This window comes from Nicotiana sylvestris, chromosome 7 (assembly GCF_000393655.2).
Source record: "Nicotiana sylvestris chromosome 7, ASM39365v2, whole genome shotgun sequence".
NCBI classification, from domain to species: Eukaryota; Viridiplantae; Streptophyta; class Magnoliopsida; order Solanales; family Solanaceae; genus Nicotiana; species Nicotiana sylvestris.
In genome coordinates, this window is record NC_091063.1 from 117,460,285 (window position 1) to 117,532,373 (window position 72,089).

Consider the following 72,089-nt stretch of genomic DNA (forward strand, 5'->3'; position numbering starts at 1 on the left):
AGAAAGGCTTAGAAGAGGAGTCACTTTTTACTACTGTACTCGACCATATCAACTTATCATATTAGATTGACTCCCTCGTGCATACTTCTAATTCCAAACTCATACTACTAGCACGGAAGAGCAAGACAAAGGTAGCGGATGCAAGGAAACATTAGTGCAAACGTCCATTAACGATGATAGAAATTAGACTGGAAGATACTACTAGAAACGAAAAGTGACCTAAGGCTTTCTCCTTATCTCCTTCTTTTAACAAATATCATCAATTAAAACTTTACTTGGTCAAAGCCAAAACATTGATCTAGAATTCCAGGAAAGTGACCGATCGAGGAGAAGAAAACTAAGAAGCATAAAAATATTAAGGGCACAACTAAAGGTTTATGTCTAAGGTATGATTGCATATGATTTTCCAAAAGTGAAACAAATCAATTCATTTGAATAATTTGGAGCGACCGGCATCCTCTATCAGAATAAAGAAAATGTTATAAAGTTAAAGTAATTAGAAATATGCTATTCTTTAGTTGCCTCCTTAGCATCTTATACTCTTTTCACGTTAATTAATAACAGAAAATGACTATTTTGTTTATGTTACTCAATCATAGCCATTGTTTTAGCATATGCAGGGGAAGTTGCATTCAAAGTGGACGTGGCTGACCAATTACCAATTGAAATCATCCAAACAGAGTAGCTGACGAGTTAAATCATGCAAGGGAACGAATTCAAATCTGCTACGACATAATCAAACCGACAAAAGAAGTTAAGTACTGCAGATTAACACACTCAATGACGAAGTATGCGTCGATTTCACATTCTTGTTGGAATAAAGACACACAACAGACAACAACATATATATAAGCAAGACGACACTACAAGAACTCATGAGCATTGAGTGATGTTAAAACACTAAAAAAATGCATGATTAGATCATGAAGATATCAACAATTTTCAGAACCAAAATCAATAGTGAGAACAAAGAATTCCGATGAAACAGCGAAGAACGAATTATATTCCTATTTCTATCAGCCAAACCAACTTACGCGCAATACAACGGAACACAGCAATCGACTAAACAGAGCAGAACAATATGAGTAGCATACGAGCAGTACGAGCAAAACAGAATCGCACGCTAAGAGAAATCATCCAGACTCGCCATCAATCGGAACACATCAATTTGTTTCTATTAACACTTGAACTTAACCAATTTTTAAGATTCAAACCAATTCTAATGGCTTATCCTAGGCCCCCGTCATGCTTAATTCATCACAAAAACAATAAGCAAACAGAATGTGGAAGGAAATGAACCTGAGAATGTAGCCTTTCGATTAAATTCGTTGACGAATATGACCACAAATAATTCAAATGCTCCAACGGAAAGCAACAAGGCAGAAAACCGATCAAGAAACACGAACGCGAACACCTCAATCGGACACGAGTCCACGCGACTCCAATCTTCGAACCAAAATTCAAGATTCAATCCAACTTCATTTACAGAAATGAACAATTGAAATCTAAAACTGAAGGAGACGAAGTATTTTTCTGAAATTTTAAAGACTAACTAATACAAATAAAAAATATTTTTTATCTGTTTTCTGGAATCAAAACGTAAGGAAAAAAATGACCACCAAAAGATGAAGAACAGAACTCTTTTGAAACCCTCACTTTTTTTCTCCCCTCCCCTTTCAATCTCTGTCCAGACCCAAATATATAGCCCTCTCTCGAAGCTTCTCTCCTTCCTTTGCAAGAAATCGCAAAAACCCTTCAAAAATCCGAAAATCCCACCAAAATTCCGAAAATATCCTTCGTTTTGGTAAAAATCTGGGCAAATAGAGGGGTATGATTAATTTTCAGTAATCATATTCTACCCTTCGTCCATCATCTACCGTTGAAAGAGATTCACGTGTGAGAGGGCAAAACAAAACGCGGATTCGAACCTAAATCGGTTATTTGTCAGGCCACGTGGAAGAAAGAGAAAAGGGAAAGGGGGACCATGAGGGGACCATGTGAGTTAACTCGCCGGGTTGGCGAGTGTTTTTCCGGCGAGTTTGGAGTGAGGGACGCGGCAGAGACGGAGATGGGGGTTGGGGTGCGGCTGTAGTTTGTATTTTCACTACTAGAATTCCGGAAAAAAGCCACCAAACTTTAGCGACCAAAGTTGGTATGTCAAGAAAAGCGACCAAAGTTGGTCGCTAAATTGGCGAAAATAATAAAATAATTATTTGATATACATTAGCGACCAAGGTTGGTCGCTACTTGGTCACTAATTTCGTCAAAATATTGACCGGACTGGTCAGACTTGCTTGGTCAAAGGTATATTGAGATTAGCGACCAACGTTGGTCGCTACAGGGGGACCCACTTATAAAATTATAATAATTATAATATTATTTATAAAAAATTATAAAAATATAAATAAATATAATTTAAAATTAGCAACCAAAGTTGGTCACTAATTAAGGGGTAAGCAGATAGTGACCAACTTTGGTCGCTAAAACGGGACCCAGTTATAAAATTTTAATAATTATATTTTTATTTAAAAAAATTATAAAATAAAAAAATATAATTCAAATTTAGCAACCAAAGTTGGTCGCTTACAAAAATAGAGACCAACTTTGGTCGCTAATCTGGGACCCAGTTCTACTTTTAACAATTATATTATTATTTTAAATATTATATAAAATATAAATAAATCTGATTTAAATTTAGCGACCAAAATTTAAATTTATGTATATTTAGCGACCAAAGTTGGTCTCTTTTCAGGTCAACAATGGTCAAAATTAAAAATCACTTTTGTATTTACTATATAAATAATATAAATGTAACCCGTTAAAACTTTTATAATACAAAGGATGAATAGACTAAAATATACTCTAACATGCTATATATGTAGTTAAGCAGTACTGCAAAGCGTGCGTGTGTGTCTATAACCTACTCATATGCATGTATATATATTAACAATAAATTAAAATGTCTCGACTTATATCAATTATATATATATATATAAGCTATATTCGATATAATATTAGCTAATGCGCTAATACTTAGTGCATAGTATAGTATAGTATATATATACTAAGTGTATAGTATAATGTATTATATATCAAGGTATATTCGATATATATAGTATAATATATATATATATATATAGAAGAACATGAAGCGCTCGGAACACAGGGACGTGTTCTTTTAGGTATTGATACACTTGTAAATTGATTCATCGACTTATAACCTACTCATATGCATGTATATATATTAACAATAACTTAAAACGTCTCAACTTATATCAATTAATATATATATATATATATATATATAATATTAGCTAATGCACTAATACTTAGTGCATAGTATAGTATAGTATATATATACTAAGTGTATTATAAATACTAAGTGTATAATATAGTGTATTATATATCAAGGTATATTCGATATATATAGTATAATATAGTATATAGTATATAAAGCTATATATATATATATATATATATATATATATATATATATATATATATATATATATATATATATATATATATAAAAGAACATGAAGCGCTCGGAACGCAGTGACGGGTTTTTTTAGGTATTGATACACTTGTAAATTGATTCATCGACTTATAACCTACTCATATGCATGTATATATATTAACAATAAATTAAAACGTCTCGACTTATATCAATTAATATATGTATATATATAAAATATTTTTTAAAAATATTATATATTTATTTATATATGTATATATATATATATATATAGCTTAAATTGAATTAAAATCCTAAATTTATACTACATATGTACATAATTTTATATTGAATTAAAAGTAATTAATTTTTTTTTAGAAATAGCGACCAACTTTGGTCGCTATTTTGGTCAAACGGGTAAAAAATAGCGACCAACTTTGGTCGCTATTTTGGTCAAAAAGTCAAAACTTATTTAGCTACCAAAAAAGCGACCAAAGTTGGTCGCTATTTTTAATTCCAGTGTCAAAACCGGGTTTCCCCTCCCATTCTTTCAAAAAAATCCCCCAAAATCTCTCTTTTCTCTCTCACACTCAAACCCCCTCTGACTCCCAGCAGTAGCGGTGCCACCCACGCCACCGACGGCAGCAACTCCACCGCCGGCGACCTCCATTCCCAAGGTAGGATTCTCTCTCCTTTCTTTGTTTTTTTCGATATACACTGATTTTGTTTAATTTCTCCATGTTAGAGTTCAAAGTTATATATTATTTTTTCAACCATGTTAGGGTTTAATTTCTCCATGTTAGGGTTCAAAGTTAGCTCAACCATGTTAGGGATCAAAGTTATATATTATTTGCAATTTTTAGGGTTCTTATTAATACATTTATTCCAAAATATTTAGTTTTACCTACTAATTTGGGGAAGAAATTGTTTGAAGAGAAGAAACCCTAAGTGTTGCACATTTAGGATTATGTATTGGAATTTTAGTTTATAAATTAAAATTTTAGGATATGACTTGAATTTTTGTGGATATGAGTTGAACCTTTAGGATATGAATTGAAATTTTTGGTTTATATATTGGAATTTTAGTTTATAAATTGAAATTTTAGGATATGAATTGAACTTTTGTGGATATGAGTTGAACCTTTAGGATATGAATTGAACCTTTAGGATATGAGTTGGACTTTTAGTTTATATATTGGAATTTTAGTTTATAAATTGAAATTTTAGGATATGACTTGAACTTTTGTAGATATGAGTTGAACCTTTAGGATATGAATTGAACATTTAGGATATGAATTAAAAATTCTGATTTATGTATTGGAATTTTAGTTTATAAATTGAAATTTTAGGATATGAATTGAACTTTTGTGGATATGAGTTGAACCTTTAGGATATGAATTGAACCTTTAGGATATGAATTGGACTTTTAGTTTATGTATTGGAATTTTAGTTTATAAATTGAAATTTTAGGATATGACTTGAACTTTTGTGGATATGAGTTGAACCTTTAGGATATGAATTGAACCTTTAGGATATGAATTGGACTTTTAGTTTATGTATTGGAATTTTAGTTTATAAATTGAAATTTTAGGATATGACTTGAACTTTTGTGGATATGAGTTGAACCTTTAGGATATGAATTGAACCTTTAGGATATGAATTGGACTTTTAGTTTATGTATTGGAATTTTAGTTTATAAATTGAAATTTTAGGATATGACTTGAACTTTTGTGGATATGAGTTGAACCTTTAGGATATGAATTGAACCTTTAGGATATGAATTGGACTTTTAGTTTATGTATTGGAATTTTAGTTTATAAATTGAAATTTTAGGATATGACTTGAACTTTTGTGGATATGAGTTGAACCTTTAGGATATGAATTGGACTTTTAGTTTATGTATTGGAATTTTAGTTTATAAATTGAAATTTTAGGATATGACTTGAACTTTTGTGGATATGAGTTGAACCTTTAGGATATGAATTGAACCTTTAGGATATGAATTGGACTTTTAGTTTATGTATTGGAATTTTAGTTTATAAATTGAAATTTTAGGATATGACTTGAACTTTTGTGGATATGAGTTGAACCTTTAGGATATGAATTGAACCTTTAGGATATGAATTGGACTTTTAGTTTATGTATTGGAATTTTAGTTTATAAATTAAAATTTTAGGATATGACTTGAACTTTTGTGGATATGAGTTGAACCTTTAGGATATGAATTGAAATTTTGGTTTATGTATTGGAATTTTAGTTTATAAATTGAAATTTTAGGATATGACTTGAACTTTTGTGGATATGAGTTGAACCTTTAGGATATGAATTGAACCTTTAGGATATTAGTTTATGTATTGGAATTTTAGTTTATAAATTGAAATTTTAGGATATGACTTGAACTTTTGTGGATATGAGTTGAACCTTTAGGATATGAATTGAACCTTTAGGATATGAATTGGACTTTTAGTTTATGTATTGGAATTTTAGTTTATAAATTGAAATTTTAGGATATGACTTGAACTTTTGTGGATATGAGTTGAACCTTTAGGATATGAATTGAACCTTTAGGATATTAGTTTATGTATTGGAATTTTAGTTTATAAATTGAAATTTTAGGATATGACTTGAACTTTTGTGGATATGAGTTGAACCTTTAGGATATGAATTGAACATTTAGGATATGAATTGGACTTTTAGTTTATGTATTGGAATTTTAGTTTATAAATTGAAATTTTAGGATATGACTTGAACTTTTGTGGATATGAGTTGAACCTTTAGGATATGAATTGAACCTTTAGGATATTAGTTTATGTATTGGAATTTTAGTTTATAAATTGAAATTTTAGGATATGACTTGAACTTTTGTGGATATGAGTTGAACCTTTAGGATATGAATTGAACATTTAGGATATGAATTGGACTTTTAGTTTCCTCTTGAAAAATGAAGTAGAGAATTCCTCTATAACCTCTTCTTTTATCTGCTTAGGAAATGTTAAATTTCTACCTACACCATCACTGTTTGAAATACATGCCAGAAATTCAATTCATAGTCCAATTCTTTCCATTACCATCAACCTTGTCGCTCTCAATTAAAATTCTTTTCCTCTTGAAAAATGAAGTAGAGAATTCCTCTATAACCTCTTCTTTTATCTGCTTAGGAAATGTTAAATTCCTACCTGCACCATCACTGTTTGAAAGACATGCCATTGCCTTCTCATCATCATTGTCGCTAATGAGAACAAAAATTGATCAAAGACACACCCTGTTAGGTACTGTATTCAAGTTATTTTCTGTATCCAAGTTCATCCTGAGTAATAGTACCACGAGGATAATCACCAAAGCCACCAGACATCTTTATGATGCCAATGAAGCAAGATGAGATATTCAATGAGACTCGTATTGTAAAGAAGAAGAAAGAGACTGATCCAGAAAGGTGGGTCGAGGGTCGAGCCTCGACTATACATGTAAGTTTTTTACTTTTCATTAAGTATTTTGATTTACTTTTATATAAATTTTGAAATACTAATTCAATATAATTTTTCTTATAGGTTCGCTTCACAGCTGATGTGGGGGAATTCATACGCAGTCAGCCACCTAATGAGTTGGGCGAGGCAATCCAACTTTCGGACGAGGATGCTGAAAGAACACTCCTTGAGTACTTTATATACTTTGAACTAGATAATAGAACCAGTTTTCGAATGAGCTTGTAATAAGCGTTAACTTAGTTTTGTTAGCTTAATATGTTAGTTCTATTGAACTTTATACTTTGTTGCTTTTTATTGTTGTTGTTGTTGTTGTTTATTGTTGTTGTTATTGGCATAAAATGCATGTTTAGGATTTTTGGTAAGCTGACAAGTGGTGTAGCTGCCAAAACAGGCAATTTCTGCCAAAAAATATACTAAGAAAAGCGACCAACTTTGATTGCTAGTTGGTCGCTTTTCCCTTAAAAAAAATAATTTTCTGGGCAATAGCGACCAACCTTGGTCGCTATTTAACCCATATTTCTCAAAAGCGACTAACTTTGGTCGCTATTCCATTTAAAAAAAAATAATTTCTGGAAATATAGTGACCAAAGTTGGTCGCTTATAATTAAAAAAAAATATTTCTTGAAGTTAGCGACCAACTATGGTCGCTTATTTTTTAAAAAAAATTAAAAAAATTAATAAAAAAGCGACCAATCTTGGTCTCTATTTTCCAGATTTTAAAATATAATATTTGGATTAGAGAACAAAGTTGGTCGCTTTTTTATGATTAATAATAAATAAAAAAAATATATTTTACATTTAGTGACCAACTTTGGTCGCCAAAATTATATTATTAAAATAATAAAGCGACCAAAGTTGGTTGCTATAGTCTTTACCCGGAATATTTGGTTCTTTTACCTTAGAGACCAAAGTTGGTCGCTAATTAGCGACCAACTTTGGTCCCTAAAATAAAGGGACCAACAATATTGCGACCAGGCATGTTTGGTCGCTTTTTGGTCTCTTTTAGGCCTATAAGCGACCAACTTTGGTCGCTTTTTGTGGTCGCTTTTTATCGGATTTCTAGTAGTGTTTTAGGTTTAGGGTTAGATGTTATAAGATGGTTTATATTTGGTTAGGGAAAGAGGTATAGGCCATTAGATACAAGTGGATGGATGGTTGGGATTTAATGTAAAGTGGGGCGGGTCAAGGGTTGAAAACGGATAGGTCAGCTGGGTAAGGGGAGTGGGCTGGGCAGATTTGGGCCATGTCTTGGCCGAGATTGGGCCTCAAATTTGGACTATAATCCTTTAAATCCATCCATGACTTAAACCTTTTCTTCTTAAAATATAATTCAATTCTAATTAACTAGGGTAAATTATATCACAATATGAAACTATATATTTTATATATAGTTATTATATAAATTAATACATTAAAAATAAAAGTAGAGAAAAATACGTAAAAATCGTAGTAAAAATAAAAATAAAAATAAAAATATATTGCTATAAAATACTAATGGCCTTAAGTTAAAAATAAGAAAATATATAATGAAACTATTTTTTTGTATTTTTTCAATTTTTGTGCCTTTAAAAATAGAATTAAAATTAATAAAAGAAATGAAATCCTATAGAAATAAACCCAAATAGATATCCTAAAAATACTAGGACTATTAAAAGTAATTCTAATGCGCGGGTCAAAAATTACATGTCCACAGCTACCCCACTTTGACGGGAAACACGAAGTGTTTTTAAACAAAGAACAACAAGATATGTTTTTTGACCCGACTCTTATTTAGAGAAACCAAAAACTACAGAAAAAAGAATGTGACCGAGCCCTGGTATCTGAGCTGCCTACATATCCTTGGCTATAAAGGAATCAGGCCACGTGTAGTTCGGAGTGAGAAGGATGATGGAGTATACCGAGGTAGAGAGTCGAGTGAAGTGCCGTCGAGGTTCCGGTCCGCGGTTCCTGCCATTACATCAACAATAAAAGAAAAAATTACAGCAAAAGTAAAAGAAAATACAAGATCCTATCTACTTCTTGTCTTGAATCTTCCTTGAATCTCTACTTGACCTTCAATATGAAACTGAAAAAATGGACCCTGTTCTTCAGGCGGGCTCCTGATGCTTCTTAAATTTGCGAATTGAAGTAACTCTGAAATGAATTCCCTCGTTCTCCAGGTGGGCACCTACCAATAGCTTGAATTTGGTATAAAATGAGTTCCCTCATTCTCCAGGTGGGTGCCTGACTTCCAAAACTTGAAATGTATTCCCTCGTTATCCAGGTGGGCGCCTGATTGCCAAAACTTGAACTGCATTCCCTCGTTATCCTGGTGGGTGCCTGATTGCTAAAACTTGAACTGTATTCCTTCGTTATCCAGGTGGGCGCCGGATTGCCAAAACTTGAACTGCATTTCCTCGTTATCCAGGTGGGCACTTGATTACTAAAACTTGAACTGTATTCCTTCGTTATCCAGGTGGGTGCCTGATTGCTAAAAAAACTTGAACTGTATTCCCTCGTTATCCAGGCGGGCGCCTGATTGCTAAAACTTGAACTGTATTCCCTCTTTATCCAGGTTGGCGCCTGATTGCTAAAACTTGAATTGTATTCCCTCGTTATCCAGGTGGGTGCCTGATCTACAAAACTTGAAATGTATTCCCTTGTTATCCAGGTGGGCGCCTGACATTTCAACAAAACAGACAAAACAAAAGAAAGTTTTCTGCCCCAGTTTGGGATCCGGGCATATTTGTGAGTGTTAATCGGATCATGTTACCTATAGAGCTCTTAAGAATTTAAAAGCTAAATCCCATTATCCAGGAGTGAAAACTTCAAATTAAATCTCATCTTATGAGTGATAACTTTAAAGCTAAATTATATTTTCTAAAGGGAGAACTTACGCTAAAACTTAAAACTAAATCCCATTATCCAGGAGGGTCCTGAAAACTTAAAACTAAATCTCATTATCCAGGAGGAACCTGAAAATTTTAAATTAAATCTCATTATCCAGGAGGGTCCTGAGAACTTTTAAAATTATATTCCATTATCCAGGAGGGTCCTGAAAATTTAAAATTAAATCCCATTATCCAGGAGGATCCTGAAAATTTTAAATTAAATCCATTATCCAGGAGGGTCCTGAGAACTTTTAAATTAAATCCCATTATCCAATAGGGTCCCGGAAACTTTTAAAATTAAATCTCATTATCCAGAAGGGTCCTGAGAAGTTTTTTAAAATTAAATCCTAATATCTAGAAGGGTCCTGAGAACTTTTTAAAATTAAATCCCATTATTCAGGAGGGTCCTGAAAATATTTAAAACTAAATCCCATTATCAAGGAGGGTCCTAAAAAATTAAAATTAAATCCCATTATCTAGGAGGGTCCTGAAAATTAAAAACTAAATCCCATTATCCAGGAGGGTCCTGGAAACTTTTAAATTAAATCCCATTATCTAGGAGGGTCCTGAAAACTTTTAAAATTAAATCCCATTATCCAGGAGGGTCCTGAGAACTTGATAATGAACTTACCTGAGCCATGATCTCTTCTTGGAGGATTTTGAACAGAATTTCTTGCCCTTAAACCATGCATTCTTTGTGGGAGGGTCCCTGTGGATTAACAAATTTTCTTGCCCTTGTTTCAGACAATTAAAATTTGTTAGTTTGAAAATGTGGTGGTTAGCTTGTGGCATCATTGCTGAGTGTCTGCTTCCGCCACTGCCATGCTTCATTCTGATTAGCTGCTTCGGGCTAACAAGGAGTTGTTTGACCTTTTGATTGGAATTGGACCACAAAACCTCTGCATGACCTGAATCTCTCACACTCACTTGTTGCATTGTGTTTTCATTTTGAAAGTTGCTGAATCCTTGTATTTTCTCAAAATTCAAGATTCACTTGATTGCCTGGACCTCAGTTATCACCATACTGCTTATTCTAAATCAAGTCAATTGTGATGTGCCTGGCCAAACTCCGCTTTGTGCAATTTAGAAGCTGGTAGTAGGCTTTGAAATCCTTTCCTGCTTGTTCGACAAGGGCTAATTCGAAAGAGACTCATAAAGATAGACTCAAGGAGCAAAGTGAAATGATTTTTGACAAAATGAACAAATGAAAATTTTGAACACAGATGACTATGTGAAGAAGAATGAGAAAAAGAAGACTTATCTGAGGGCAGCAGCCAACTCCAATGATCATGACATGCATTTCGGACTGATCAGCCTAATCCGCCCAACCAATCATATTTTCAGTTTATGTCATGTCTTCATACTTCAAAAAAATCAGGCTTTCACTGATCCAATTCCCCTGTAAAGTCACGAGCCTCATTCGACTTGCAGTGCCCCGAAGGTTTTTCACCGACAAGCCTCTCTCATTTGTTCATCTCTCAACTCACCATCGCCTTACGGTGCCCGTGAGGGTTTTCACCAATAAAACTCTCTCATTTTAAATTTTCTCTCAGCTCACCATTGCCTTACGGTGCCCATGAAGGTTTTCACCGGGTAAGACTCTCTCATTTTATTCATTTTTTCTTTGTGCCCATAAACAAAGTGTTACCCATGATGTAAATCATACCTCTATCTCGCTTGACCTGACATCCTCAAAGATTGATCGGAAGGTCTTTATTTGGACCGTAATGTAGGCTTTTGGACAGGGTTAGAAAGAAAGGGTGGCATGAAGGCTCAAACTAATTTAAAATGAAAAAGGGGTCAAAATTACAACTTTTGGAATCAGATCTTTTCAAAACAAAAACTTCTGCCCCAGTTTCTTTGGGTCTGGGGAATTTTAATTTTTATTTTAATGGGACCGAACCGTAAGACTGCCTACGTATCCTTAAAAGGAATCAGGTCGAACATATTTCAAAAGAAGGTTGTTTGTGTTTGTTGCTTTTTTTTTCTTCTTCTTCTTCTCTTTTTTTTTCTTTCTTTTTTTTTCTTTTCTTCTTCTTCTTCTTCTTCTTCTTCTTCTTCTTTTCTTCTCCTTCTCTTTTTTTTATCATTCATTTTTCGTTCTATAATTCTACTCCTGATTACAAAAGAGGGGTATGAAAGAAAATAAATAAGGCTCGAAAGGGGTAGCAAAGGATGAAAGTGTTTGGGTAACAGAACAAAATGCCTTCGTCATTTCAATTTTGAACTTGCCAAGTACAAAATACAATTGAAGGTAAGCAAAGAAATCATACATAGTACCTCTTAACTGCATCAGAATTGATAGCCATATCTACACATTTGCCTTCTATGTCTGTTAAATACAAAGCACTGTTGGGCAACACTCTTGTCACAACGAATAGTCCCTGCCAGTTTGGGACGAACTTGCCTTTAGCTTCAGCCTGATGAGGAAGGATGTGTTTCAATACCAGCTGGCCCACTTCAAGTTTTCGAGGACGCATCTTCTTATTGTATGCTCTTGCCATTCTCTTCTGATACAATTGACCATGACATACTGCAGCCAATCTTTTCTCATCAATCAAACTCAACTGGTCGAGCCGGGTTTTGACCCACTCATCATCATTATCAATTTCAGCTTCTGCAATGATCTAAAGGGATGGAATCTCAACCTCCGCAGATATAACCGCGTCAATTCCATATACCAGCAAATAAGGAGTTGCACCTACTGAAGTGCGAGCAGTAGTGCGATAACCTAGTAAGGCAAAAGGCAGATTTTCATGCCACTGCCTAGAACCTTGAACCATCTTATGAAGTATCTTCTTTATGTTCTTGTTAGCAGCCTCAACAGCTCCATTTGCCTTGGTGTCACACCTCCTTTTTACTACATCCCGTGAAGAGCATAAATATAGGGGAGTTTTTCCAATTAAAGGACAATCGAAACAGGATTTGTTTGTTTAAAAATTCAGAGTCGCCACTTGGGATAATTTATGGTGTCCCAAGTCACCGGTTCGAATCCCGAATCGAGAAAAAGCTTGACTCTGTTTAACAGTCTGCGAACCAGAAATCCGGGTAAAGAATTCTGTTAACCCGGGAGAAGGTGTTAGGCATTCCAGAGTCCCGTGATTCTAGCACGGTCGCTTAGCAATTTATACTTGGCTTAAATTATTTAAATACTCATTTTTAGGACCTATGTGCATTTATCTATTAATCGCTTTAAATCACTTGATTATTCGTAGTTAAAGAATTGAGTTACGCGTAAGTATACTCTTTTCCTTTGGCGCGTCAAAAATCATGTCACGCGAACGTGTCCATAATTAATAACGCTTTGTTTATTTATTTCAGAAAATTTGGTTGAAGTTGCGCAAATGTATCCCTCAAGTTACTTTTAGAATTTGCAATCATGTCACGCGGACGTGTCCACAATTGCAATGGTATATTAAACATGCCTAAAGCAAACTACGAATGTACAATTATTTTCCTAAAGCCAACGTGAGATTGTTGTGAGGCCAAAAGGACTCTTAGGAGCATACAACATATGGGTGTTACAATTACAATTTCAACATATGGATGGTAAGCAACCCCCACTTCCAACCGAGAGTTTGTGAGTTCGAGTCTCCCCAAGAGCAAGGTGGGAAGTTCTTGGAGGGAAGGATGCCGGGGGTCTATTTGGAAACAGCCTCTCTACCCTAGGGTAGGGGTAATGTCTGCGTACACACTACCCTCCCCAGACCCCACTAAGTGGGATTATACTGGGTTGTTGTTGTTGTTGTTGTTGTTGTCTACTTCATTTTGTTTTAGCCTTCATTTAGGTTACATGTTATACACATTTAGGCTACATGCTATACACGTCAGAATGGAACACACGACTAAATCTAAACTAATAATGGAATGTGCACTGACCAAAAGTGAGACAAACGAAGCCTCCCCTTTTTAAAGAAAAAGATCAAAAATAAATATATATAAAAAATAGTAAAGAAAACTAGTAAGCAATTTTGATTCGAATAAAATAAGATATGTAATCCAAAAAACTATCTACTCTGTTATTTTTATAAAAATGAGTCCATGATAATTAAATACCAACAGAAACTTCATACTTCATTCTTGGAAGCTTGGATGCACAACAAAATTACTCAATATTACTACTAAGCTAGTAAAACATGGAAGGGTCTTATGAGAAATTTGGCCATGATATTCCAAATAGAGTAGAACAAGAAAACTTCCTTAAGCCACGAAAATAAAGTAGACAACTGATTTCCTCTTTAAACCCATGTACCCTCAGATTTAAAATTGAACAAAATTCATATCCTCAATCCATGAAACTTAAGATTTTGCAATAAGTTTTAATAGCTCTTTCATGTTTCAGTCATATATAAAAAAACAGATTAAAGTAAGAAAGAGAGATAGAATAGACCTGAGAGTTTAGCTTTCGATTAATAGGGTTTTGGCAATTACAACAAGTGAAACGAGCCAAATGAATAGATCCACAACAGAAGATTTCAGCTGAAATTTCCAAGCAACGACTGCTAACCTCGCCGAAACTCGACCGGACCTCGAAACCAGCATTACCTCGACGTACGACCGGAACACTTGAGTTTACAGCGTCGTCGAGTTTCAGCGGCTCGAACTTGATGGAAAAAATGGACAGCGATAACCATAGACAGGAACCAACATACAACAACTTCCACACGACTCGAACTCACAAACGACTCCAAACTTCAGCTGCCTTACGCTCGTTCCCTCACTACGTTCATGTGCGTGACTGTGTGTGTGCGAAGGTGAAGCTCGCCGGATATGGCGTTGCTGGAAGAAGGTACGGCGGGTCAAGGTCGACGAGATGGGTGATGGGGAGCTGGTTGTTGGGTCGTTTCGCTAGGGTGGGCTCGTTGGAAGCTGCTGGTATGAGGTCGCTTGGTTCTACTTGTCGCGTTTGGAACTCGTTATTCCGACGAGCTGGTGGAGCTCGTTTTTCCTGGCGAGTTTCAGGCCATGGCCACTGGTTTACCAGACTCCGACAGAGGTGGGGCTATGTCATTTGGACTGAACAACGTCGGCAGCGTGGTTGAGGAAGGGAGGTGGTCGTTGGTGCATGTGTGCATTTTCACTGGTTGTTTCCGGCGAGGGGGTGTTTGTTGGTTTTGATGTTAAAGAAAAGGCAGTTGGGAGAGGGGTGTTTGAAGATGACGACGCGAGGGGTGGGGGGGGTCGTTCTCTGGTGTCGAGTTCTAAAGAAGACGATGCGCAGCTTCAGCGTATTTTTGCTTTCAGCCCTTTTTCGTTCTTCTTTTTCCTTTTTCCTTTTTCTTCTTTTTATATTGTAGGTTTTTTGGTAGGGTTTTTAGGTTAAGGGGTATGGGCCTAGGAATTATGGGCTTGACAACTGTGAGCTAGGTCCAAAATTAAGCCTAAAAATGGGTTGCTCGAGCCCAAGTTCTATTCTTTCGCTGCGAACGAGATTAAAAATACGGGCCCATTTATTAATTATTACTACTATTCAAATAATTATTAAAATAAAACTAACCATTAAAACAAATCTATTTTTGGTATTTTCAAATATCATATTAAAATAAAAATACGATACTATTTTTGTAAATTTTTTAGATTAAAAATGACTACAAAACATTAATGAACCTATTTTTGTAAATTTTTGTTTTCTTGTAATAAAATAGAGTAAATGAGTCAAAATTACTTAAAATATCTATATTATGCCTAAATTAAATATTTACGCGCGAGTGGAGTTCCGATGCATGATCTTGAACTGTTGGCATACCTCTTTCATCAAATGACTGTTGAGATTAGTAGCATTGTCTGTGATGATCATCTTGGAAATTCTGAATCGACAAACGATATTTGAATGAACAAAATCCATCACTGCCTTCTTGGTCACGGACTTGAAAGTTATAGCTTCGACCCACTTGGTAAAGTAATCAATGGCCACCAAGATAAACCTATGCCCGTTTGACGCTGATGGCTCAATTGGTCTAATGACATCCATGCCCTAAGCAACAAAAGGCCAAGGTACAGAAATTGTGTGTAACTCAGACGGGGGAGAATGAATCAAATCACCGTGTACTTGGCATTGATGACATTTGCGAACAAAGCTGATGCAATCTCGTTCCATGGTGAGCCAATAATAACCTGCTCGAAGTATCTTCTTTGCCAAGACATACCCATTCATATGCGACCCGCAAACTCCAGAATGTACTTCAGCCATGATAGTTGAAGCTTCTTTAGCATCTATGCACCTCAGCAGTCCTAAATCTGGAGTCCTCTTGTACATGATTCCCCCACTTAAGAAAAATCCACTAGCCAGACGTCGAATGGTTCTCTTTTGGTCACATGTGGCTTGTACTGGATATAGCCCCGACCTGATGTGTTCCTTGATATCATGGAACCAAGGTTCACCATCAATTTCTTCTTCAACTACATTATAATAAGCATGTTAATCACGAACTTGGATATGCACGGGGTCGACATAAGCCTTGTCCGGATGATGTAACATTGACGACAGAGTAGCCAAAGCATCGGCAATCTCATTGTGAATCCTGGGAGTATGTCTAAATTCTACCGACCTGAATCATTGATAAAAATCATGCAGACACTGTCGGTATGGTATAAGCTTCAAGTCCCGGGTCTCCCATTCTCGTTGAATCTGATGAACCAACAAATCTGAATCTCCCAGTGTCGCACCTCCTTTTTACTCACGCCCGCAAGGCGTGGAGGGAGTTTTCTCCAATTTAAGGACAGTCGAAACGGGATTTATTTAATTATTTAAGAGTCGCCACCTGGGAATTTTAAGGCGTCCCAAGTCACCAATTTCAATCCCTGAATCGAGGAGAATATGACTCTGTTTATTATTCTACGAACCAGAAATCCTGAGTAAGGAATTCTGTTAATCCGGAAGAAGGTGTTAGGCATTTCCGAATTCCGTGGTTCTAGCACGGTCGCTTAACTATTTTTATTATTGGCTTAATTATCTTGATTTTATTAAATATATTGATGTTACATGATTTTACTACCGCTTATACTTATTGTGATTGAAGACCCTTCTTTGAATCGAATTACGCGTACGTATATTCGTGTTATAAATTTAAAAATGCGGAATTGTGTCACGCGTACGTGTACACGATAACTTTTGGTAATATATTTATTAAACAGTCATTTTTCGAAATTGTGTCGAATCAAGAATATTTATTTTTTTTCTTAAATATTGAACCGTACATCTCGGGTTTTTATGAAATTGATTTAACGCCTTTGGAAAAATCTTTTTATTAAATATTCGCTCGAAATTGCGCGTACGCATAATCCGAATTTTTGCTTTTAAAAATATAATTAAGGTACGCGAACGTATCCCTAATTGCGCAAAATATTTGTAATGATATTAGGGATTTTTCCACAAATTGTTTATTATATTATGAGAAATCTTCATTTAAGATACCCTTTAATTCTTGAAAAAGAATTCACAATTTATTGAATGTTGCCCGTTGATTATAATTTCCGCATATAACATGTTCATCCAAGACTATTCAAATTCAAAATAAAGAATAAGAACATGATTAATACTATTCTTCACAAATACAACATATATATCTACATGCCCAATAATGAATTGTATATGAAACTAAAAATGATTTATAAAGGGAAGAATATATATATATATTTTTTTTAAGAACTTTTATTATTTCTATTTAGTGCAAGTCCTATTTCTAATTGTTGTTGATAAAAGTGTTGCAATTTGTATATCTCATCTTATTCTCATATACTTGCTTTTAATCTAATATGCCTAATTATTTATTTAGGATGGTAAATAGGCATCAAATTGATAATAAAGGGCATTATTGTACAAATTAATTAACAACATTGCCTTACAGGCCACCTATTTGTATGTCTTGAAACATTCGTAGCACTTTAACATCATAATGAGCCATAACAACTCAACTCACCATCCACTAATGGTTCTATAAATACCTGTTATCATACCACATAAGAACGTACAACTTATATCATTCCATCCATAACTAAATCAAGTATAAGAATAAACTAGCAATATGGTTTTGATATTTTCACTCTATTCTAACAACGCCACAAGGCCTAGTAAATGGCCAATCCTTATGTCATGTTTCTTACCTTGATAGTTCAAATATGATTAAACTAATGAGATGAAGGGCTAACATTATTACAAAGCTTTATACGAACTTTCAAAGTAAGACAATTAGCTCATAGCTATCAAATTGAATTCACTACTAATTAACTAACATGAAACAAAAAAATGAAATTTAAACTGATAAAATTGGACAAATGGAAAATAGAATTTCAATTCAAGCTTCATTGATGAGTCATGTTGAATCTCTTTCCAACTTAAAATTTAAAAGACATGTACCTGAAAATGAAGGTAGAAGGAGTAAATTTCAGCAGTTGCAGCAGTAACAAATTCAGCAGAATATACCAGTGTTCAACAGATTTGGTCAACAAAACAAGGCCCGAGGAACTCAGAAACACAGTACAAGACTTCTTTAAAAGTTTCAGATTTTAAAACTGAACAATCTGTCTGATTCTACAACTTTAGAAAAGGAAAACTGAAAAGCTCTTAACTTCAAAAATCAGCCTTAATACTAGTGTCTGATGTAGAATTCTTTTTACTATTTCCGATTTTTTTTCTTCTATCCTATATCTGATTCTGTTCTTCTCAATTTTCAGATTTCTATTTCTGATTTTTCTCAATGTATCTCTCTCAGTCTTTCTCTGAAAAAGCTCTTAAATCAGCCTCTCTTCTAAACTCTCTGAAAAAAACTGCCTTTCAGAATTTAAAGGAGTAAAATCTCTGTCTGAAAGCTTTCTGTGTATATGTATCTCTGTGTGTATATTCCCTAATGCCTTAAAAATCATATCCTTTCCTCTAATGTCTGTCCCTCTATTTATACAGGTCTGCCCCCTCTCTTAAGTGCTGTCTGAACCCCTTTCTTCTTTTTAAAAATCAGAAAATCCCATTAAAACTGCTTTTTAATACTTTAAGTGATCTTATCCTGATTTTAAGCAGCCTCATTACCCTTTGTTCCCCATTATTACTCATTAACTAATAGCCATTATCACTCCACTATCAGCTCACTATTATATCATATTACCCTCACTATTCTGTCCCAAAAAATGTCCCAGATTTTCTACTGTAATTACTGTCCCAGTATTTAACAAGTTATCTGAATTTAAACTTGTCTAGCAGCTAACAACCAATCTTATGATTAATCTCCTAATACAATTGTGTTTAAATCACACTCTGTAAAAATTGAAATTAAGCCTAAACATCATAATAACATCATACTGAACAAAGAACAATTTAAATTGAACCTCAACATTGGACTAGTATCAGGCAAACACAGGAGCATTGTCAATATACTGACAATGCCCTGTTCAGAAAACAATATATACACAACATTCATTTGAATTTACTGATTTGCAAACAAACATGATTTAATTGACTAGTATTAATTAGTCGACTATTTACAACATTTGTCAACAAACAGTACATAACAATAGAAACAGATTGTTTCAATCAGTATTATCATGAATGAGAATTCATAATATAACTAATCGACGAACTTAATCGAGTCGATTACTCACATTGTAAATAATCACAACCAACAGAAACTGTTTCATATTTTGATCATATAGACGAGTATGATACAGTAGAACAACAAAAGATGGGAAAATTACACAGACTCATGAAACAAACATAAAATACACGTAGAATACACAAAAGAAATAGAAAAAAATACCTCTGAATCTTCAAATTTATTCAGGCACAGACTCAATCTTGAATTCGGATATTTTTGAGGCTGAACAGACTTTATTCGAAGTATTCTCAGTTGAGAATACCTCGATTAAAGTCTATTAGACCTCAATCTTTCACTCGAATCAGAAAAATTCCAAGATTGGAAAATTTTTAGGGTTTCTGGTTCTTGGATCTTAAATCCGAACATTTCCGGGCTGATTCGAAGGGAACCAAAGATGACACAAGGGTGAGGGGAGCCTAGGGGTCATTTGGTGTCATTTTAGAACAAGTCTGAGTTTGTTCTTGTTTGGTCCGAATCTTCAAAAGAAGATTCGAAGAGTTCTGAGGGGATTCGAACCAAACCAACACTAGATCCATAACGAGGCATGCTAGGGGGTGCTATGGTGTTAACTAGGTGCTGTTTGGTTTAGATCTGAGCTTGGCTCGAATCTTCAAATGAAGATTCGAGAACCTTCAGGGAGATTCGAACCAAGCAGATAACATATTCGGATAGAGGGTGTTCAGGGGGTTTTGGGGTGTTAAGGTGGTGACTTTCAGGCGATGGGATCCTAGGGCGGCTAGGGTTAGGGGTGGGTTTCGGAAGGGATGATGAACAGTAGAGAGGAGGGGGTGTTCAGTTAGGGGCCGGGGTAGGGGTTTGGGCCTTATATAGGGGTGGGGTGGATTGATCTCATCCATTGGATCAATTAAGATGCACGGTTGAGATCAATCCACTTAACCAAACGACATCGTTTGGTTTAAGTTGGGGAAAGGGGTCAACCCGGGGGTGAAATGGATCGGGTCTGGGTGAGTTTTTGAGGCCGTGGGATCAAGATGGATGAACGGTTCAGATTTGATTGCCCTAAACGTCGTCGTTTCATTTATGCAGGGGCTGAACTGGACCGTTTGATTGAAATGAATCAACGGCCCAGATTAAAAATCCAGAAGCGACGTCGTTTGAGTCCTGTATGGGACTGGTTGACATGGACCGGGTCCTTTGAGTGTTTTGGGCCTGATTTTTGTTTAAAAATTCTTGGCCCAGGTCCGTTTCTATCATTCCCCATTCTTTAATTTTCTAATTAAATTCTTAATTATTAAATTCCTAATTAAAATTATAAAAACAAAATTACCCTTACAAAGATAAATTACCTATTAATACATAGACAAAACATTAATCACACAGTGGAATATTTAAAATAGAACTATTGCATATTTTTTTGTGATTTTGTTTAAATTATCTTTTAAATACATAATTAAATCCTATATGTATGCAACATGTATTTTATTTTAATTTTCAATTTATTATGATAAAGTAAACATTTACGGACATAACACAAATATTTAACTCCACGCAAATTCAAGAATTACACAGTAAAAGAAATTTATTTTATTTTTTGATTTATTTTGGAGTAGTTTTCGTAAGGCAAAAATCACGTGCTCACAGCTGCCCCTCTTTGTGCGGAAACTCGAAGAGTTTTCGTGCAAAGATAAAGTGAGCGGATACGAGCGATTTTTGCCCGTTCGAATACTCCGTGGGAAGCATTTTTGAAAGATTTGACCGAACCTCTGCTTCAAAGGTTTCCTACATATCCTTGGCTATAAAGGAATCAGGTCAATGCAGTTCGGGAATTTTGGGTAGCTGGGACTACCGTGGGACTGTGATGTTACTGCTGCTTCGTGCTGTTTTTACTGCTTGCTGACCTCCTTATTACACCTTACTTCAAAGGTAATACAAAAATTAAACTAGATTATGGTACAGGAATTATAAAAATCTTAGCTAGATCATGCCCTTGCGTTTCTTGTTGTCTTGATATCTTGGTGACTCTTGGGCACTTGGCTTATTCCGTATTCCTTTTGGAACTCTTGTTGTTTCTTGCTGGGGATTCTGTTGGACTCCTCTGCTTTATTGATTCTAAGTGTGCTCCTTTTTCATATGAGCGGGCTTTTGATTTCAATACTTCAATTTCATTCCCTCGTTCTTCAGGTGGGTGCCTTGACTGCTTCTTTTCTTTCTTCATCCTCATTCTCCAGGTGGACGCCTGACTTCTTATTTTCTTCATCCTCATTCTCCAGGTGGACGCCTGACTTCTTTTTCTCATCCTCATTCTCCAGGTGGACGCCTGACTTCTTCTTTTTCTCATCCTCATTCTCCAGGTGGACGCCTGACTTCTTTAATTCTCATCCTCATTCTCCAGGTGGACGCCTGACTTCTTTAATTCTCATCCTCATTCTCCAGGTGGACGCCTGCCTTCTTCTTTTTTCTCATCCTCCTTCTCCAGGTGGACGCCTGACTTCTTTTTAACTTCTTCATCCTCATTCTCCAGGTGGACGCCTGACTTCTTTAATTCTCGTCCTCATTCTCCAAGTGGACGCCTGACTTCTTCAATTCTCATCCTCATTCTCCAGGTGGACGCCTGACTTCTTTTTTCTCATCCTCATTCTCCAGGTGGACGCCTGACTTCTTCAATTCTCATCCTCATTCTCCAGGTGGACGCCTGACTTTTTTAATTCTCATCCTCATTCTCCAGGTGGACGCCTGACTTCTTCAATTCTTCATCTTCATTCTCCAGGTGGACGCCTGACTTCTTTAATTCTTCATCCTCATTCTCCAGGTGGACGCCTGACTTCTTTTAATTCTCATCCTCATTCTCCAGGTGGACGCCTGACTTCTTCAATTCTCATCCTCATTCTCCAGGTGGACGCCTGACTTCTTCAATTCTCATCCTCATTCTCCAGGTGGACGCCTGACTTTTTAATTCTCATCCTCATTCTCCAGGTGGACGCCTGACTTCTTCTTTTTCTCATCCTCATTCTCCAGGTGGACGCCTGACTTCTTCTTTTCTCATCCTCATTCTCCAGGTGGACGCCTGACTTCTTCAATTCTCATCCTCATTCTCCAGGTGGACGCCTGACTTCTTCAATTCTCATCCTCATTCTCCAGGTGGACGCCTGACTTCTTTAATTCTTCATCCTCATTCTCCAGGTGGACGCCTGATTTCTTCTTTTCTTCATCCTCATTCTCCAGGTGGACGCCTGACTTCTTTTTAACTTCTTCATCCTCATTCTCCAGGTGGACGCCTGACTTCTTTAATTCTCTACCGGGTATTTCCTGACACAAATATTATACTTGTCCCTGTTTTAAATCAAAGAAAACTTCGTTAGTTTAAAGCAGGGTGGTTTGCTGTGGTATTCTTGCAGATGATGATGCTTCTCTTCATCTCTCTTTATTGCCTTGGAATGGTTGAAAAGACTGTTTTGTCTTTGTACTTGATCCTTGACTATAGGATTCCCCTCTGTATGTTTTCCTTCAAAACCTTTTAACTGTAATCATATGCCCCTTCTGACTTTGCTGATCCACTTTTGATTTCACCTTTCTTACACCCATATTTTATCTCCTACCTTTCGTGGCTGTATTTTGTAACCTTGAATCTTGGTAGTATACCTTGACATTCCTTCTTATTTGCTTGGAATAAAACTTATCTTAAAGCTTGGAGAAAGTAAAATTATTAGTAGCGAAATACGCTGATTTCGACAATTATAGAATGAAAAGAAAAATCCAAATTTTGGATGACTGTTGGAAAAAGAATAAAGGACTTATCTGATTGGAATTACTGGCACCAATGATCAGGGTATGCATTTCGGATTAATCAACCCAGTCTTTTAATCAATCTCCTTTCAATTGTCTCAAGGAGTTTTCATCGATAAATTTTCCTCATTTTTCACTTCTTCACTTCCTTTTCGCCTTATGGTGCCTACGAAGGTTTTCACCAATAAGACTCTCTCATTTTACTTTTCTCTTAACTTCCGTCGCCTTATGGTGCCCGTGTGGGTTTTCACCTATAAGACTCTCTCATTTTTACTTTCTTTTCTTGTTTGTACCAGAGTGTTATGAACCATCTTCATTTGCTTGTCTCAGCATTTTTCTAAGATTGATCGAAAGGTCTTTTTGGTATGGGGTTAGAAATGGAAAAGGTATTAAAAGCTAAATAGCTTTGGTATGGGTTTAAAATTACAACTCTTGGAATCTTTTCTTATTTCCAATACAATTCCTGCCCCAGTTTCTTGATTGGGGTCTCTTAATGTTTCTTTTCGTGCACAGTGTATGTTGTGCGCCTTATGACCAAGCCGTGAGGCGCCTACGCATCCTTCTTTGAGGAATCAGGTCAAACGTAGTTCACTACAATAATAGTGGTTTGATTTTTTTTTTATATTTGATTTTCATTTATCCCAAGAGAGGGTAAGAAAGAAACAAGTATGGCTCAAAGGGGAAAAACAAAGGGTATAGTGTTTGGATAGCAGAATAAATTGCCTTTGTCATTCCAATCTTCGAAATAATGCTAAATACAAACATTCAAAAAGTTATGCATAATATCTCTTTACCGCGTCAGAATTGATCGCCATATCTACGCATTTGCCTTCAATATCTGTTAAACATAGTGCACCATTCGATAATATTCTGGTCACAATGAATGGTCCTTGCCAATTCGGGGCAAATTTGCCTTTTGCCTCGACCTGATGTGGAAGAATACGTTTTAGCACATGCTGACCTACTTCAAACTTCCGGGGACGCACCTTTTTGTTGTATGCTCTTTCTATTCTTCTTTGATATAATTGACCATGGCATACTGCGGTCAATCATTTTTCATCAATCAAGTTTAACTGTTCTAGACGGGTTTTGACCCATTCATCATCATCAATCTTTGCTTCGGCGATGATCCGAAGGGAAGGAATCTCAACTTCTGCGGGAATTACTGCTTCAGTGCCGTATACCAACAAATAAGGAGTTGCTCCTACTGAAGTGCGAACAGTAGTGCGGTATCCCAATAATGCAAATGGTAATTTTTCATGCCATTGTTTTGAACCTTCTATCATTTTCCGAAGTATCTTCTTTATGTTTTTGTTGGCTGCTTCTACTGCTCCATTCGCCTTGGGCCGATATGGGGTAGAGTTACGATGTGTAATCTTAAACTGTTGACATACTTCCTTCATTAAGTTGCTGTTAAGATTAGCACCGTTATCTGTGATGATCACCTTCGGGATTCCGAATCGACATATGATATTTGAATGGACAAAATCGACCACAGCTTTCTTGGTCACTGATTTGAATGTCTTGGCCTCAACCCATTTGGTAAAATAATCAATAGCTACCAGAATGAACCTGTGCCCATTGGATGCTGCCGGCTCAATTGGTCCAATCACATCCATGCCCCAGGCAACGAAGGGCCATGGTGCCGACATTGTGTGCAACTCGGATGGTGGAGAATGAATCAAATCTCCGTGTATTTGGCATTGATGACACTTGCGCACAAAACTGATACAATCTCGCTCCATGGTAAGCCAATAGTAACCGGCTCGGAGGATTTTCTTTGCCAATACATATCCACTCATGTGGGGTCCGCAAACTCCTGAATGTACTTCAGACATGACAGCTGCAGCTTGTCTGGCATCTATGCATCTTAATAATCCAAGATCTGGTGTTCTTTTATACAAAACTCCTCCGCTTAAGAAGAATCCATTTGCCAATCGCCTAATGGTCCTCTTTTGATCTCCTGTGGCTTGTGCGGGATATATCCCCATCCTGATATACTCCTTGATGTCGTGGAACCATGGTTCACCATCAAATTCTTCTTCAACCATATTGCAATAAGCGTGCTGATCGTGGACTTGAATATGTATTGGATCTACATAAGCTTTGTCCGGATGGTGCAACATTGATGCCAGGGTAGCCAATGCATCGGCAACCTCATTATGGATTCTTGGAATATGTTGGAATTCCACTGATTGAAACCGCTGACAAAGATCATGTAGACATTGTCGGTATGGTATGAGCTTCAAGTCGCGGGTTTCCCATTCTCCTTGAATTTGATGTACCAAAAGATCCGAATCTCCCATGACTAAGATTTCTCGGATACCCATATCGGCGGCTAGCCTTAACCCCAAAATGCAAGCTTCATATTCAGCCATATTATTGGTGCAATAAAATCGTAATTGAGCCGTAACAGGATAGTGATGCCCTGTTTCAGAAATGATTACAGCTCCTATTCCGACTCCTTTCATGTTGGCGGCTCCATCAAAGAAAAGTTTCCAGCCAGGCTTTTCAATTTGCTTCACCTCGTCGATATGCATTGTTTCTTCATCAGGAAAATAAGTTTTCAACGGCTCATATTCCTCATCGACCGGGTTTTCGGCTAAATGATCGGCCAGTGCTTGAGCCTTCATTGCAGTTCGAGTCACATAGATGATGTCGAATTCTGTGAGCAATATCTGCCACTTTGCAAGTCTTCCCGTTGGCATAGGCTTTTGAAAAATGTATTTCAATGGATCCAACCGAGAAATGAGGTAAGTAGTGTAGGATGACAAATAGTGTTTCAATTTTTGAGCTACCCATGTTAGGGCGCAACATGTCTTTTCCAGATGAGTATACTTAACCTCATAAGCTGTGAACTTCTTGCTAAGGTAGTAGATGGCCTGTTCTTTTCTGCCAGTGAGGTCATGTTGCCCCAATACGCAACCAAATGAATTTTCCAAAACCGTTAAGTAAAGAATCAAAGGTCTTCCTGGCTCTGGCGGGACCAACACGGGTGGTTTCGACAAGTACCCTTTTATTTTATCGAACGCTTCTTGACACTCATCGGTCCATTTGACCGCAGCATCCTTTTTCAACAATTTGAAAATTGGCTCACAGGTTGTTGTGAGCTGAGCAATAAACCTGCTGATATAATTCAATCTTCCCAACAAACTCATTACTTCAGTTTTGTTCCTGGGAGGTGGCAATTCTTGGATGGCTTTGATTTTTGATGGGTCTAGCTCGATGCCTCGTCGACTGACTATGAATCCCAACAACTTTCCAGATGGAACTCCAAATGCACACTTGGCAGGGTTAAGCTTGAGGTTGTACCTGCGAAGTCTTAAGAAGAACTTCCTCAAATCCCCAACGTGGTCGGCCTGATGCTTTGATTTTACGATCACATCGTCCACGTATACCTCAATCTCCTTGTGTATCATATCATGAAACACTATGGTCATTGCTCTCATATAGGTTGCTCCGGCGTTCTTTAAACCGAATGGCATTACTCGGTAGCAATAAGTTCCCCATGGTGTGATAAATGCCGTCTTTTCTGCATCTTCTTCATCTATTAGAATTTGATGATATCCGACATAACAATCCACGAAAGACCCTATATCATGCTTGGCACAATTGTCGATCAAAATATGGATATTGGGTAATGGGAAATTATCCTTTGGACTTGCTTTGTTGAGATTGTGATAGTCGACGCATACTCTAATTTTGCCGTCTTTCTTTGGTACAGGAACGATATTAGCCAACCAAACAGGATATCGAGTGACTCGAATGACCTTTGCTTCCAATTGTTTGGTGATTTCTTCCTTAATTCTCACACTCATGTCAGGCTTGAATTTTCTCAGCCTCTGCTTGACAGGAGGCACCGTTGGATCGGTGGGCAATTTGTGAACCACTAAATCAGTGCTCAGGCCCGGCATGTCGTCATACGACCATGCAAAAACATCTTTGAATTCTATGAGTGCTTTAATTAACTCCTCTCGAATCTTTGGTTCCAGATGGACACTTATTTTAGTTTCTCGTATATTACTCGTGTCCCCTATATTGATGTCCTCGGTATCACTCAAGTTAGGTTTGATTTTTTCCTCAAAGTGAATTAACTCCTTACTAATCTCTTCAAAAATCTCATCTTCATCATATTCTGATTCATAATCACAATATATTTCTTGAATTAATATTTCGGAACCAGATTGATTTTTAAGACTGGGCTGAGGATTCCTTATGCATGCCATATCACTAGAGCCAGCGTAAAAGGAACTGTACAGGAAAGAAGAAAAAGAAAAGAAAGCTATTAGGAATGATAATAAAAAGGAAACTTCTTTTTATTGGATGATGAAAGATAACAAGGTTTGCATACTTCAAACAAACTGTAAGATAAGCTTTTGGGATTACAACCCTGAAGTAACCCAAACAAACTGAAAGAAAAATCAAAATAAACTACCAAGACTCCTTTCGAATTGGGAGAGGAGTGGCTTTCCAATTATTGAGCTTTGTTTCTGGTCCAACAAATTGAACTTCTGCGTTGCTACACCCTTCTCCGCTTTCCAACATATTCACATCACTAAACAATTTCTCGAACCTTTCAATTAATTCCTTCTCAGGATTGAACCGGGATTTAGGAATTGTTGTTATCGGGTGATTTTTAGCACCGGTCTTGACAAAAGACTTTGACAGATGTGGTACTGGTTTTGGAAGAACCCATGCTTGGTGTTTCAACTTCTTGGCCCTTATCACGTCATTGGCGGTGGGTATGAACCCTAAACCGAATGTTCCCCAGTTCTCGGGGAGAGATACTGGTTGTACAATTCCTTGCAAAGATAAGCCCAGACCTTTGCCGGGTATAAAGCCATTCTTCAGCATTTCATAAGCTACCATGACTGATGCAGAGGATATCTTTGGATTCGAAAGGTATTTCCCTTCTGGAATTTTCTCTACCGACACCGTGTCGGACACTTGGTATACCCATGGTCCTTGGTCAATTTCTGTTCCCTCGACCGGTACAATGGTACTGTTGTGAGCATTTAAACTTTCTTCTCCATGCACGACTATTTCTTGATGGTCCCATTCAAACTTGACAGCCTGATGTAGTGTTGACGGGACTGCTTTAGCAGCATGGATCCATGGTCGACCCAACAACAAGTTGTAAGAAACAGTCATGTCCAACACTTGGAATTCCATTGTGAATTCAACTAGCCCTATAGTTAGTTCCAACACTATGTCGCCAAATGAATCTCTGCTTCCACCGTCAAATCCTCGTACGCAGATACTATTCTTTTGGATCCTCTCCTCTTTAATTTTTAATTTGTTTAAAGTGGAGAGAGGGCATATGTTTGCACTGGACCCATTGTCAACCAATACCCGGGTTACTACGGAGTTTTCACATTTCACGGTGAGGTAAAGAGCTCTGTTGTGCTCGGTACCTTCCACAGGTAATTCATCATCAGCAAATGTAATTCTGTTTGTCTCAAAGATTCTGTTGGCTATTTTTCCCAAATGATTTACAGAGATCTTTTCAGGAACATGAGCTTCATTCAGGATTTTCATCAACGCCAGACGGTGTTCCTCTGAATGGATCAGTAATGACAATAATGAAATTTGAGCGGGGGTCTTCTTTAATTGATCCACAACAGAATAATCATGGAGTTTCATTTTTCTTAAAAACTCCTCCGCCTCTTCTTCCGTCACAGCTCTCTTTGTTGGCGTTGGATTGTTTTTAGTTTTTCTCAACTCTTCGGGAGTAAAACATCTTCCCGAACGTGTCAAGCCTTGCACCTCACACACTTCTTCCTTGATTTCTTTGCCCTTGTACATTACAGTCACCCGTTCATAGTTCCATGGGATGGCTTTGTTGTTGATGACCGGCAGCTGGATTACAGGTGCAATAATAACCCGATCAGTACGTGCTCCTTCCACGAATACAATGGGTTTGTTAGCAACCCCTGGTACTATCACTTTCGGCCTTTCTTGTTTTGCGGTAACTTTGCTCGATGTTCCTTCATCGGCTATCATAGACGGTTCATCACCATTTTTGTTCTGCTTAGACACCGGCTTCTCCTCCATTAACTGCTTATCTGGCTTGGTTTCATGAGTCTTGATCATCATGACAGTTTGTGACGGCTTCTTTGTCTCCCCATCAGCTTGTATGATTTCTATCATGTTAGCCTCTTGATGGGCTGGCATTGGATTTCTATTGATATTTGGAGCTTCGGGGGTTTGAACCTCGATTTTATTAGTATCAATCAGCTCTTGTATTGCATTTTTCAAATGCCAACATTTCTCCGTATCATGGCCTGGTGCACCGGAGCAATATTCACAGCTAATGGTGTAATCCAGATTCTTTGGAGGAGGATTGGGTAGTTTGGATTGTATTGGTCTCAGCATGTCTAGCTGTCTCAGCCTGTGGAACAGACTAGTGTAAGACTCTCCCAATGGAGTGTAAGTTTTCTTTTTCTGTTCCCTTTCTCCCCTGAATGCTGGCCTAGGCCTGAAACCTGGTCCGGGATAGGCTCGTGGGTAAGTATTTGGTGTGACAGGAGCACGCCAATTGGTGTGAACAGGTGGCTGATTGTATGCTTGAGCATGGTTAATGGCAAAATGAGGCTCTGAAGGGTGATAGTAGTGTTGGGATGAATCATGGTGGTAAGCTGATTGGCGAGGTCGTTGTTGATTATAGTAAAGCGGTGAACCTCTGGGTCCCGATCAAATTCCTGAATCAACTACTGCTGCTTCCTCCCTCTTCTTTCTTCCGATTCCTCCTACCCCGCCTTGAATAGCTTGAGTAGTTGCCTTAATTGCTGAATAACTCATGATTTTATTTGTCTTGAGGCCTTCTTCCACCATACCTCCCATCTTCACTACCTCGTTGAATGATTTTCCAACTGCTGAAACCAAGTGGGCATAGTAAGTTGGTTCCAAGGCTTGGAGGAAGTAGTCTACCATTTCGCTCTCCTTCATAGGAGGATCCACTCTTGCTGCCTGTTCTCTCCACCGAAAACCATACTCTCTAAAACTTTCATTGTGTTTCTTCTCAAATTTGGTCAAAGATAATCGATCTGGGATGATTTCCAGATTGTATTGGAAATGGTATGCGAATGCCTGTGCCAGGTCATCCCAGGTGTACCATCTTCCATGGTCCTGGCGTGTATACCACTCCAAAGCTGATCCGCTTAGACTTTGACTGAAGTAAGCCATCAATAATTCATCCTTTCCCCCAGCTCCTCGCATCTTGCTACAGAAACCCCTTAAGTGGGCTACTGGGTCGCCGTGCCCGCTGTATAGGTCAAATTTGGGCATCTTGAAGCCAACTGGCAATTGTACATTAGGGAATAAGCATAAATCTTTGTATGCTACACTGACTTGCCCACCTAATCCCCGCATGTCTCGGAACGATTGTTCTAGACTTTTGACCTTCCTGAACATCTCTTCTTGTTCAGCATTTTTGGCTGGCTTGTCAATTTCGGTTGGGAGATCAAACCGAGGAGCAGTTGAATTGATTTCGGAGGCTTTGAAGGTGGGCTCCGGGGGGTAATATTGGTTGTCTTGGGCCTGAAATGTAGGCTCACTAGGAGATTTGTGAAATGTAGCAGGGGGAGGTGCTACGAAAACAGGAGTCATAGGTGGAGGAAGGTACGGAACTGGTTTTGGAGGTGGAGACTGTGGTGTCTGAGAGGTGGTGCCTCGGTAGTGCTGATAAATGGGGAAACTTGGGGATAATTCAGTGGTGATATTATCCTGAGTTTGGGTCATTGATGGAGCAGGGTTATTTGGGTAAGATGGGGGTAACTGTCCTGTAGACCAAGCTTGGTACATCTCAGCCATTTGCTGCTTGAGCTTAAACATCTCTTCTTTCATTTTCCCGACATCCATCTCTTCTATCTCCATACCTGTGTCAACATCTGGGATAGACATACTTTCGGGTATTGGTCCTTTTGATCTTGTGTGATAGTGATAATATGCCAGTATACTCTTTAGAGAAACTAACTGCTTGAATTCTGAAAATGAACAAACTTGTTAGTTTTGAGAGTTTAACACATATATAATCACACGTTGAGATGCAATGCTCCTAGACAAATAATCCCTTTCTATTATGCATTTGCTCGGCTGCTTGTGTCGTCCCAGCTTTCTTGAAATTGAAAATTGTCATTCACTTTTATTATATATATCTTTTATCGTGGTGGTCGAATCTTAGAGATTGCCTACGTATCATGCCTTACATGAATCAGACCTTGCGTAGTTCGGACTAAAGGCAATCACTTTTATTCATTACACAAAGATGGAATTACATTTGAAAACTTTAAGAAAATAGCTTGAAACACACACACTTAAATCAAAATAAAAGATACAATTCATAACATCTCACAACATGCCCCACTTTCCACTTTTGTTCTCTAATATTGGATTATCTGCTCAATGTGGGGCTTGACCTGGATGGCCTCCCAGCGTACGATACATCCTTTCCAACTCCATTGCTAGATGACGAGCAAAAGTGGGCGCATGCTCTGTAAACCTTTCATAATCCATTCCTTGGCAGTTTACATAACTTTGAGATGTGAAGACTGCCAAGTCGTGGATTTGTGCCCTGAAACCTTGGAGACGTTGGTCTTGGTCTTGCAATTGCTGCTGACGAGTGGTGGCTATATCTCTGACACGGTTTTCACGATCTAGAGCTGATTCTAATAGAGCTCGGAGTCTGGCCTGCTCTAATCTTGCTTGCGATCTTTCCCTGTCGAGGTCTGCTTGTTGATATTCTCTGTTGCATCTTCTTGCCTCTTCTAGTTGTGCACGAAGCTGGTCTTCTGATCGCATCCAATAGTCTTTTTCCTTCTTGAATTGAGCCTTGTCTTTTTCGGATTGCCTATCTTGGCGTTCCTTGTTAGATCTGGCTTCTTCGTTTAATTGTTGGATCCTTTCTTTTGCTTTGCTCAATGCCCTTTCGTTTTCCGCAAGAATGGAATCATAATCTTGCATTTTTTCAAAGAGATTGGCGATGGTTTTTTGATCCTTCCAGCTCCTCTTTGGCGTTTCAGAAACTCTTTTCATTTTTTGGAATCGAGCATGAAGATTTTCATTCTCACAAGCTAGACTCTTTTTCTCGCCTTCGGCTTCTTGTTCTTGCAAATCTTTCTCCAAACTGAGGCTTCTTAGATTTTCTTTTAGGGCATGGATAGTTGCTTTGTACCCTTTTTCTTTTTCTCCCCAGATCAACCGCTCTTGGATTTTATCATTGAAGTTTTGAACATGGGGTCTTTTTGTTGGCCTTTTTAGCTCAGGTTCTGGTACATCATCCACGCGAGACCGTTTTTCGAACCACCTTGCATATCCAGGATTTATCTCACCCTTTGTAGCGTCTAGGACTTGAGTATCACTTTTCAAGTATCGGCACCCATTCCACATCTGCTGAAGTAGAGCTTCGGGAATAGTGGCTTCTGGGTGTAATTCGATTACTTGCATACTCAAATCTTCCTCATCAGGAACTATTTGATATCTCCCTAGTTGCCTTAGGACTCTTAGTGGTGCATACGGCTGAATGCTTCTCAATCCCAATAGTAGTAGATAACTATTTGAGGTTGACATATGTATTACTTCCCTCATCGGGAGCCATCCCAGAGTCCATTCAATTTGATTTGCCGTTAAAGCCTTTAGATGAGATACCCATGCTTCTATCCCTTCTGGAGCTTGATAATTTTTTGTTCTTTCCTCATAGCTCTCGATGCAATTAGCTTTGTTTGACCCATACTGTATGATCTTGGGCTGTTGTTGGAGATGTTCAATCACCCACATTTGCAACAAAATTTTGCATCCTTCGAAGACTTTTGCTCCTGATTTGCATAAAGTCAAAGCCCGATAAATATCTGATAGAATGATGGGGACAAGGGTGTGATTTTCTTTAGTGGTGAGGATTTGCACAACTTTTGCGGTGCGAATATCAATTGTTCGCTCTTTATTTGGGAAGACCATGACTCCTAGAAAAGCCACCATGAAAGCAAATCGACGGTGCATCTGCCAAGTGTCTTTGTTTTGCTTATTAGTAAGGCCTTTCTCATGAATTTCGAACCCATCTGACTTTCCAAACCTGGAATACAAAAAGTTGAAGGAACAACATCCATTGATGACATTGCTTTTCCTGATTTGACTGCTGATGTTCAGAAGACCGAAGAATCGATGTACTGAAGGAGCCTTTGTGAATATCAAGCTTTGATTTCTTAAACTTCCGTCAAAACCAACATAGCCAGCTATCTCCTCTAATGTAGGAGTAAGCTCGAAGTCAGAGAAACGAAAAACATTGTGAACAGGATCCCAGAAAGTTACTAACGCCGTAATCAGATCATCACGAGGTTCAACTTTCATAATGTCCGTGAGATTTCCCAAATGCTTGACGACCCATTTTTGACCGTCTTCGCCTAAATCATACCACCACATTTGAAGCTGACATAGAAATTCTTCCGTACTTGTGGATGAGGGACTTTGTGTGGTGCTCATTTTGTATCTGAAATTTAATTTTAATAAAGCCAAAATTCATTTTGGAAAATTTATACTAAAAAAAAATCATTTTCGATTTTTTTTTTATTAAATACCTTTATTTCAAAATTTAAAACTATATTTTTTCGAAATTTTTAAACAACCCATTTTATTCCTTTCTTCTTACCATGATTTTATTTAAGCTGGTCAACAAGCATGTTCGAGGCAAATGAATGCACAAGTAACAAGTAGGATGCATCATGATGGTCTTTTTATTTTGGGTTCACCTGTCCTAGACAGACCCAACCCCTGTGTTGAGTCTCCAAGGCCAAATGCATATGATGCAAATATTCGTTCCTACTAGGGATCCGGTACATGGCTGAGTTATTCTAAGTGTAAAACCTTAGGTTGATTGTTCTAAACCTGGCTTACCCAAACGGACAGTTTGAGCCGAAGCGGGGGCAACGTACCGGGAGCACGAAAGTCTGCCCGGCCTAGTTACTTGTCCCAACTCCGTCTTATTTGGTATGACTTTAACAGAAAGGTGGGTCACGCGCACGTGTACACCATAAATTCAGAAGACTCAGAAAGAAGGGGGTTTCGTAGCAGTTGTATATATTCACAATTCAAATAATATTAAAGCGGTAAAAAGCAACATTTAGCATATTAGCATATAAACAGTTGAAAATCATATAATAAATAAAGCCAATTATTGCAGTTATCTTAAGCTCGAATTCTTTAAACCCTGAACCAGTGGTTCTGGGTTGCAATTTTGGTCCCCAGCAGAGTCGCCAGAGCTGTCACACCTCCTTTTTACTCACGCCCGCAAGGCGTGGGGGAGTTTTCTCCAATTAAAGGACAGTCGAAACGGGATTTATTTAATTATTTAAGAGTCGCCACCTGGGAATTTTAAGGCGTCCCAAGTCACCAATTTCAATCCCTGAATCGAGGAGAATATGACTCTGTTTATTATTCTGCGAACCAGAAATCCTGAGTAAGGAATTCTGTTAATCCGGAAGAAGGTGTTAGGCATTTCCGAATTCCGTGGTTCTAGCACGGTCGCTTAACTGTTTTTATTATTGGCTTAATTATCTTGATTTTATTAAATATATTGATGTTACATGATTTTACTACCGCTTATACTTATTGTGATTGAAGACCCTTCTTTGAATCGAATTACGCGTACGTATATTCGTGTTATAAATTTAAAAATGCGGAATTGTGTCACGCGTACGTGTACACGATAACTTTTGGTAAGATATTTATTAAACAATCATTTTTCGAAATTGTGTCGAATCAAGAATATTTTTTTTTCTTAAATATTGAACCGTACATCTTGAGTTTTTATGAAATTGATTTAACGCCTTTGGAAAAATCTTTTTATTAAATATTCGCTCGAAATTGCGCGTACGCATAATCCGAATTTTTTCTTTTAAAAATATAATTAAGGTACGCGAATGTATCCCTAATTGCGCAAAATATTTGTAATGATATTAGGGATTTTTCCACAAATTGTTTATTATATTATGAGAAATCTTCATTTAAGATACCCTTTAATTCTTGAAAAAGAATTCACAATTTATTGAATGTTGCCCGTTGATTATAATTTCCGCATATAACATGTTCATCCAAGACTATTCAAATTCAAAATAAAGAATAAGAACATGATTAATACTATTCTTCACAAATACAACATATATATCTACATGCCCAATAATGAATTGTATATGAAACTAAAAATGATTTATAAAGGGAAGAATATATATATATATTTATATTTTTTTTAAGAACTTTTATTATTTCTATTTAGTGCAAGTCCTATTTCTAATTGTTGTTGATAAAAGTGTTGCAATTTGTATATCTCATCTTATTCTCATATACTTGCTTTTAATCTAATATGCCTAATTATTTATTTAGGATGGTAAATAGGCATCAAATTGATAATAAAGGGCATTATTGTACAAATTAATTAACAACATTGCCTTACAGGCCACCTATTTGTATGTCTTGAAACATTCGTAGCACTTTAACATCATAATGAGCCATAACAACTCAACTCACCATCCACTAATGGTTCTATAAATACCTGTTATCATACCACATAAGAACGTACAACTTATATCATTCCATCCATAACTAAATCAAGTATAAGAATAAACTAGCAATATGGTTTTGATATTTTCACTCTATTCTAACAACGCCACAAGGCCTAGTAAATGGCCAATCCTTATGTCATGTTTCTTACCTTGATAGTTCAAATATGATTAAACTAATGAGATGAAGGGCTAACATTATTACAAAGCTTTATACGAACTTTCAAAGTAAGACAATTAGCTCATAGCTATCAAATTGAATTCACTACTAATTAACTAACATGAAACAAAAAAAATGAAATTTAAACTGATAAAATTGGACAAATGGAAAATAGAATTTCAATTCAAGCTTCATTGATGAGTCATGTTGAATCTCTTTCCAACTTAAAATTTAAAAGACATGTACCTTAAAATGAAGGTAGAAGGAGTAAATTTCAGCAGTTGCAGCAGTAACAAATTCAGCAGAATATACCAGTGTTCAACAGATTTGGTCAACAAAACAAGGCCCGAGGAACTCAGAAACACAGTACAAGACTTCTTTAAAAGTTTCAGATTTTAAAACTGAACAATGTGTCTGATTCTACAACTTTAGAAAAGGAAAACTGAAAAGCTCTTAACTTCAAAAATCAGCCTTAATACTAGTGTCTGATGTAGAATTCTTTTTACTATTTCTGACTTTTTTTTCCTTCTATCCTATATCTGATTCTGTTCTTCTCAATTTTAGATTTCTATTTCTGATTTTTCTCAATGTATCTCTCTCAGTCTTTCTCTGAAAAAGCTCTTAAATCAGCCTCTCTTCTAAACTCTCTGAAAAAAACTGCCTTTCAGAATTTAAAGGAGTAAAATCTCTGTCTGAAAGCTTTCTGTGTATATGTATCTCTGTGTGTATATTCCCTAATGCCTTAAAAATCAGATCCTTTCCTCTAATGTCTGTCCCTCTATTTATACAGGTCTGCCCCCTCTCTTAAGTGCTGCCTGGACCCCTTTCTTCTTTTTAAAAATCAGAAAATCCCATTAAAACTGCTTTTTAATACTTTAAGTGATCTTATCCTGATTTTAAGCAGCCCCATTACCCTTTGTTCCCTATTATTACTCATTAACTAATAGCCATTATCACTCCACTATCAGCTCACTATTATATCATATTACCCTCACTATTCTGTCCCAAAAAATGTCCCAGATTTTCTACTCTAATTACTGTCCCAGTATTTAACAAGTTATCTGAATTTAAACTTGTCTAGCAGTTAACAACCAATCCTATGATTAATCTCCTAATACAATTGTGTTTAAATCACACTCTGTAAAAATTGAAATTAAGCCTAAACATCATAATAACATCATACTGAACAAAGAACAATTTAAATTGAACCTCAACATTGGACTAGTATCAGGCAAACACAGGAGCATTGTCAATATACTGACAATGCCCTGTTCAGAAAACAATATATACACAACATTCATTTGAATTTACTGATTTGCAAACAAACATGATTTAATTGACTAGTATTAATTAGTCGACTATTTACAACATTTGTCAACAAACAGTACATAACAATAGAAACAGATTGTTTCAATCAGTATTATCATGAATGAGAATTCATAATATAACTAATCGACGAACTTAATCGAGTCGATTACTCACATTGTAAATAATCACAACCAATAGAAACAGTTTCATATTTTGATCATATAGACGAGTATGATATAGTAGAACAACAAAAGATGGGAAAATTACACAGACTCATGAAACAAACATAAAATACACGTAGAATACACAAAAGAAATAGAAAAAAAATACCTCTGAATCTTCAAATTTATTCAGGCACAGACTCAATCTTGAATTCAGACATTTTTGAGGCTGAACAGACTTTATTCGAAGTATTCTCAGTTGAGAATACCTCGATTAAAGTCTATTAGACCTCAATCTTTCACTCGAATCAGAAAAATTCCAAGATTGGAAATTTTTTAGGGTTTCTGGTTCTTGGATCTTAAATCCGAACATTTCCGGGCTGATTCGAAGGGAACCAAAGATGACACAAGGGTGAGGGGAGCCTAGGGGTCATTTTGTGTCATTTTAGAACAAGTCTGAGTTTGTTCTTGTTTGGTCCGAATCTTCAAAAGAAGATTCAAAGAGTTCTGAGGGGATTCGAACCAAATCAACACTAGATCCATAACGAGGCATGCTAGGGGGTGCTATGGTGTTAACTAGGTGCTGTTTGGTTTAGATCTGAGCTTGGCTCGAATCTTCAAATGAAGATTCGAGAACCTTCAGGGAGATTTGAACCAAGCAGATAACATATTCGAATAGAGGGTGTTCAGGGGGTTCTGGGGTGTTAAGGTGGTGACCGGCAGCGTTGATGCCGCCGGGTTTCAGGCGATGGGATCCTAGGGCGGTTAGGGTTAGGGGTGGGTTTCGGAAGGGATGATGAACAGTAGAGAGGAGGGGGGTGTTCAGTTAGGGGCCGGGGTAGGGGTTTGGGCCTTATATAGGGGTGAGGTGGATTGATATCATCCGTTGGATCAATTAAGATGCACGGTTGAGATCAATCCACTTAACCAAACGACATCGTTTGGTTTAAGTTGGGGAAAGGGGTCAACCCGGGGGTGAAATGGATCGGGTCTGGGTGAGTTTTTGAGGCCGTGGGATCAAGATGGATGAACGGTTCAGATTTGATTGCCCTAAACGTCGTCATTTCATTTATGCAGGGGCTGAACTGGACCGTTTGATTGAAATGAATCAACGGCCCAGATTAAAAATCCAGAAGCGACGTCGTTTGAGTCCTGTATGGGACTGGTTGACATGGACCGGGTCCTTTGAGTGTTTTGGGCCTGATTTTTGTTTAAAAATTCTTGGCCCAGGTCCGTTTCTATCATTCCCCATTCTTTAATTTTCTAATTAAATTCTTAATTATTAAATTCCTAATTAAAATTATAAAAACAAAATTACCCTTACAAAGATAAATTACCTATTAATACATAGACAAAACATTAATCACACAGTGGAATATTTAAAATAGAACTATTGCATATTTTTTTGTGATTTTGTTTAAATTATCTTTTAAATACATAATTAAATCCTATATGTATGCAACATGTATTTTATTTTAATTTTCAATTTATTATGACAAAGTAAACATTTACGGACATAACACAAATATTTAACTCCACGCAAATTCAAGAATTACACAGTAAAAGAAATTTATTTTATTTTTTGATTTATTTTGGAGTAGTTTTCGTAAGGCAAAAATCACGTGCTCACACCCAGAACCAGTATTTCCTGGACTCCCATGTCTACAGCTAACCTCAAACCCAGAATACATGCTTCGTACTCAGCCATGTTGTTGAGGTAATAAAATCGAAATTGGGCTATTACAGGGTAGTGTTGCCCTGTTTCAGAGATGAGTACAACCCCTATTCTTACACCTTTCATGTTGGTAGCTCCATCAAAGAAGAGTTTCCAACCTGAATTTTCATCATGGTCAACCTCATCAACACACATGACCTCCTCATCAGGAAAATAAGTCTTCAGTGGCTCTATTCCTCATCCATCAGATTCTCGGTCAAGGCTTGGGCTTTATTCGCGGTCCGAGTCACATAGATGATGTCAAACTCTGTAAGTAAAATCTGCTACTTTGCAAGTCTTCCCATGGGAATATGCTTCTAAAAGATATACTTTAGAGGATCCATGCGAGAAATGAGGTAAGTAGTGTAGGACGACAGATAATGCTTCAACTTTTGTGCCACCAAGTCAGGGCGCAACATGTCCTCTCAAGCAGAGTGTACTTAACCTCATAGGGAGTGAACTTCTTATTGAGATAATAGATTGCTTGCTCCTTCTTTCCCGTGATGTCGTATTGACCCAATATACAACCAAAAGAATTATCCAAGATTGTCAAGTAGAGAATTAAAGGTCTTTCAGGCTCTGATGGGACCAACACAGGTGGGTTTGACAGGTACCTCTTAATTTTATCAAATGCTTCTTGACACTCGTCAGTCCACTGGACTGCAACATTTTTCTTTAACAGCTTAAAGATGGGCTCACAGGTTGTCATGAGCTGAGCAATAAACCTGCTGATGTAATTTAACCTTCCAAGCAGGCTCATCACCTCTATTTTGTTCTTTGGTGGCGGTAACTCTTGAATGGCTTTGATCGTTGGCGGATCTAACTCAATGCCGCATCTACTAACCATGAACCCCAACACCTTCCTCAACGAGCCACCAAATGCTCATTTCAATGGATTGAGCTTGAGGTTGTACCTGCGGAGCCTTTGGAAAAACTTCCTCAAGTCCTTGACATGGTCAGACTGCTTCTTTGACTTTATGATCACATCATCTACATAAACCTCAATCTCCCTGTGTATCATGTCATGAAATATGGTGGTCATCGCCCTCATGTAATTTACCCCAACATTCTTCAAACCAATTGGCATTACCCGATAACAATATATTCCCCATGGCATGATTAATGTTGTCTTTCCTGCATCTTCCTCATCCATCAAAATCTGGTGATACCCCGCATAACAATTCGCAAAAAACCCAATCTCATGCTTGGCACAATTATCGATTAGAATGTGAATGTTCGGCAATGGAAAATCATCCTTTGGGATTGCTTTGTTAGGATCACTGTAATCGACACAGACCCTGGTCTTACCATCCTTCTTTGGTAGTGGCACAACATTGGCTAACCAAATGGGATACCGAGTGACCCGAATGACCTTTGTAGTAAGCTGCTTTGTAATTTCTTCTTTGATCTTCACACTCATATCAGTCTTGAAATTTCGCAACTTTTGCTTGACATGAGGGAATGCTGGATCAGTTGGCAATTTATGAACTACCAGATCAGTGCTCAGGCCCGGCATATCGTCATATGACCATGCAAAGACATCTTTGTACTCAAACAACGTTTTGATTATTTCCTCCTTAACTTGCAGTTCTAAATGCACACTTATCTTGGTACCCTTAACCTTATCCTGGCCCCCTAAATTGATTGCTTCAGTTTCACTCAGATTAGGCTTTGGTTTTTCTTCAAATTGTTTTAGCTCTTTACTAATTTCCTCAAATGCTGCTTCTTCATCATATTCTATTTCATCATCATATTCTACTTCCTAGATTGTTATTTCAGAATTAGATTGGCTTTTAAGACTCGGCTGAAAATTCTTCATGCATGTCATATCATTGCAACCAGCATAAAAAGAATTGTACAAAGAAAAAAGAACAAAATAAAACACTATTAGGAATAATGGAAAACGGGAAATTGCATTTCATTGAAAATAAAAGGATAGAAGGGTTTGAACATTAAAACAAGCAAAAACTAAAAATCTGGATTACAACCCTGGAATAACCCAGATAACAAAAAGGAAAACAAAGCAAACTACCAAAACTCCTTCCTGGTGGGGAGAGGAGTAGCTTCACGTTTGGGCCAACAAGCTGCACATCTGCTTTACTAGAGCCTTCACCAACTTCTACCATATTGACCTCATCGAATAGAATTTGGAACCTCTTGATCAGCTCTTCATCAATATCGACCGCAGGTTTTGGGATCGATGAGGTTGGAGTTTTTTTGGCCATTGGCTTGACAAAAGACTTAGAGATGTATGGGACAGACATGGGGAGTGACCATACCTTCTGTTTCAGATTTTTGACCCTTTTCACGTCCTTTTCTGTGGGCGTAAATCCCAAACCAAATGTACCTGGATTCCCACTGGGGCGCACTGGATGCACAATACCCTGTAGAGATGAGCCCAGACCCTTGCCTGACACAAAACCATTCTTCAGCATTTCATTCACAACCATGACAGAAGCAGAGGATAACTTAGGACTCGGAATGCATTTTCCTTCAGGAATCTTCTCAAAAGACACTGTTTCAAAAGTTTAATAGACCCAAGGTCCCTTATCATCTTCAGCTTTGACAAACGGAACAATTGTGTCATTACAAGCTGACAGGTCCTCATCACCGTGCACAACTATTTCCTGCCTGTCCCATTCGAACTTCACTATTTTGTGCAGAGAAGACGGGACTACCTTAGCAGCATATATCCAGGGCCTGCCTAATAATAGATTGTAGGAGACAACCACATCTAACACTTGGAATTCCATGGTGAACTCAACTGGCCCTATCGACAACTAGAGCATTATATCTCTAACAGAATCTTTACCTTCCCTATCAAAGCCTCGAACACACACTGTTTATGTGGATTCTTTCGGTGCCAATCTTCAATTTTTGTAGAGTATACATGGGACAAATGTTCGCACTAGATCCATTATCAACCAAAACCCTTGAGATGACAAAATCTTCACACTTCACCGTGAGATAAAAGGCTCGGTTGTGTTCTGTACCCTCCATAGGAAGTTCATCATCTGAGAAAGTGATCCTGTTTACTTCGAAGATCTTGCTAGATATCTTTTCCAAGTGATTCACTGTGATCTTTTCAGGAACATGTGCCTCATTCAAAATTTTCATCAAGACCCTGCGATGTTCATCTGAATGTATCTGCAAAGACAAAAGAGAAATCTGAGCTGGTGTTTTCCTTAACTGCTCTACAATGGAATAATCCTGCACTTTCATCTTTTTCAAGAACTCCTCAGCCTCTTCCTCGGTGATCGATTTCTTTACTAGCATTTGGCTATCTTTGAATGGCTTGGCTTTCCTTAATTTTTCTAGGGTGAAACATCTCCCAGAACGAGTCAATCCTCCAGTTTCATTAACTTCATCCTCTATTTATTTTCCTTTGTATGTCACTATTACTTGTTTGTAATTCCACGGAACAGCCTTGGCATCAACCACTGGCAGCTGGGTTACTGGTTTAGCAATGATAGGGGTAATAGGAGCCCCCTTCACAACTATGACAGGCTTATTTGGAATCCCTGGCACTACCACTTTTGAGCTTTCCGAACTTGCCCCAATATCTTTCGAAGGCCCTTTCATGACCAACATCGGTGCCTTCTAATTGAGCAAGCTCGGCTTTTTTGTCGCCCCTTCAATTGTCAAGGGCTTTGATTTGGTAGAGTCTGGAGCTTTAACCAAATTACTTTCACTGGCCCGAATCATCATGACGGACTTTGAAGACTTCTTGGGCTCCCCATCCTTGTGAACTATTTCAATCACATGCGTCTCTGCATGGGCTGGCAAAGGATTTTGATTGATGTTCGGCGTGTCTGGGCTTTGGACTACAATTTGGTTTGTATCAGTGAGCTCTTGGATTGCCCTTTTCAAATGCCAGCATTTCTCTATGTCATGCCCTGAAGCATCAAAACAATAGGCGCATCTTAGGGAATAATCGAGGTTCTTTGGAGGGGGATTTGGTATCTTTGACTCAATCGGCCTCAAGACGTCTAACTGCCTTAACCTTTGAAATAGACTAACATAGGACTCTCCAAGCAGGTTAAAGGTTTGTTTCTGCTGCTGCCTCTCTCTTCTATACTCCGGCCTTGATTGAAAATTTGAACCATTGGGGTTTTGATAGGGTTGTGGAGGTGGATATGTATTTTGTGGAGCTGGGTAGGTATTCTGTGGGGCTGGGGCACACCATTGTGGGTAAGGAGGGGGTTGAGCATATGACTGTGCATGATGAACAAGGTATTGGGATGGCCTAGCTGAGTATTAGGGGTTTTGTGGGGAGAAGTAATATTGGGGTGGATTATATGGAGCTTGGGCGTAGGTTTGAGGTTGGGGTCGAGGATGGGTGTACTGATGAGGTGAACCCCTCTGGCCATGCCATGGTCCAGAGACAACTATGGCGATATTGTCCTTCTTCTTCTTGCCTAGCAAACTTCCGGTACCACTCTGGATTGCCTAGGTGGTTGCTTTTATAGCAGAATAACTCATGATCTTGCTCGACTTGAGCCCCTCTTCCACCATATCTCCCATCTTTACCACATCATTGAAAGATTTGCCAATGGCTAAGATCAAGTGACCATAGTAAGTGGGCTCAGGGGATTGAAGACAGTATTCAACCATCTCGTCTTCTTCCATCAGAGGATTGACTCGTATAGCTTACTCCCTCCATCGGAACCCATATTCTCTAAAGCTTTCACTGGGTTTCTTTTCTACTTTGGTCAGAGATAGGCGGTCTGGAACAATGTTTATATTGTACTGAAAGTGCCGGGCGAAGGCCTGAGCCATATCGTCCCAGGTGTACCATCTGCTGGCATTTTGGCGGGTGTACCATTCTAAATCTTCCCCACTCAGACTCTGACTGAAGTATGCCATCAGTAATTTGTCTTTTTCCCCAGCGCCTCTCATTTTACTGCAATAACCCCTCAGATGAGCCACAGAATCCTCATGTCTATCATACAAGTCAAACTTAGGCATCTTGAACCCGACAGGCAGTTGGACATCGGGGAACAAACACAAATCCTTATAGGCCACACTCACCTGGTTTCCCAACTCTTGCGTATTTCTCAATGATTGCTCCAAACTCTTTACCTTCCTAAACATCTCCTCTTGCTCTACGTTCTTGGGTGGTTTGTCAGTTTCAACATGAGGCTCAAAGTGGAGAGTGTAAGAGTAAGGATCTGGGACTTTGAAGGTGGGCTCTGGTGCATAGCAGTGGGTATCTGTAGCGGGGAATACGGGCTCACTAGAGGATCGGGGGAGGGTAGTTTGTGGAGGGGGTACAAAAATAGGGGCAGATGTCGGAGCAGGGTACGAGGTTGTTTTAGCTGTTGGACCATGAAAAGTTTGGGCCGAAGTGCCGGGGTAGTTGTGGTAAGGGGTAAAGCCAGGTGCGTGTTGTGGGGAGAGATCAATGGTATTGGGCATATGGGATTAGGGCTGTCCACGGATCGGATCGGATCGGATTTAGCATATTTCGGATTCGAATTTCAGATTTCGAATTCTAGAAAATGCAATCCGAATTCGATCCGAATTATATCGGATCAGATCAGATTTTAGAGTTTGGATCGGATCGTATTATTATGCCTCAAAGTTAAACTAATATGTATTTTCTTTGTAAAAGAGGTAATACATTAAGAAAAATTCATGTTTATGCAATTATGAGAGTACCATGGTGCCAATATAGCTAAATCTAGCAATTGTAAAGGTAATAACTTGGAGGTTGATGTAAATTAAAGTGTAGTATTTATACATGTCCTAATAATTTCGGATTGGATTGGATTAAAATATACCAATCCGAAATCCGAAATTTTAATAAACATAATTCGAAATCCGATCCAAAATCCGAAATTGAATGGATCGGTTCGGATTTCGGATATCCGATCCGAATGAATAGCCCTATCTGGGATTGAGAGAGTGGTGGAATGGAAGCAGGGTTTTCTGTGTAGCTGGTAGGGAATGAGGGTGGAGGGTGTCCCTTAATCCAGGCTTGATACATTTCCGCCATCTGATGCTTCAACCTCCGGACTTCCTCTTGCAGTTCTGATTCCGACTCAACAATCTCCCTTGGTGGGTCTACAACTCCAGTGTCTGTTTCTTTGCTAGCCATGACTGTTTGACACTTTGACCGGCTGTTGTATGGATAACTTGCCAGGATGCCAATAAACTAACCACCTTCCTGTAGTTAAATAAAAATAACAGAGCGAAACAATACAAAACCACCATGTTAGCGTTAGGGCATTTATCATATGATAATATCACGTTACGTGCAATGTACCTAGCAACAATTAGCGGTTCCAAAATGACTTTGAGGGTCGCAGGGTCATATGGCATCATACCAATTTCCTCATTTCAATCTTTCCTTCTCTTTCTTTTCCAACACCTCTTATCTCTCTTTTTTCTCTTTTTCTTTCTTCTTTTTTTTTGAACCAAAAATGATTTGATCAAACCCGATGTAGGTTGCCTACGTATCATGTCCCTCATGAATCAGACCAAGCGTAGTTCTGGAAAATAAACTAAAAATAAAATCTTTTTGGGATTTTTCATTTAAAAACTTTTCGATATTAAAATACAATGGGATGTACGATAATGAAAGACCTAACAGACTCAACTACACTACGACAACTTCTGACACTACCTAAAGGACTCGGTACTCCTAGACAAGACAAGAAAGTAAAAGACAACATAAGACAATCTCAAAACACCTAAATAGAATGACTCCTCAAGCTACTCCTAAATGCGACGGTCCTGGCTGGGATGGTCCTGGGCTGTCCGTCATGCTCAAACTCTGTAACATGCCTCGTAAAGAAACATCGATGCTGGGAATAAAGGCCCTGACATGTGCCCCTGCATCCTGAAGGCTGAACCTAAACAAATACTGGCCATGCTGCTCCACGTTTGCTGCCAATCCCCCTAACTGAGACTTTATCAACTCAAGCTTATCCCAAGGATCTTGGTCCAATGCCTCCTCAAAATCATCTATCTGAACTACCCGACCCCTAAGTTGTGCTGGAAATGGGGTGTTGACCCCTGGTGGGACAGACTGTAACCAAATCAGGTACTCCTGAGTAGACTCGGGCCTGCCAACATCCTCTACTAATGTATTTTTCTTCATCCTCTTTGCATTGTTCCAGTATTGCACGTACTTGATTTTATCAGCCGCCTTTTTGCTAAAATTCATGATGGCCTCCGAAGATTCAAAGTTGGAGGCTCCTCTCATCTTCTGTCCCACTGTCGCATTACCCTAACGGGAGTGTACGGCCTGACACACTTGAGTCCTATCAACATCAGGAAAGGCTGCATGAGACATCCTACCAAGATATCATCTAAAGGTAGCCAAAGGTAAGCCCACAAAACATTCCCATTTATCCTTGAACCAAGGAACTCAATCCAAGCTGTGATGCCTATTGGGTATGTAAACTTAGGAGATTTCATCCTATGCTCAATGCATACCAACCGATCCCTTAAGGCACGGTCGATGGAACAAAGTAAGGAAACGGTGTGCAAATGCTCCATCATCTACAATTGTAGCAAAAGGTTTTTTCCCTCAATATACCTGACACCTCCCCTAACCTCATTCAGGGCTCAGTATAACTCTAATAAGATCATCGGCACAACGGTAACAGTTTTGTGTTGCTTTTCATGAAATAGTGCCATTACCACTGACTGCAGACGAGTGCTAATGTGCATCTCATCTAATGGAAAAACCAATAATCCCAAAAAAGCAAGGCTGAAAGCTTCGAGGCGACGCCTTTGCCACTTTGCCTTGGTTGTGCAGAACTCATCCCAAAAGACGTCAAAACTATCATGTGGTCAAATCTAGCAAACAAGTAATCCAAGGATATCCAGGATTGCTCGATGCATTTTAAATGCTTGTTATCTTTTAGGCCTAGGTCGCTGAGGAATCTTATCCTAGAATGGTCTCGGGGAAGTATCATGTCCTTGCCTATATAGCTTAAATGAGTGAGACCAGACATTTCTGCCAAGGTAGGGGTCATCTCACACTCTCCAAATCTGAAAGCCAAATTTTGCAGATCCCAATAAGTCAGCATCGCCTCCACTAAGTCTGGGCGAGGTGTAATATCAAGAAGGGAAGTGAGGGTGCCCAATTTCTGCATTAACTCATGATGCTCTAGCAACGAAAACATTTTCCACCACTTGATCAACTTCCTAGGAATCTTTACTACCATCAGCACTTTGGATCGAATCAGTGGGTCCATACCTGAATGAAGAGAATATGGTTAGTGACTCGGGACACTACGTGACACCACAACATTTCCTAGTGGACTAATGCAAGACACGATTTGGCAATATTTTACAAAATGGCCTAAGTGGCTGGAAGTGGCTATTAGTGCAAACTTGACAAAGTGACCTCAAAGACATGGAAATACCTCACTAAAGCTTATATGGATTCAAACTCCCAATAATCATTGCCCGAAATGAATTTGCAGAAATGACCCATTTTGCAAAAAACGATCGATATGACCAGAAGTGGCTAAAGATGCAAACTCGAAAAGGACGAACCTTAAAGTAATATGACACCTAGTTGGGGACTCAAGATTCTAAGACATGGGTAATTGGACCACTTTTGCGAAAATGACCTCATTTCCGAGAATGGCCGATGTGGCCAAAAGTGGCTAAACATGCAAATTTGGCTAAGACCCCGCAAAGCCAAGAACCTAAGACTTACTAGGAAGACCGGAGCCTATGTGGGTTGCCTACGTATCCTGCCCCGAAGGACGAGAATTAGGTATGCGTAGTTCGGGAGGATCGGTCATGGAAGAAAGCTTTAAAAATGAAATGCAACTAGTTTAGAAAAACTATTTTTTGGTCTTTTTGAAAAATGATGGAAAATGTAAAATCTTTTTGGAATTTCTTTTTCTCTTTTTTTTTTTGATTTTTTGGAAAATGGTGGGAAAGTGCAAAATCTTTTTGAATTTTTTCATTTTAATTTTTTTTGATTTTTTTGGAAAACTATGAAAGAAAAATGCGAGTGGGCCCCACTTGCTTCATTTTACACTTCACCCTCAAATATCATTGGTCTGCCAAATGACCCATTTATCCTCAAAGAATGCAACATGTAGCACATAGGATGATTGAATGCTATTTTGGGCCGCGGGCCCATTTTGACATAATTTGGATAGGCCTCCTATGACGGGACACGGTGCCTGGGACCGAGCCCTGCTAGGTTTAAATGACATGATGAAAAATAAGAATGACCTAAAGGCTGACCTAAGTTTGGGGTTCACTAACAAGGCAATTCGGGGGAGCGTATGGTCGATGGTGGCTGCTCAAGCTTTCCACCCACTCCATATGTCCGATGTCCCCCCCCTCCCTAAAATAAGGGTGACTCAATGAAGAGTTCGTGTACGTGATGCGTACTCCGAGACTTGTTGCAGAAAGAATTGATCGGGTAATGCATATGATGACAATTATAAAGCAGTAAACACATAAAGCAAAAACTGTAAACACGTAAACAACTAGCAAATAATAACAAAATATAAAAACATAATAAAAATCAAGTAAAACTAATGAAAAAGCATAAAAGCCTCAACCAAATATTCTAAAAAGCCAACAAGATCGTAGTATCAGCTCGAACTTGCAAGTCCCCAGCAGAGTCTCCAAAGATGTCACACCCTCTTTTTAAAACTAACCTCACTTAACCCTCTTAAATAAATAAAAAGGCTTTTGTAAAGCTCAAAAGGGTTTTTCAATTTTTGAAAAGTGACAAAATTGTGTGTTCAAAAGGATTAACTCAGAGTCGCCACCTGACATTTGATTTCGGTGTGTCAGGTCACCGTTTTTTTAAAAATAATAATTTTCCTTTCAAAACACTTTGAACTCTAAAACTAAGTCTACACCAGAGATTTGGGTAAGAGGGTTCATTTGACTCAGGGAGAAGGTGTTAGGCACTTCCCAAGTCCCGTGAAGGTCACGGTTGTGTACTCGATCTAGGTTACTTTCAGAACATTCAAATTGAAGTAAAACACACAGAAATAAAATAAACACACAAGATGCTTGAGGTCGTCCCCACATAATAAAAAATAAAAATAAAAATAAACTACTGCAAGCTCTACTTTTGGCCTCCAAATACAAGTACTACGGGGCATTCCCCGGAATAAAATATATACAAGTCCTTCGGGGCATTCCCCGGGTAAATTTAACTAAGGGAACGACCTCTCGCCTCACAATTAACAGAAGTACTAAAGCTTGCCTACCCAAATGTGGTCGGCCTAAGCATGCTCCTAGCGATTAAAAGGTAGAAATTAAATTAAATAAAACTCATTTCATGCTCACTTTTCTTTTAACTTCTTATTTCATGAATTTGATGTCACGACCCCAACCCCGGTCGTGATGGCGCCCAACATACTGCTAGGCAAGCCTGACCAACTAACACTCCCAATCCGTTTTCCTATAAAAATCATTATCAACTAACACAATTAAATTGCTAAATTACCCTAATAAGAGTTTAAGACAACGAGTTAAACATGCAAAAATTTAGATGATAATACCACTCCATAGCCCATACAGATATGGTGTCACAATTCTCGAGCCTCTAGTACGAGTTTAACAGCCTAATACATAATTAGTCTAGGAAATGCGGATAAAACAAAAGGATAGAAGGGAGAGATCCGGGCTATGGACGTCGTGCAGCAACCTCGATGCTTCCGGATATGAACTAATCGACGGAAAATCCTCACTCAGCCTCTGGAACACCTGGATCGGCACGCAAAGTGCATGGAGTAATGTGAGGACTCCGACCCAGTGAGTAACAAGCATAAATAATGGCTGAGAATAAGAAATCACGGAAAAACACAGAGTAGTCTATAATGCGGCAATATAAACAGGTAATATGAAAGCAATAAAAAAATGGAAACGAAATATGGTAGTGCTACAACAATTACATAGTTAAGTGACAGACGTATAAAGAAAATCAACACATAACGGTACCCTATAGTACCCGTTGCGGTGTGTAGCCCGATCCATATCTCGCTACGGCTTGCAGCCTGATCCATATATCTCGTCGACGGTGCTCACTGGGGGTGTGCAGACTCTGGGAGGGGTCCCTTACGGCCCAAGTGCAAAAATCAAGCCATCTCGTGGCATCAAATCTAGGCCCTCGGCCTCATATCAATATCAGTATAACACTGCTGCGACGCGCAGCCCGATCCCATAGTATCCTCACATCTGGCCCTTGACCGTACTCAGTCTAGAAATCATGTAAGCCCCTCGGGCATTAGTAAAACAGTAGTTCTCAGCCCAAAACATCATTTAATATATCATTTTAGTTTCAAAACCGAGTAAAAGTGGCTGAGTTGTAAAACAGTGGAAAATGGTACTACTGAGTTCAAGTAGTAAGTCAAAACAGTAAGGAAATAGTGATAAAACTCCCCGGAGTGTTCAAATAGTTGGCACGAAGCCCAAATATGGTAATCAGTCCAAATAATGATGATAACAATTAAGCTTCAATCAAATACGCGGTAAAATCATAACTCGGGATGGACCAAGTCACAATCCCCAATAGTAAACGACCCCACGCTCATCATCAAGCGCGTGTCACCTCAATATAGTACTACGATGTGCAAATGCGGGGTTTCAAACCCTCAGGACATCATTTACATTCATTAGTCACCTCGAACCGGCAAAACTCTAGCTCGCGACGCCTTTGCCCCTCAAATTGGCCTCCACGCGCGTCGAATCTATCCAAAATAGGAACAAATACATCACAATATGCTAAGGGAACATAGCCCAAGCGAAAACAATCAATAACGGGCACAAATCCCGAAATTACCAAAACCCGAGCCCCGGGCCCACTTCTCGAAACTCAGAAATTTTCACATCATTAGATTCCTTATCACCCCACGAGTTCATACATACCAAAAGTTCTCAATTCCGACCTCAAATGGTCCCTCAAATCCCAATTCAAAAGTTCAAAATCCCAAACCCTAGTTCTTCTATATTTAGCTAAATTTCCATGAATTTCTAGGTTAATTTCACAATAGAATCACGATTTATGCTCATAAATCTTACCTCCAATCACTTCTCCTCAAATCCCTCTTCAATTTCCCTCAAAGAGCTCTTAAAATACTCAGCTATGGTGGAAAAAATGGCTTAAAATCGCAGACGAACAACTTAAAACATTTTGCCTAGGGGTTTTCGCATTTGCGACCCCTTTTACCGCACCTGCGGTACCGCATTTTCGGTCTAACCAACCGCTTTTGCGGTTTCTCATTTAAATCCAAAAGTCGCTTCTGCGACAGAACTTCCATATCTGCGGCCTCGCAGATGCAGCCCTATTGACCGCTTCTGCGAAACTGCTCGCCCAACCTCATCTCGCATCTGTGGCCTCCTCCCTCGCACGTGCGGCACCGCACCTGCGGTCCTCAAGCTGTAGGTGCAGAAACACCAGAAGCAGCAGAAATTCTGAAATTGCACAAGTCTCAAATCTTCCCATTAGCCATCCGAAATCACCTCGAGACCCCCGGGACCTCAACCAAAAGTACAAACATAACCAAATACCTTATTCAAACTTGTTCCTATCATCAAAGCACCTCAAATAACATCAAATTACCCGAAACACATCGGATTCAAGCCTAGTTTTTGAGAAATCTTCCGAAATACGTTTTCGATCAAAAACCCAACCATACTACGTCCGAATGACCTGAAATTTTGCACATACACCCCAAATGACATAACGAAATTACTGCAACTCTCGGAATTCCATTTCGACTCCCGGATCAAAATCTCACTTACCAACTGGAAATCGCCAAAATACTAACTTCATCAATTCAAGCCTAATTCCACACCAGACCTCCATAACCGATTCCGATCACACTCCTAAGTCATAAATAACCTTCCAAAGCTAACCGAATCATCAGAACTCACATCCGAGCCCTCTAACACATAAGTCAACATCCGGCTGACTTTTCCAACTTAAACATTCTTAAAAGAGACTAAGTGTCTCATTTCTTACCAAATCCACCCCGAACGCAAACTAATCAACTCGATCACATAAAATGCAGATAACGAGGCATAAAGAAGTAGAAATGGGGGAAACGGAGCGATAACTCATGAGACGACTGGCCGAGTCATCACATCCTCCCCAACTCAAACAAACGTTTGTCCTTGAACGAGTCAAGAATCATACCTGAAGCCTCAAACAGGTAAGGATATCTGCTCCGCATCTCCCACTCGGTCTCCCAGGTAGCCTCCTCCACGAGCCGACCTCTCCACTACACTTTCACTGAAGCTATATCTTTTGACCTCAACCTCCGAACCTGGCGACCCAAAATAGCTAATGGCTCCATATCAAAGGTCAAATCATCATCCAACTGAACCGTGCTGAAGTCTAAAACATGAGATGGATCTCCAACATACTTCCGGAGCATAGAAACATGAAATACCGGATGCACACTCGACAAGCTGGGTGGCAATGCAAGCTCATAAGCCACCTCCCCAATCCTCCGAAGCACCTCAAAAGGCCCAATGAACCGCGGACTCAACTTCCCTTTCTTCCAAATCTCATAACACCCTTCATGGGCAAAACCTTCAGCAAGACCTTCTCACCAACCATGTAGGACACATCTCGGACCTTCCGGTCCGCATAACTCTTCTGAGGCGATTGCACTGTACGAAGCCTCTCCTGAATCACCTTCACCTTCTCTAAGGCATCCTGAACCAAATTTGTCCCCAATAGTCTAGCCTTGCCGGGCTCGAACCAACCAACTGGAGATCTACACTACCTCCCATACAAAGCCTCATACGGAGCCATCTGAATACTCGACTAGTAGCTATTGTTGTAGGCAAACTCTGCAAGCGGTAGAAACTAATCCCATGAACCTCCGAAATCAGTAACATAAGTACGCAACATGTCCTCCAATATCTGAATAGTACGCTCGGACTGTCCGTCCGTCTGAGGATGAAATGCTATGCTCAACTCCACCTGAGTACCCAACTCTCTCTGCACGACTCTCCAAAACTATGAAGTAAACTTAGTACCTCTATCTGAGATGATGGAAACCGGAACACCATGCAACCAAACAATCTCCTGGATATAAATCCCTGCCAACCGCTCCGAAGAATAGGTAGTACACACAGGAATGAAGTGCGCGGACTTGGTCAGTCGATCCATAATCACCCAAATAGAATCAAACTTCTTCAAAGTCCGAGGAAGTCCAACTACAAAGTCCATAGTGATCCTCTCCCACTTCCACTCAGGAATAACCATCTGCTGAAGCAAGCCACCTGGTCTCTGATGCTCATATTTTACCTGTTGACAGTTGAGACACCAAGCTACAAATCCTACAATATCTTTCTTCATTCTTCTCCACCAATAGTGCTGCCTCAAGTCTTGATACATCTTTGCGGCACCCGGATGAATAGAATACCGCGAGCTATGGGCCTCCTCCAGAATCAACTTTCTAAGCCCATCCACATTGGGCACACAAATCTGGCCTTGCATCCTCAACACACCATCATCATCGATGGTCACATCTCTGGTATCATCATGCTGAACTCTATCTTTAAGGACAAGCAAATGCAGATCATCATACTGGAGCTCTCTGATGCGATCATATAAAGAAGGCCGAGAAACCACACAAGCTAACACCCGACTGGGCTCCGAAATATCTAGTCTCACAAACCGATTGGCCAAGGCCTGAACATCAACTGCAAGGGGTCTCTCCCCAACTGGAATGTACGCCAAACTCCCCATACTCACTGCCTTTCGGCTCAAAGCATCGGCCACTACATTGGCCTTTCCTGGATGATACAGAATAGTGATATCATAATCTTTAAGCAACTCCAACCACCTCTATTGCCTCAAATTAAGATCCTTTTGCTTGAACAAATACTGGAGACTACGATGATCGGTGAATACCTCACAAGATACACCATACAAGTAATGCCTCCAAATCTTCAATGCATGAACTATGACAGCCAACTCCAAATCATGAACAAGGTAGTTCTTCTCATGGGGCGTCAACTGACGAGAAGCATAAGCAATAACTCTACCCTTCTGCATCAATACACAACCAATCCCGACTCTCGAAGCATCACAATATACGGTATATGAACCTGAAGCTAATGGCAAAACGAATACTGGAGCTGTGGTCAAAGTTGTCTTGAGCTTCCGAAAGCTCTCCTCACACTCGTCCGACCATACAAATGGAGCACCCTTCTGAGTCAACTTGGTCAGGGGCGATGCAATGGATGAGAATCCCTAAACAAACCGACGATAATAGCCTGCCAACCCAAGAAAGCTACGAATCTCTATGGCTAAGGATGGTCTAGGCCAACTCTGAACCGCCTCTATCTTCTTCGGATCAACCTGAATACCCTCACTGGATACCACGTGTCCCAAGAAAGCCACTGAACTGAGCCAAAACTCACACTTGGAGAATTTTGCATAAAGCTTCTCCTCCCTCAATCACTACAATACAACTCGCAAATGCTCCGCTTGCTCCTCCTGACTACGCGAGTACACCAGAATATCATCAATGAATACAATAATGAATGAATCCAGATAAGGTCGAAATACACTGTTCATCAAATGCATGAATGTTGCTGGGGCATTGATCAGCCCAAAAGACATGACAAGAAACTCATAGTGACCATATCTAGTCCTGAAAGTAGTCTTAAGAATGTCTGAATCCCTGATCTTCAACTGGTGATAACCTGAACGGAGATCAATCTTTGAGAACACTCTCGCTCCCTGTAGTTGCTCAAATAAATCATCAATGCGAGGCAAAAGATACTTGTTCTTAATTGTTACCTTGTTCAATTGCCTATAATCAATGCACATTCTCATTGTGCCATCCTTCTTCTTCACAAACAGAACTGGCGCACCCCACGGTGATGCACTAGGCCGAATGAACCCCTTATCTAGGAGTTCCTGAAGTTGTCCCTTCAATTCTTTCAACTCTACTGGTGTCATACGATACTGTGGAATAGAAATGGGCTGAGTGCCCGGCACCAGTTCAATACCAAAATCAATATCCCTGTCTGGTGGCATGCCCAGCAGGTCTGCAGGAAACACATCGGGAAAATCCCTCACAACTGGAACAGAATCAATACTAGGAGTCTCAGCTCCAACATCCCTCACAAACGCTAGATATGAAAGGCAACCCTTCCCAATCATACGCTGGGCCTTCAAGAAAGAGATCACTCTACTAGGGATATAATCGGTCACGCCACGCCACTCGATCCGTGGTACACCCGGCATAGCCAAAGTGATTCTCGTAGCATGATAGTCTAGAATAGCATGACACGGAGATAATCAATCCATGCGCAAAATAACATCAAAGTCCACCATGCTCAATAGCAATAGATCAACTCAGGTCTCCAGACCCCCAATAGTCACAATACATGACCGGTACACACGGTCCACAATAACAGTATCGCCCACCGGGGTAGACACATGAACAGGTAAAACAAGAAACTCCCGGGGCATACCTAAATAATGAGCAAAATATGAGTACACATAAGATTAGGTGGAATTGGGATCAAATAATACAAAGGCATCTCTGTGGCAGACTAAAACAATACCTGTAATGACAGCATCTGAGCAATAACATCTGTCCTGCCTGGAATAGCATAGAAACGAGCCTGGCCACCGCCTAATAGACCTCCCCGTCTGGGGAGACCCTTGGATGCCTAACCTCCACCCCTAGCTGGATGGGCGGGTGGTGAAGTAACTGGAGCAGAAGTCGAGGGCTGACCCCTCTACTGAAACTGACTAGCACGAAGTCGATGGCACTGCCTCCTCATATGTCCAAACTCTACACACTCATAACAACTACTCGGTGCTGGAGATGGGGACTGAAGGGAACCCCTCGCACCGAAGTGACTAGCAGATGTACTCGCCGCTGAAGGACCCTGAGCTGATGGGGCATGAGATGAACTCTGAGCTGGGAGGGCACTAAATGAAGGCTGGCCCTGCTGAACGACCTAAAGATGCCCCACGATACTCTGGATGGGCCTACTGAGCAGGCCTGAAAGAACGACCCCTACCATACTGGAACTGGCCCCTCGAAGGAGCACCACTATAACTGCCCGATCCTCGAGGCCTCTTGGCCTCGCTCTCCTCTCGCTCCCGACGGCGAACCGTCTCAATATCACGAGCGATATCAACCACCTCCTCGAACGTAGCACCCAATACTCTCTCTCTAGTCATTAGAATAAGGAGATGGTAGTTAAGGCCATCCAAAAATCTCCTGATCCTCTCACGATCTAACGGAATCATCTAAATGGCATGACGAGCCAACTCAGAAAACCTCATCTCATACTGGGTCACAGTCATATCCCCCAACGTCAACCACTCAAACTGCCTACGCAGCTCCTCTCTACGGGACTACGGTACATACTTCTCCAAGAAGAGAGTGGAGAACTGCTGCTAAGAAAGGGGCGATGCACCGATAGGCCTACGCCTCTCAAAATCCTCCCACCAAGTAAAGGCATCCCCCGAAAACTGAAAGGTGGTAAATGCCACACCACTAGACTCAAGAATCCCTGCTGTACAGAGCATCCGCTGACACTTTTCAAGAAAACCCTGGGCATCCTCACCCTCAGCACCACTGAACGACGGAGGCTGGAGCCTACCAAACCTCTCAAGACGACGCTACTCATCATCCGACATGGCTGGTACTACGAACTCCGGAACTGGCGTAACCGGCTGAGCTGGAGGTGCCCCCGGCATCTGTAGTCCCTGCACTACCTGCTCAGGTGTGCGAGTAGCGGGGGTCCGATAGCCTCCCCCGGCTTGTGAAGTAGTTGCTGCGGTAGTGGCTGAAACTGCCTGAGCCTGGCTAGTGCAAACTGATAAGATCTGTGCCAACGCCTCTTAAAGACCCGGAATCATGATGGGTACAACTGACATCTGAACTGGTGCTGCTGGAGCATCCGTAGCTGGAGCCTGATCCGGAGCTAGGGTAGCTGGTGGATCAACAGGTGCTGCCCTTGCTGCTCTGCCTCTGCCACGTCCTCGACGTCCACAACCTCTGGTGGCCTCAGTGGGTGGCCTTGGTGGTCGTCCACCTCATCCGGTAGCTCACGTCCTCACCATCTATGAGAGAATAGAATAACAGAATTTTAGTTCTCGGACCAACAAAGTCGCACGACAAGAATTTCAAGAATGTGAAGTTTTTCCTAAAGGTTCTGCAACCTCTCGAGGATAAATACAGACGTCTCCGTATCGATCCGCAGGACTCTACTAAACCGGCTCATGACTTGCGAGACCTATGTAACCTAGGCTCTAATACCAACTTGTCACGACCCCAACCCCGGTCGTGATGGTGCCCAACACACTGCTAGGCAAGCCTGACCAAGTAATAACCCCAATCCGTTTTCCTATAAAAATCATTATCAGTTAACACAGTTAAATTACTAAATTACCCTAATAAGAGTTTAAGACAACGAGTTAAATATGTGGAAATTTAGATGATAATACCACTCCATAGCCCATACAGATCTGGTGTCACAAGTCTCGAGCCTCTAGTACGAGTTTAACAGCCTAATACATAATCAGTCTAGGAAATGTGGATAAAAAGAAAGGATAGAAGGGAGAGATCCGGACTGCGGACGTCGTGCAGCTACCTCGATGCTCCCAGATATGAACTGAATGACGAAAAATCCTCACTCAGCCTCTGGAACACCTGGATCTGCACACAAGGTGCAGGGAGTAATGTGAGTACTCCGACCTAGTGAGTAATAAGCATAAATAATGACTGAGAATAAGAAATCACGGAAAAACATAGAGTAATCTATAATGCGGCAATTTAAACAGGTAATATGAAAGTAATAAACCAATGGAAACGAAATATGGTAGTGCTACAACAATTACGCAGTTAAGTGACAGACATATAAAGAAAATCAACACATAGAACGGTACCCTATAGTACCCGATGCGGCGTGTAGCTCGATCCATATCTCGCTACGGCTTGCAGCCTGATCCATATATCTCGTCGACGACGCTCACTGAGGGTGTGCAGACTCCGAGAGGGGCCCCTTACGGCCCAAGTGCAAAAATCAAGCTATCTCATGGCATCAAATCTAGGCCCTCGGCCTCATATCAATATCAGTATAACACTACTGCGGCGCGCAGCCCGATCCCATAGTATCCTCACATCTGGTCCTTGGCCGTACTCAGTCCAGAAATCATGTAAGCCCCTCGGGCATTAGTAAAACAGTAGTTCTCAGCCCAAAACATCATTTAATATATCATTTTTGTTTCAAAATCGAGTAAAAGTGGCTGAGTTGTAAAACAGTGGAAAATGGTACTACTGAGTTCAAGTAGTAAGTCAAAACAGTAAGGAAATAGTGATAAAACTCCCCGGAGGGTTCAAATTGTTGGTGTAAGCACGTGATTTTTGCCTATAAAAGAATCACTCCCAAAAATTCAAAATAAAACGATTTTCCTTGATGTGCAATTTTGAGAATTTTTATGACATTTTGGATAATTATCTGTATTTGTCTGTGCATGTTTATTTGTTAAATTAATAAAAAAATACAAAAACATGTCGCATTTGCATTTAGGATTTAATTCTACAATTGTTAGTAATTAAGTTTGTTTTACAAAAATGAAAATTACAAAATAGGCATCTTTTGCATTTTTAGCATTTAATGTCCAATTGTACAATTTTATGCTTAATTATTACTTAATTGTGCGTTAATTGTTATTGGGAGTTAATTTGTGCTTTTATAAATTAATTTAGTTCTATATAATAATTTAAGGATTTTTAGAAGTTAGTTTTAGAAAAATAAAAGAAGAAAAGAGAGCAACAATATAAAGAAAATCGGAATTGGGCCTCTTCTTCAATTTCAAACTACAGGCCCAAAAAATACCCAACCTTCCCCATGACCCGGTCCATCTCAACATGGGTCGACCCGATCCGCCCCCTCTCTTTCTCTCTTCTCCTTCACCATCCCAAACACCCCAAAAAACCCCAAGCAGCCATGGCTGCTGCCCTTTCCCCCTCACGCCTCACCCTCAACACACACACACACACACGTCGTTTTTCATCGCCCTCACGACCCCAGCTCGAACAAACAACCAACACCATCTCCATCGTCGTCCTCAATCTATGAACGATCAAACGATCACCTTCAAGCTCCGTCCAAACAGACCCCATGGCTACTGCTTCTGCTTCGTCAACCACAAACAACTCTAAGCCACCGCCATTTTTCTCCTCCAACCTCCATCGCAACCAATCGTAAAACCAGCCCCAGGTATACGAAAACAGTAGCTCAAACCCCGTCGTACTTCGTCTTCCTCACGTGAACCAGTCTGGCAACCCCCCATTAAATCCAGCGACCTTCATTTTTTCTCGAAACAGCCTGCCTCGTCGAGCCCCCAGGTCCAGCAGTAATAGTGGCTGCTGTTCCACTTCATCTCCTCACGCCCAGCGACGACTCAGCAACGCCATACCAGGCGTTTCCTAGCTGCTCCCTCATCTCCATAACTGCCCAGTCAACCTCCAAGCGACGCAGCAGCAACAACCGCTGTTTCTCCGGGGTGCTGCTGCCTTCTGCTTCATCCATCTTCTTTGACGGGCTGCCACTGCCTCGTTTTCGAACGATACCAAACGACCAGCTTCTTTGGTCGTCCGTTCGTGGTCGTCTTTGGCGTCAAGTTATTTTGGTGCGATAATTGTTTCCGGGCAGATTTGTTTTCGTTCCAGTTCATCGTCATTCCGATCCGGTTAGTTGGTTTAACCAATTCGTGTTTATCGTTTTTCTTATTTTTCTTCAGTTCGTTTCATTTTTCTTGTTTATTTTTAGGTAGAAATTGTTGGTTATAATGTTGTTAAATTTAATACGAAGATAAATTGTTTATTGGAGTTTAGTGATTTGAATCTATTTGTTTGTTATGATCAATTTGTTATTTTTGTTAAATCTGAAAGTAGGATTGTTGTTAAAAAAAATTGTTCAGTCAAAATAATTCCTGCTTTTTGTTGTTCATGGTATGATTTCAGTTTGCATTTCGTTTCCGTTAATTGTGATTCATGTTGTTCCAGTTTATTTTTGTTGTTAATACTGTTGTCTCTTTGCTCATTCATTTTTGTCTAAGTTAACCAGGATTGGTTCCCAATATGGTTAACTTATTCCCATTAATTGGATGTTGTTCAATCTGTGTTCATGTGATTTGTTGTTTTAATTTGTTTAGAAATTGGTCATATTTGCTGTATTTTGGTTGAAATTGATTAGGTGAATTGGTTATAGCTGATGGGGGTAGATTGGTAAATTGCAGTACGTTCAGGGGTAAAATGGTAATTTCAGTAAGGTCAGAGGGGTATTGTTGGAATTGAACATTTGAACAATTATTTAATCTGAATGCTTTGTCCACTAGGCATTAACAATATTAAAGTAGTACATTGCGGGGGACAAGACATAATGTAGTGGGGGGGGGGAATAATGTAATTATTTAAGTTAAGCATGGGGGACAAGATATAATGGGGTGAGGTTGATATATTTGTTTAATGTAGTGGGGGATAAAACATGTGGGCATGGGGGACAAGAGTTTAAAATAAAGAAAACATTAAGTAGTGGGGACAAAGCATGCAATTGGGGGAAAATTTCGGGTTGGAGATTCAAGACAAGAGTCTTGTTATAAATAGAGTCATTTGACTCATTTTAAAAGGACTTGGACTTAGAGAGAGAAAAGGAAGAGACTTTTAGAAGAAGAAAGAGTTGAGAGAGTTGACTTTTAGGCGCGTATTTAATAATGTTATCTTCTTAAACTCGGGTGCACATTTATGTGACCCAAATCCAAATCTCAATAGAGTTGAAATGTGCCAACAACCACGGGTGCATTGATGTGACGTGGTTCAAGATGTGTTTCCACGATGTTGCAATTCTTGATAAAAATAATAGTAAATGATAAAAGCGGTTAAAAGTTAAAATTCGCACATAGGTTCAACATGTATTAAATCAGATAATCAAGCCAAATATGACAGTTGAGCGACCGTGCCAGAACCACGGAACTCGGGAATGCCTAATACCTTCTCCCGGGTTAACAGAATTCCTTATCCGGATTTCTGGTTCGCGGACTGTAACACAGAGTCATTCTTTTCCTCGATTCGGGATTAAATTGGTGACTTGGGACACCCTAAATCTCCCAAGTGGCGACTCTGAAACAAATAAATAAATCTCGTTTCGATTGTCCTTTAATTGGAAAAACTCCTTCACCCCTCGCGGGGGCGAAAAAAGGAGGTGTGACAGCTCTGGCGACTTTGCTGGGGACTACAACGCAGAACCACCGGTTCAGGGTTAGAAATTCGAGCTTAGATAAATTGTTATATTTAGTTTTATCTGATTTTGTTACATGATATATGCCTAATGTGCTAATTGATTGCTTTTTACCGCTTTGATATTATGTGAACTGTATATAAACTGTGTCGAAACCCTTCTCTTCTTACCTCCGGGGAGAAGCTCGCTGGTCGAGACTCCCTATTCTGTTAGTGTCAATACCTAAAATAAAAAAGAGGCCGGACAAGTTACAAAGCCGGACGATCCCGCGAGTCCCCTGTATGTAGCCCCCTCCTCGACTCGAGTTGTCCGCTCGGGTACACAGTCTAGAACAAATACCCAGGTTATGAACCTAGAATAACTCAGCTTCATGCCGGATCCCTAGTAGGAACGTTTGTTTGCATCACGTGCATTTGACTTTGGAGGCTCAACACAGGGGTTGGGTCTGTCTAGGACAGGTGTACCAAAAAATGAAAATGACCATCCTGATGCATCTTACTTGCTGCTACTTGTGCATTTATTTGATTCAGACTTGTGTGTTGACCAATTTTTGAATATCAGGAATATTGTGCAATTGAGAAAAAAAAAAGAAATAGCGGTTAGGGAGTTAATTTTTTATTTTGGAAAAATCCAATGCCCAAATACTGTCGAAATTATGCCGAAAATCTTGAAAAAATAAAGAAAAATGTTTTATTTTATTTCACTAAAAAAAAGAGTCTTTTATTTTAAGTTTGGAAGAATAGGCTTGTCATTTTGGTGAAACGAAAAAGAAAAAAAATCTTCACTTTGTCTTGTTTTCAAATTAAAGAGAAAAAAAAAATAGTTTGTCTGGCCATGAAAAATGAAAATGAAAAAAGAGTCTTGTTTTTAAAATGTTTTTTTATTTATTTGTTTATGAAAATGCCAAAAATGAAAATAAAAAGAGTCGTGCGTTGAACGTGGTTTTATTATTTGTTGCAAAATATATATATATATATATATATATATATATATATATATATATATATATATATATATATATATATATATATATATATAAATCCAAAAAGTATTTTTCTTTATTTCCTTTCTAGAAAAGTTTTTTTTAGACCCCCAATTTTTCAAGAAAAAATCCAAAAATATTTTCCATTATTGATATCTTTAGAAAGTCTTTTTAATTATTTTTTTAAAAAAATAAAAAATAAAAATAAAAATAAACATATTTTCTTTTAATTTCTTCCAAAAAATACAAAAAAATATTTTCATTCTTCTTTCAAAATAGAAAAGAAAATTCAAAATTCAAAAATATTTTTTAGAAGCATTTCCTTCATAAATTGAAAGTAAAATTCCAAAACATATTTTCTTTTTTCCTTAGAAGTTTTTCTTTCGAAATTCAAAAAAAAAAATTTTAAAATCTTTTTCTTTAGAAATCGTTCTTTGCAAAAATGCTCCCTTTCTTCTTTATAATTCTTTCCTTCAAAAAAAAAGTTAGTTCATTTACTTCCCGAACTACGCGGGTTTGATTCTCACCGGATGTGAGATACGTAGGCAACCCTCATCGGGTCCAACCTCCCCTTTTGCTAAAATAACCAAAAACAAATAAATAATCAAAAAACATGTCAAAATTTTAATTTTGTCATAAATAAGTCGGGTGATGTCCAACCTCCCCTTTTGCAAAAAATAGCAAAAAAATAAAAATAAAAAAACTTATATATAAATGTCAAATTTTAATTTCATCATAAAGAAGTTGGGTGACGCTGTTTTGTCAAGACATAGCCGAATGTTCCCGAAAGGGACGCCGGAAGGCTGACTTTGTATAAACAGCCACCTTTTGGGTCATGTTTAAGATTTGGTCCAGTTGACCCACACAGCCTTAAAAATCTTCGTCCCCGAGGCGTTGAAAGGCCGTGTTTGCAATATTGAGTTTTCTATTTTGAAAAAAGATAAAAAGAGTCATAAATAAGTTGGGTGATGCTGTTTTTGTCAAAAATTGCCGAATGTTCTCGAAAGGGACGCCGGAGGGCTGACTTTGTATAAACAGCCACCTTGGGTCATTTTTTTTTAGGATTTTGGTCCAGTTGACCCCCACAGCCTTAAAAATCTTCGTCCCCGAGGCGCTGAAGGGCCGTGTTTGCAACATCAGGTTTTATTGTAATTTGAAAAAAAAAACAAAGAGTCAGCGGTCAGGTTAATACCTTTTGGATTTTTAGTCAAAAATAAGCAGAGCCAGCTTCGGCCGCGTCTTAACCGTTCTTGCCAAAATAGCCTTAGAGTATCTTTCAGTTGTCGAAAGGCTATTTTCGTAAAAGAACGGACAAGTTTGATAAGTGTCATAAAATAATCCTCTCCGGCCTCAAAATTCATGTGAAATTTGGAAGGGGCCACATTTGCAAAAATAACAGTTCGGTTGCATTTGTCAAACGGACAAAGGAAGCTGGCCATTTGTTTTTGGAGTTTGTAAATCTTTTGATTAGAATATGTGGGTTGTTTGATGTTCGAGTTTGTAGGTTATCTTCAAACCTTTGAAACCTAGTTTGTTTTAATATGAAAATTGAAAAAAAATGTTTATTATTGTTTATCTTATATTGGTCCGAACTACGCAAGGTCTGATTCATGCGGGGTCATGATACGTAGGCAATCTCCATAAGATTCGACCACAAAAAAAAAGGAAAAAAATCGAAAAAAAGAAAAATAAAAAAAAAAGAAAAAAAAGGGAAAAAGATGTTAATAATGAGGACCGACTGAGTCCATTCTAACCTGTTTTTTTGAATCACAAAGAAAGTTAAGGTGGTTGGTTTGTGGTAAGCCGGAAATACAAGATCTAGAAGCATACTTTGCGGGGATCAGGCCTGATGACAGAAGCACTCGAGTCCTATTGGGAACTTGTTGACTAAGGTTGATGATATTGAAGTTGGTAATGGTCTTGGCAATATTGATGCAAAGCTTAGTGGCTAAGATGCCAGGTTTGATAAAGTGGGAGGACGCTCCGTTCCTTGGTTAGCAAGAGAGAAGCTTTTGGTGGCTTATTTTGTTGTCATTTCTGTTGTCCGGATTATTCTTAGGGTTGTAATACGGATGTTGTCTTGTGTCAAACTTTCTTATCTTTCCATTTTGTCATAGCGGTTTGTTTAAGTTTTGTCCAGGTTGTTTTAGGATTTTATTCTGGTTTGTTTTGTTATTCAAACCATTTCACCGGTAGTCTAATGCAAAATCCGGTCTTTTATTATTTCCAGTCATCTTTTTGTTTAGTCCTTTTATCATTTTTGTTCAGCACCGATTCTAGTGACATAACATGCGCACACAGTTTGGGCCTAATCTTAAAAGTTAATCATAAATCCCCGGAAAGGTGATCAGAACATTTAAAGGAAATAAGGACGGTTTGAGATTATTCGGAGCTCGAGTCATGTGGAACTAGGGCAAGTAAAACACAAAGAAAACCGTTAAAAGCAAGATTCGCCAAATTGACATGAGGGTCGTTCATGATAATGAGAGTGAAAGTGTCGCCCAACGGTGCTTTAGAAATGACAAATGAAAAAGCAAATATGTGAATATAATTGACAAGTCCAGCACTATCAGAAGAGGCTACAAATCTTTGTTTAATTGTGTTTGTTTGCACTTGACCTGTTTTGAAGATTGGAATGACGAAGACATTTTATTCTGCTATCTAAACACTTTATCCTTCGTTAACCCTTTGAGCCTTATTTGTTTTCTTTCATACCCCTCCTTCGGAATCAGTAGAAAAGAGTAGAAACACAAACATAAAAAATAAGATAAGAAAAGAAAAGAAAAAGAAAGAGAAAAAAAAAAGAGAAAAGAAAAAAAGAGAAAAGAAAAGAAAAATGATACCAAAAAATAAAAGAAAGTCAGAAGAAAACGGAGGAATTGGGAACTACGTTTGACATGATTCCTCAAAGAGGATACGTAGGCGCCTCACGGCTTGGTCATAGGGTGCATAATGTGCATAGTGTGCATAGTGTAACATAGTATAACGAAAATAAAAATCCCCAAGCAAGAAACTGGGGCAAGAGTTGCGCTTGTTGTAAGCAAATATGGTTCCGAAGGTTGTAATTGTGAACCCCCGAATTTATTTTGTTTTGGAGCCTTTAATACCCTTTCTTTCTAGCCCCACCCAAAACCCCACATTACGGTCCAAAGAAAGACCTTTTGACCAGTCTTCGAAAGATGTCAAGTCATACAAACGGAAGTCGGGGAAAGCACCCTGATTCCCAATAGAGAAAAGGATCATGGATTAGACATGAATTGATAGCCGAAAAGAATTACCAGCGGAAATAGTCATATCGGCAAATCTCCAAATCCCTAGCTGGAAAGTGATACAAATGAGAGAGTCTTATCGGTGAAAATCTTCACGGATACCATAAGGCGATGAAAACTGAGAGAAAACCAAAATGAGAGAGGCTTGACAGTGAAAACCCTTCGGGCACTACAAGTCGAATAAGATTGAGAATCAGATGGGGAATCGCCAAGGGAAGATCTTGAAAGACGATTGACGGCAGAGGATAGGCCACATGTGCATGTCATGATTATTAGAGTCGGTATCTGCGTTTGATAGGCTTTTATTTATAGTTTCTTTTGTTAAAGAGTCATCTTTTTCCTTTATCTTTTATTCGGTTCCCTTTTTGTTTATCTTTCTCCTTCCGTAGAAAAATTCCCCAGTAGAGTCTGTTTGGTCAGAACAAGTGAGAAGTGACTTCAAAATCTGCCATCAGCTTTCCAATTTTGCAAGACCAGATCCGATTAGAATATCCAAATGGTCTAAATCAAGAAAGAACAACGCAGAGAGCAACGTGCATGATTTGGGAAATTCATATGAGACTAAAAGGTCGGGGGAAATGCAAAGTTTCACTTGCTATGCCGCAAAAGAAGAGGGATATCCCTAACATAAAAAGTTGCTTTCAGTGGCACGAATAAATAGAGATTTGGAGTGTTATCCCCAGCAGATCATCTCAATGAACATGCACGATTTTCAAGTTATATCGGCTGTCATGAAATGCGTGAGGTCAGATAAGGAGACCGGGAAAATGGTTAGGAGGTTCGGGAATAATGAATCGTCAAGAAGGGCGGAAGGTATCAGCCCAAGCTTCAAGATAGACAGACAACGCATAGATGGAGAATGGTTGATGGCATCCCCAGCAGGAGTATCACAACCAACCGCCGCGTTTTAAACTGACCAAATTTTCTTTGATTTGAAGCAGGGACAGGGAATGCTACCGATGACGGAAAGATGCGTCGCAAGAAAGATTGTCAAACTGGGGAAAATTTTTTTTGTTCATTTCAAAAATTTTCGAGGAGTCCAACACAAGTTTGGTGAAAATCGGTATCCTCAGCGGTTCCTTTCGGGGAAAGGCAAAACGAGTCTTAAGAGAGTTAGTCTTCGAAGGAAGAAGCTAGCAAAAAAAAAAACCAGTTTGCAGAGGAATGAAACATCCTACTTAAAAGGAAGTAGTTTTGGAAGGAGTAAGATAACATATTTTACTCAGCAGAGTTATCCTCAACAGTGTTATCCCCAGCAGATCATCGAGATGTAGAAGCATCCTCGACAGATTTTCGACCAAGTTTCGAGAGGGTCGGACAACCCAGAGTGGGGAAGGAAGAAAAGGAAAATTCATCCCCAGCAAAATAATCCCCAGCAAGTTTTGAGGTAAGACATTTTCAAGGTTTGAGGATATTTTGGGTTCATCCGCCCTCAAATAGGATATTTTGGGTTCATCCGCCCTCGAATAGGATATGTTGGGTTCATCCGCCCTCGAATAGGATATGTTGGGTCCATCCGCCCTCAAATAGGATATTTTGGGTTCATCCGCCCTCGAATAGGATATGTTGGGTAGAGCTGTGTTGTAGGATCGAATTGGATCGGATTTAGCCTATTTCGGATTCGGATTTCGGATTCTGAAAAGGGCAATCCGAATCCGATCCGAATTAACATTGGATTGGATCGGATTTTAAACTTTGGATCGGATAATTTTTAGGATTGTCGGATCGGATTGTCACAAAAATTTTCAACAATTTAAAGTTCATTCGGTGTCTATATCTCATCTTCCATCTACCAAAACAAACAAAAAAATCAAAATAAAATCAAAAGTTGAAGAATAGAACATGAAATAGACATAAAAGACAGAAGAGAAGAGAAGAGAGGCGGAAGAAAGAGACATAAAATCAAAGTAAAATCGGAAGTTTGAGTCATTGAGACTCTTTTAGTCTTCACTGAAGAGAAGAGAGGTGCAAGAGAGGCGGAAAAATCTAAGTGAGTGAGGGGGTGTGTGAAAAATGAATAAGCATAACCCTAAAATTTTAGTGTGTATTTATATAGGTACATATAATTTCGGATATCGGATCGGATCGGATTAAAATCATACCAATCCGAATCCAATCCGAAAATCCGAAATTTCATAAAACACAATCCGTATCCAATCCTAAAATCCGAAATTTGAAATCCGAAAATCCGAAATAGAGTGGATCGGATCGGATTTCGGATATCCAATCCAAATGCACAGCCCTAATGTTGGGTCCATCCGCCCTCAAATAGGATATTTTGGGTTCATCCACCCTCAAATAGGATATGTTGGGTTCATCCGCCCTCGAATAGGATATGTTGGGTTCATCCGCCCTCAAATAGGATATTTTGGGTTCATCCACCCTCGAATAGGATATTTTGGGTTCATCCGCCCTCGAATAGGATCTTTTGGGTTCATCCGCCCTCGAATAGGATAGGTTGGGTTCATCCGCCCTCGAATAGGATATGTTGGGTTCATCCGCCCTCAAATAGGATATGTTGGGTTCATCCGCCCTCGAATAGGATATGTTGTGTCCATCCGCCCTCAAATAGGATATTTTGGGTTCATCCGCCCTCGAATAGGATATGTTGGGTCCATCCTCCCTCAAATATGATATTTTGGGTTCATCCGCCCTCAAATAGGATATGTTGGGTTCATCCACCCTCGAATAGGATATGTTGGGTTCATCCGCCCTCAAATAGGATATGTTGGGTTCATCCGCCCTCAAATAGGATATTTTGGGTTCATCCGCCGTCGAATAGGATATTTTGGGTTCATCCGCCCTCGAATAGGATATGTTGGGTTCATCCGCCCTCGAATAGTATATGTTGGGTTCATCTGCCCTCGAATAGGATATGTTGGGTTCATCCGCCCTCGAATAGGATATGTTGTGTCCATCCGCCCTCCAATAGGATATTTTGGGTCCATACGCCCTCGAATAGGATATGTTGGGTTCATCCGCCCTCGAATAGGATATGTTGGGTTCATCCGCCCTCGTATAGGATATGTTGGGTTCATCCGCCCTCGAATAGGATATGTTGGGTTCATCCGCCCTCGAATAGGATATGTTGGGTCCATCCGCCCTCAAATAGGATATTTTGGGTTCATGTTGGGTTCATCCGCCATCGAATAGGATATGTTGGGTCCATCCGCCCTCAAATAGGATATTTTGGGTTCATCCACCCTCAAATAGGATATGTTGGGTTCATCCGCTCTCAAATAGGATATGTTGTGTTCATCCGCCCTCGAATAGGAAATGTTGGGTCCATCCGCCCTCAAATAGGATAGTTTGGGTTCATCCACCCTCAAATAGGATATGTTGGGTTCATCCGCTCTCAAATAGGATATTTTGGGTTCATCCGCCCTCAAATAGGATATTTTGGGTTCATCCGCCCTCAAACAGGATATTGAATATCGCCAACCTAAAGAAAGGAATGACATTTTATTTTCAAAGTTGTTGTTGAAGCCAGGAGCCGCCTGAAGAGAGGAAGGACATTTTATTATTCAAAATTGTTGTTGAGGTTAGGCGCCCACCTGTATAATGAGAGGAATATTTTTATGTCTTAGATGAATAGGCGCCCACCTGTATAATGAGAGAATACTTTTATGTCTTAGTTAAATAGGCGCCCACCTGTATAATGAGAGAAATATTTTTATCTTTTGTTAAATAGGCGCCCACCTGTATAATGAGAGGAATATTTCTATGACTTAGTTAAATAAGCGCCTACCTGTATAACGAGAGGATTACTTTTCATGTCTTAGATAAATAGGCGCCCACCTGTATAATGAGAGGAATATTTTTATGTCTGAGTTAAATAGGCGCTCACCTGTATAATGAGAGGAATACTTTTCATGTCTTAGATAAATATGCACCCACCTGTATAATGAGAGGAATATTTTTATGTCTTAGTTAAATAGGCGCCCACCTGTATAATGAGAGGAATATTTTTATGTCTTAGTTAAATAGGCGCCCACCTGTATAACGAGAGGAATATTTTCATGTCTTAGATGAATAAGCGCCCACCTGTATAATGAGAGGAATATTTTTATGTCTTAGATAAATAGGCGCCCACCTGTATAATGAGAGGAATATTTTCATGTCTTAGATGAATAGGCGCCCACGTGTATAATAAGAGGAATACTTTTATGTCTTAGATAAATAGGCGCCCACCTGTATAATAAGAGGAATACTTTTATGTCTTAGTTAAATATGCGCCCACCTGTATAATGAGAGGAATATTTTTATGTCTTAGTTAAATAGGCGCCCACATGTATAACGAGAGGAATATTTTCATGTCTTAGATGAATAGGCGCCCACCTGTATAATGAGAGGAATATTTTATTGTCTTAGTTAAATAAGCGCTCATCTGTATAACGAGAGTAATATTTTCATGTCTTAGATGAATAGACGCCCACCTGTATAATGAGAAGAATACTTTTATGTCTTATATGAATAGGCGCCCACCTGTATAATGAGAGGAATATTTTCATGTCTTAGATGAATAGGCGCCCAACTGTATAATGAGAGGAATACTTTTATGTCTTAGTTAAATAGGCGTCCACCTGTATAATGAGAGGAATCTTTTTAAGTCTTAGTTAAATAGGCACCCACCTGTATAACAAGAGGAATATTTTCATGTCTTAGATGAATAGGCGCCTACCAGTATAATGAGAGGAATATTTTTAGGTCTTAGATAAATAGGCGCCCACCTGTATAATGAGAAGAATATTTTCATGTCTTAGATGAATAGGCGTCCACCTGTATAATGAGAGAATACTTTTATGTCTTAGATAAATAGGCGCCCACCTATATAATGAGAGAAATATTTTTATGTCTTAGTTAAATAGGCGCCCACCTGTATAACGAGAGGAATATTTTCATATCTTAGATGAATAGGCGCCCACCTGTATAATGAGAGGAATATTTTTATGTCTTAGTTAAATAGGCGCCCACCTGTATAACGAGAGAAATATTTTGATGTCTTAGATGAATGAGCGCCCACCTGTATAATGAGAGGAATACTTTTAAGTCTTAGATAAATGGGCGCCCACCTGTATAATGAGAGGAATATTTTTATGTCTTAGTCAAATAGGCGCCCACCTGTATAACGTGAGGAATACTTTTCATGTCTTAGATAAATAGGCGCCCTCCTGTATAATGAGAGGAATATTTTTATGTCTTAGTTAAATAGGTGCCCACTTGTATAACGAGAGAAATATTTTCATATCTTAGATAAATAGGCGCTCACCTGTATAATGAAAGGAATATTTTCATGTCTTAGATGAATAGGCGCCCACCTGTATAACGAAAGGAATATTTTCATATCTTAGATGAATAGTCGCCCACCTGTATAATGAGAGAAATATTTTTATGTCTTAGTTAAATAGGCGCCCACCTGTATAACGAAAGGAATATTTTCATGTCTTAGTTAAATAGGCGCCCACTTGTATAATGAGAGGAATACTTTTATGTCTTAGTTAAATAGGTGTCCACTTGTATAATGAGAGGAATATTTTTATGTCTTAGTTAAATAGTCGCCCACCTGTATAATGAGAGAAATATTTTTATGTCTTAGTTAAATAGGCGCCCACCTGTATAACGAAAGGAATATTTTCATGTCTTAGATGAATAGGCGACCACCTGTATAATGAGAGGAATACTTTTATGTCTTAGTTAAATAGGTGTCCACTTGTACAATGAGAGGAATATTTTTATGTCTTAGTTAAATAGTCGCCCACCTGTATAATGAGAGAAATATTTTTATGTCTTAGTTAAATAGGCGCCCACCTGTATAACGAAAGGAATATTTTCATATCTTAGATGAATAGGCGACCACCTATATAATGAGAGGAATACTTTTATGTCTTAGTTAAATAGGTGTCCACTTGTATAATGAGAGGAATATTTTTATGTCTTAGTTAAATAGGCGCCCACCTGTATAATGAGAGGAATATTTTTATGTCTTAGTTAAATAGGCGCCCACCTGTATAACGAGAGGAATATATTTTCATGTCTTAGATGAATAGGCGCCCACCTGTATAATTAGAGGAATATTTTTATGTCTTAGTTAAATAGGCGCCCACCTGTATAACGAGAGGAATATATTTATGTCTTAGATGAATAGGCGTCCACCTGTATAATGAGAGAAATACTTTTATGTCTTAGATAAATAGGCGCCCACTTGTATAATGAGAGGAATATTTTTATGTCTTAGTTAAATAGGCGCTCACCTGTATAACGGGAGGAATACTTTTCATGTCTTAGATAAATAGGCGCCCACCTGTATAACGGGAGGAATACTTTTCATGTCTTAGATAAATAGGCGCCCAACTGTATAACGGGAGGAATATTTTTATGTCTTAGTTAAATAGGCGTCCACCTGTATAATGAGAGGAATATTTTTATGTCTTAGTTAAATAGTCGCCCACCTGTATAACGAGTGGAATTTTTTCATGTCTTAGATGAATAGGCGCCCACTTGTATAATGAGAGGAATATTTTTATGTCTTAGATGAATAGGCGCCCACCTGTATAATGAGAGAATACTTTTATGTCTTAGT

The 72,089-nt window shown here is 38.9% G+C and overlaps 1 protein-coding gene across 1 annotated transcript; it reads right to left on the reverse strand.

The window, feature by feature from the left end:
- Window positions 1–10,106: 10,106 nt before the first annotated feature.
- LOC138873674 (uncharacterized) lies at window positions 10,107–42,616 on the reverse strand. The gene is made up of 12 exons (XM_070152150.1): window positions 42,428–42,616; window positions 41,916–42,106; window positions 41,563–41,725; window positions 41,305–41,451; window positions 40,518–40,787; window positions 40,086–40,472; window positions 39,471–39,884; window positions 38,630–38,648; window positions 12,491–12,669; window positions 12,090–12,436; window positions 10,441–10,518; window positions 10,107–10,131 (listed from the first exon to the last, which is right to left on the reverse strand). The coding sequence occupies exons 1-12, from the start codon at window positions 42,614–42,616 to the stop codon at window positions 10,107–10,109; spliced, it is 2,409 nt and encodes an 802-aa protein (XP_070008251.1).
- Between the last annotated feature and the right edge of the window lie 29,473 nt (window positions 42,617–72,089).

Excerpts from the sequence above, each read along its gene's own strand:
- LOC138873674 (XM_070152150.1), bottom strand. The coding sequence starts at position 42,616 with ATGTTGGTCATGAAAGGGCCTTCGAAAGATATTGGGGCAAGTTCGGAA. Across the intron at positions 40,473-40,517 it reads CGGGCCTGAGCACTGATCTG|CAAAAGTTGCGAAATTTCAA; the intron begins GTAGTTCATAAA and ends CCTCATGTCAAG. Across the intron at positions 10,519-12,089 it reads AATTCTGATGCAGTTAAGAG|GGACCCTCCCACAAAGAATG; the intron begins GTACTATGTATG and ends GTTAATCCACAG.